This window comes from Malus sylvestris, chromosome 12, assembly GCF_916048215.2.
Source record: "Malus sylvestris chromosome 12, drMalSylv7.2, whole genome shotgun sequence".
Lineage (NCBI taxonomy): Eukaryota > Viridiplantae > Streptophyta > Magnoliopsida > Rosales > Rosaceae > Malus > Malus sylvestris.
The window spans coordinates 714,723-771,644 of NC_062271.1; the positions used below are offsets into that span (position 1 = coordinate 714,723).

The 56,922-nt window shown below is 37.6% G+C and overlaps 5 protein-coding genes and 1 pseudogene across 8 annotated transcripts; 5 read left to right on the forward strand and 1 right to left on the reverse strand.

Annotated features, from left to right (window-relative positions):
* The first annotated feature begins 9,210 nt into the window (after positions 1-9,210).
* LOC126593847 (macrodontain-1-like) lies at positions 9,211-11,230 on the forward strand. The gene is made up of 2 exons (XM_050259989.1): positions 9,211-9,893; positions 10,479-11,230. The coding sequence occupies exons 1-2, from the start codon at positions 9,473-9,475 to the stop codon at positions 11,072-11,074; spliced, it is 1,017 nt and encodes a 338-aa protein (XP_050115946.1). The 5' UTR covers positions 9,211-9,472; the 3' UTR covers positions 11,075-11,230.
* A 2,143-nt stretch (positions 11,231-13,373) lies between these two features.
* Positions 13,374-14,501, forward strand: LOC126593573 (uncharacterized; annotated as a pseudogene).
* A 4,671-nt stretch (positions 14,502-19,172) lies between these two features.
* Positions 19,173-21,716, forward strand: LOC126594544 (probable glycosyltransferase At5g03795). The gene is made up of 3 exons (XM_050260907.1): positions 19,173-19,590; positions 19,970-20,537; positions 21,013-21,716. Exons 1-3 carry the CDS (start codon positions 19,293-19,295, stop codon positions 21,512-21,514), a joined length of 1,368 nt encoding a protein of 455 aa, XP_050116864.1. The 5' UTR covers positions 19,173-19,292; the 3' UTR covers positions 21,515-21,716.
* Positions 21,717-22,472: 756 nt separating this feature from the next.
* Positions 22,473-34,805, forward strand: LOC126593174 (protein EMBRYO SAC DEVELOPMENT ARREST 30-like). Of its 2 annotated transcripts, none has more exons than XM_050259090.1 (11): positions 22,473-22,784; positions 22,976-23,229; positions 23,329-23,413; positions 23,715-23,785; positions 23,864-23,952; positions 24,055-24,298; positions 24,651-24,763; positions 31,701-31,791; positions 32,234-32,362; positions 33,306-33,859; positions 33,944-34,805. In XM_050259090.1, exons 2-11 carry the CDS (start codon positions 23,062-23,064, stop codon positions 34,386-34,388), a joined length of 1,989 nt encoding a protein of 662 aa, XP_050115047.1. In that variant the 5' UTR covers positions 22,473-22,784; positions 22,976-23,061; the 3' UTR covers positions 34,389-34,805. The 2 variants fall into 2 exon arrangements, with proteins under 2 accessions (XP_050115047.1, XP_050115046.1); XM_050259089.1 differs by having other exon boundaries at positions 22,474-22,784; positions 22,973-23,229.
* Positions 34,806-35,141: 336 nt separating this feature from the next.
* LOC126593175 (uncharacterized) lies at positions 35,142-37,105 on the reverse strand. Of its 2 annotated transcripts, none has more exons than XM_050259091.1 (2): positions 36,900-37,105; positions 35,142-36,216 (listed from the first exon to the last, which is right to left on the reverse strand). In XM_050259091.1, exons 1-2 carry the CDS (start codon positions 37,088-37,090, stop codon positions 35,286-35,288), a joined length of 1,122 nt encoding a protein of 373 aa, XP_050115048.1. In that variant the 5' UTR covers positions 37,091-37,105; the 3' UTR covers positions 35,142-35,285. The 2 variants fall into 2 exon arrangements, with proteins under 2 accessions (XP_050115048.1, XP_050115049.1); XM_050259092.1 differs by having other exon boundaries at positions 35,142-36,226; positions 36,900-37,056.
* A 1,731-nt stretch (positions 37,106-38,836) lies between these two features.
* On the forward strand, positions 38,837-43,199 carry LOC126593176 (syntaxin-132-like). 2 transcript variants are annotated; one of them, XM_050259093.1, is made up of 13 exons: positions 38,841-39,107; positions 39,934-40,044; positions 40,231-40,287; positions 40,605-40,653; positions 40,985-41,073; positions 41,162-41,235; positions 41,429-41,471; positions 41,563-41,623; positions 41,735-41,760; positions 41,843-41,920; positions 42,123-42,203; positions 42,582-42,647; positions 42,821-43,199. In XM_050259093.1, exons 1-13 carry the CDS (start codon positions 39,090-39,092, stop codon positions 42,992-42,994), a joined length of 927 nt encoding a protein of 308 aa, XP_050115050.1. In that variant the 5' UTR covers positions 38,841-39,089; the 3' UTR covers positions 42,995-43,199. The 2 variants fall into 2 exon arrangements, with proteins under 2 accessions (XP_050115051.1, XP_050115050.1); XM_050259094.1 differs by lacking the exon at positions 42,123-42,203 and having other exon boundaries at positions 38,837-39,107.
* Positions 43,200-56,922: the final 13,723 nt, after the last annotated feature.

Genomic DNA, 56,922 nt, shown 5'->3' on the forward strand with positions numbered 1-56,922 from the left:
AACCACACAAATCAAATTCATTTTTGAACTACACTGGTTTGATCCCACCAATGGTATCTGGGCTATCTAGAGACTCAATCTAGATGCAACTGCACAAAACCCAAACCAAAAGCACATCCAAATCGTATCCTTGGTTCATTTAGCAAAATTCACTCAAATAAATCCAAAGTATTCAAATAAACCAAAAACACAGAAAATTTCTTTTTCTGGGTGTGGTTCACTCACTAAAAATTCCAAACTAAATCATCTTAGAACTATGAGTGGATTGATCTCTCAAAAAGAGGGTATGTAGGCAATTTAGGTTTCTACCCAAATGCAGCTACAAAATCAAAATACACCCAAACCCCCAAGCACATTTTATTCATATAGAAATCAAAAGATTTTTCCTTTTAATGAAGTATTGTAACTAATAGGTGCATAGTCTAGAATGGGTCGAATCCAAAATAATAAAATCCTTCTTGAAATATGAACGAGTGAAATTATGTGAGCTGAATCATTTAGATCATGAGTACCAATTTTGCTCAACAAGATCAATGTGTTAGAGGATATTTCGAGGATTACTAAATTGGAGTTCTTAGTTCGAATCCAAAATTAATGAATGTTTTATTTAAGTTGGGCCTGGGGAAACTTTGTTTTTCCACCTTACTAGAGGTGGTTGTAGCAAACCTCAATTAGAACCTCAAAATAAATCCAGGCCACTCTATCTGTAATATGGAGTTCACAAAACCTAGGCCTGCTATACAACTTTATACAGTAATGTTCAAATATGGTTCAATTGTAGCCACTGAATACTACAGTCTAGTGCTATTCATCTTCACTTGTAAGTGAGAGGTTTTAGGTTTGATTCTCGCCAAACGAATTTTAATCACATTATTGCTAGCCCAATGTGAGGATAATATCGTTTGTTAAAAAAAAAAAAAAAAAAAGGTAACTCAATTGTAATAATAAAGTCTTGAGTTTATTTGGATTTTTGTTTTCATTCTTGCAATATTTTTGTGCTTGTCGTTTCATTTCTTTACAATGCTACTTAAAAAAAAGGAAATTTCATTCATTAAAAAATTCACATTTCAAAAACATAATCATGAAGAATATGTAAGTCGTTCTCTTTTGTTTGACATAGTGCGACTAACATAAACATTTTCTTATGATGTAGCGAATTTTATGGGATCTGAAAAGGAAAGACTTCCCAATCTTATATGATATAAAATGCCTAGCATCACTTGATAAAAAAATAAAAATAAATAAAAATAAAAAAAAAAAACTGGGAATTCGATTCAAGGATGCCAAAATATTACAAAAAAAAAAAGTTCGATTAGTGCATAGGTGTAGAGCTTTGACTCTTTATCAAACCATTTACATAAGCATTAAGAGGCATGATTCATGATTTCGTAGTTCGAAGTGGTTACCAGTCACGTATTTTAATCTCTCCTCTCAACCATTTAAACGTGATGAACTTTAATATTCTACTTGTTACGTACGAATAGAATTAGTCTATTACACCCAACCCCCAAATATTTGTATAATTTCGTAAGTCCCTAAAATTTTAATGAAAATTTCATTTTGGTTCTCTAGCTTGACTAAATTTGGACCCTTTATCTAGATTCCTAAACTCCCTCAAACTGCCACGTGGCAGCACCCTAACAAACCTCACCTTTCTCTCTATGTCCCCTACCCCTGTGACTTCATCTTCTTCTTCTTCTTTCTGTCCCTGTTTTCTCTCCCTTCTCTCTTCTTTCCTTCTTTCACCAAGACACACACACACCCACACGCACCCATCTGCATTTCCTGCTCGAGGAAGACACAACCATCATCGTCAACCTCGTCCTTCTTTCTCTTTCTTTCCCGTGGCTGCGAGGACGAAACCCAGAAACCTCCAGCCAGTTTTTCTTAAATTTCCGGTTAGGTGAGCCTTGAATTTCCCTTTATTTCGTCCTAGATTCATGCATGATGGTGTTTTAATGGATTTTATTGCGCTGTTGTCGAGGTTTTAGAACAAAATCGACTCGGAGGAGAGCTCACCCATCTCCGGCGAACCCGTGTGAGTTGAGGGATTTTTCGGTCGTCTCCGGCTGTTATACAGCAAAAGGAAGGTATAAACACACTCCTCTCGTCTTGTGCTTCATTTTGATACCTAGATCGGACCTTAAAGGCTATGTTTACGGTCGGCCGGAGCTGTAGAAGCTCCGGCGTTCTTCTCTGGTGCACCCAGGCTTTTTAGGCCGTTTCCAAAGCTCTCGGGCCATAGGCCCGTGGTGAACCTAGGCCCTTTTGGGCCGTTCTAGAACTCGGGCTTCAAGCCTGTTAAGTCCCTCTCGCTTATTATTTTTTTCTTTTATTTATTTTATTTTGTTATTAATTGTTTTAAGACCCAAAAGGCCTTCGGGCCATTTTGTTTAGGGCTTGTGGCCCGTTGATCCAACCCAAAACCTTTTTAGGTTTATTTATTTGTTAGTTTTAGAATTTAAGGCCCTTGGGCCATTTTTATTAGGGCCTTAGGCCCGTGTGTTTAGAACCCATTCATATAAGGCCTTAGGGCCAATTAGAGCTTGGGCTTTCAACCCCTTTCCCAAACCCATTAACCTTTAATCTAAACCCAAAACCATTAGGGCCCAACCCAATCCAAGCCCAGTCTGACCCTTTGACCCGTTGACTCTGACTGTTGACTCGGTCAACGGTTAGAGTTGACTTTGATTTTGACTTTGACTGGTCAACGTTGATTTTTAGAGTTAACTTTTAGGGGTTTCGTCCGGGACCTTTCCTAGGCTAATTTCGACGTCCTGGACCCGTTTTTGAAGTCCGTTTTCCCAAATTCAATCGTTTGAATAGAGTTTGACTAAAGGTACCCCTTTATGTGAATAGGTGCAATTATTAACGGTGATTCCGTTACTTTATGTGAATAGGTGCAATTATTAACGGTGATTCCATTATTCTTTTTTGGTACAGCTTTGCATCATCGGTGTACGGTGAGTGGACTCCTTCTAAAATTACATAGTTTAATTGCATAAATGAATAGCATGCCTTATGAGTTTATGAACTGATTTTATGTTAAGCATGTTTATGGAATATATTGTTTATCGTCTCGTTTTTTGTGAGGAATTAATTATTAGCTTATATTGAGCTATAGTTTGATATATCATATTTTCTATAAAAATCATGAACTGGTAGACTATCTGATGGATGATGATAGGATGCTAGAATATGTTTTAGAAACCCCTCTTTATAGTATAGACGATGAATGACTTTATACTATGAAGTGGTTATTTATGAGAGGCGTAACTATTTGTGTGTACCTAGTGGACATTATGCTGCCTGGGGCGAGAATCTGGTGTTGGCAGATAGGCCGGGAGAAATAATTCCTAGCTATGGGTTGAGGGACACGGAGCAGGCATTGGGCCGGGAGTTGGTAATCTCTGGCTACGGGCGCAGAGACCACGGTGCTGGCATAGGGCCGAGAGTTATATTTATTCAGTTATCTTACTGGCAGCACACCGTGCTTACGAGACGATCTGTGAGACATTTGATGTTTTGATTTCCGCGATATGTCTTTAGAGTTATTTTTGGCATGCTAAGGTTTTCAATAAACTTATCACTTATTATGCTAGTAGTTTTCTTTATATAAATTGTGGGGGTTAGTATCTTGATAACTGTTTTATTATTATTGTATATATGAACTTGGTCCACTCACCTTTGTTTTGCGCCTCCATTCAGGTCTTAGAAATGAGGATTACGACACAACGTACGAGGCATTCCCCTACCAGTAGTAGTCTATCATTCACTTGTGTGATGTCTTGTAATGATCTTTCCTTATGTGATCTTGAATTAGAACGTATTCTGTGCACTCTAGACATTTCCTTAAACTTTGTTTATTACCTTTAGATTCTAATGATTATTTATGTTTATTTTCTCCTAATCATTACTCTTGTATTCAATAAATGGCTTTCGTCACCCTTGGGTGTCGACCAGCACGTGCCTATCCGGGTATTCAGAGAATATCGGGGTCAGAACGTGTCAGTCTAGGCATGTCACTACAAGAAAAACATCATTTTCAGGCGAAATCATTTTGTCGCTTAAAATTTTACCCGATGGAATTTCATCATGCAAAAATCGTTGCGTAAAGCTCATCGTGCGAACTTTTGCCCAATGAATTTATAATTTTTGTCGGGCAAATTATGTTTGCCTGACGAATATGCGTCGAGCAAAATTTTGTCAGACAAATAGTAATTTCTAATAGTGTGATTATGTAGACTGAAAGCAGAAATCATAAAATATCTAGAATATCTTATTTTTGTACAGCTATATAACGTTACGGGCAAGCAAACCTTACCTTTGATTAGTACTAGCAGAGAGCACACACTTTGTTTGTGTGAACAATTTCTCTTAATAAGTGCATATTAATATTACATAATTATTGTTTTGTCCTCCTTATATAAATATTGTATATCAAAAGTAAAGGTAAAATTGGAAAAATAAGTATAAAAAAGGGAAAAATAGGGATATAATTGTCATTTTGTCAAAAGGTACAAATTACTATTTTGCCCTCTTTTTGTCAATAATGTGCATCAAAAGTGATGGAAAAATAGGAAAAAAAGAGAAAAAAAAAAGTTGACAATGAGGGTTTTCTTACTAACAGTATAGATAAAACAAAGAATCTTATTATCACCTCTTTTTCTCTCTATGCGGTTTCTCTCACTTAATCTGAAAATAGTTCATTTCATAAAACTACCCACTATAAAGCGGTGATTCGAAATTTAGAAATAGTTTGTATGAGTGCAGCTTCGTGACAATATGTATAGAAACGTTTATTTGACATAGCTACCTAACCCAAAGTTTAGTGTACGTTGACTGTTGTGACTAAATGAAAACATAGGGGAAAAAAAAAGCAAACGAGTGTGAACAGCTAGAACATTTCTTGGTGCTGTTTTGGCTTTAGGCAATTGCAACAACCCCTCCTTTGTTTGCATGTGAACACAAAAGAAACTGAGTGAAGCAAGAGCTCAGTTGTTCCACAATTAGACACACTTTTATTCTACATTAATTCTAGGATAAGGTAGACTTTTGACTCTCAATTAAAGCAACCATATTCTAGTGGTAGGTCTTCAAAAGAGCATCTAAACAACACTTTAGAGGTAATAATTTTGTAATTTAAGTGATTATAATTTTTCTTTTGCATCCGAAGTCGTGTTGAATTTGATGCAAGATATTATGAATGGATAGTAGATATCCGGACTCACTTCGACCTTTTGTGTCACACAAAAAGTATTGAAATCACTCCTACAAAGAAATTACAAAATTCTGGCATTACATGAAACCTAGACCATGAAGATACTAATGGTAAAAAGAAATTATGCACCCTACATATCTCTTCAATTAAATATGGGCACATCAAAGTAGGGATGACAATGGGTCAAAGTCGTGATGGATATACAATTCTCATCCCATCTCCGTTATGCATTTTATCCCCATCGTTGTCTTCATACTCATTGTTTCAAATCAGGGATTCCCCATCTCCCGTTCCCAAGGCGGATCTTGTTGGGAAAATTAAACTAACCGAAATTAGTCCAACTTAGTTCTAAATTTTATACTTGCAAGCATACGAATCGTTCGATAGTATAGAAAGCAAGCACTTAATATCGTCCCACAGAAATTAATCTAATTCTAAACAACTAACTTAAATCCAATTGCAACGTAGTCAAATTTAACAAAGATGATAAATAATGAAGGTTTTGAGAGTTGTTACTAAAAGTAAAAAAACAAAAGAAAACAAGAACGTGTGATCACAATGCAAAAAGTGGCAGCCAAGAAAACAAGTTGTAATTCAATCGAATAAAACACTAGAGCATCTGACTCACCATAACCAAACCTACTTATTTCCTGCAACAAATTATTAACAAGTACTCAATCTCATTGATAGTCAAATTTCCCTAACTCATGTAATATCTATGACATCTAGACTATTACGTTGATAAGAGTTCCAGCGGTAGCCATATATGGATGGCCCAATATGATAGGAATTTCTCGATCCTCCACCATGTCAAGTACCAAGAAATCAGCCGGTAGAATGAATTGATCGGCTCGAACTAGAACATTTTCCATGATTCCTCTTGGATATGTAACCGAACGATCAACGAGTTGTAAAGATACCGAAGTTGACTTCATCTCTCCGAGACCAAGCTGTTTAAAGTTAGTAAATGGCATTAAATTAACATTAGCTCCTAAATCAAACAAAGCTTTTTCAAAGGAAAATTTACCAATTGTACAAGGAATAGTAAAACTCCCTGGATCTTTTAACTTCGGGGGCAACTTTTTCTGCAAAACAGCACTACACTCTTCTGACAACATCACTTTTTCGTGTTCCACAAACCTTTTCTTATTGGTGCATATGTCATTCAAGAATTTTGCATAACTCGGAATTTGTTTCATTGCATCAAGCAAATGAATGATAATATGTACCTTTTTAAATAAATCTAAAATTTAAGAAAAGTTCTTGTCTTTCTTAGCCCTTTGCAAACGCTGAGGATATAGAATAGGTGACGAATAATTCTTTTCTTGTGCTAGCTTCTCATCTGGCAATGTGAGTGAATCATTCTTAGGTTCTTCGGGCTTCTTTTCTTCCTTTCCACCCTCGGTTTCTATGATCTTGCCACTCCTTAATGTGATAGCCTTAATGTGCTCTTAGTTATTTGGATTCACTTCCGGCTAACTTGGAAATTTCTGGATTTCTCTTTCATTCAAAGCACTAGCAATCTGACCAACTTGAACTTCCAGCTTGCCAATGGAAGCTTGTTGATTTTGGAGCGTCGTCTGAGTTGCTTGAATGAAATTATTTGTGTTTGTAGCAAGTTGAGCTATCAAGTCTTCCACTAGTCTCTTCTTTTCTTATGGATGGAAATTCATAGGAGGTGGCCTAGTTGGAGGATTCATAACATTTGGATTGTTATTCCATTGAAGATTTGGATGAAAACGCTAACCTGGATTGTAAGTGTTCGAATATGGGTTATTTTGCTAACAAGAAAAATCGTTCACTTGATTTGCTTGCTCTTGCATATACTTCGGAAAGGAACCATTGTTCGGGCACTCAGTACTTGCATGTATACCTGCACATATTTCACAAACCACATCAAAAGACTTCACAGATTTAACGGTCATCAAATTTTCAAACTTTTTATTGAAGTTAGAAATTTGTGCAGCCATAGTAGACATGGCGTCGATCTCGTGCACTCCAGCACGTTTGGATGGTCTTATTTCCACTCCCCACTGTTGAGAATGAGTAATTAATGTCTTGAAAAGTGCGGATGCCTCGACAACTGTCTTTGTCATTAGAGCTTCTCCACTAGCGGCATGAATCATTCTCTTGTTCTTGGGAGTAAATCCTTGATAAAATGATTGTAGCTGCAACCATTCCAGTAAGCCATGATGAGGACACTTCATCCATAAATCTCTGAACCTTTCCCAACTGTCGTAAAAAGCTTCATAATCAAATTGGGCAAAAGTCATGATTTCATTCCGCAACTTAGAAGTCTTTGAAGGAATTGATTTGCCAACTCATCCCAAGTTGTTATAGAATTAGCAGGTAAAGTGTTAAACCAATACTATCCCTTGTTCTTGAGTGAAAACGGAAACAACCGCAATCTGATAGCATCATTAGTTGCCCCATGGATCTTCAAAGTTTCACATATCTTGACAAAGTCGCTAATATGTAAATTTGGATCTTCAGTAGTAAGACCATAAAATGATGGCAACATTTGGATGAAAGACAGCTTCAACTCAAATGGATTAGCCGTTATTTCTAGGTGCACAATGCAAGACGATGTGGCCCCAAAGCTCGCAAGCGTACGAATCGTTTGATAGTATAGAAAGCACTTAATCGTCCCACAAAATTAATCTAATTCTAATCAACTAACTTAAATCCAATTGCAACGTAGTGAAATTTAACAAAGATTGATAAATAATGAAGGTTTTGAGGGTTGATAAAGGTAAAAAAATAAAAGAAAACAAGAACGTGTGATCACAATGCAAAAAGTGGCAACCAAGAAAACAAGTTGTAATTCAATCAAGTAAAACACATTTGAATGAAAATCACATCTCCAAAATGGACATCCACCAAATTTGTGCCATTGAATAAATCATTAGCAAGGCATGTGTTCCACATTTAGTTGACTTGTCAAACCTCGTTTCAATCTTGCAAAGTAACAGGAAAACTGTTCCTTGTCAAAATAGAAAACCTGATATGATTTAAGTGAGAGTGAGTTTAGCTTTATAATAAGGGAACTTTAACGAAAAGCACCCGGTACTGTTCACTTTAACGAAAAACCATATTTTTAGACTAAAAAGTCAATCCTGGTACTATTCATTTTACCCTTTATTTTGTCTTTATCATTAAAACTCAAAGTTTTCAAGCCATTTTCATTAGTTTTCCTTTATAATAATGGAGCCTCACAAAATGTTAAATAGTCCTCTCTTTGTGCAAGTCAATTATACAATGCCATTCTCTTAAACAAAAGATAAAGACATCCTTGCATTCAAAATACGAATTATGACAATAGTTCCATTTGACTCAACAAAATCATATAAATATAATGCAAATTAGTCATCTCCTTTGCCTAACCATAAAGAAACAAAAATCGTGTAAATGCTTTCATTTAAATCCAACATGTCACAAGAAAAATGCAATTTTTTCGGACAAAACAAGTGGAATTATGCACTTAACAGATCTAATTCCCTACCCCACCCCATTACAAAATTAAAATTGAGATATTTACTTCAAGTCCACAAATTGAGATATAGAACAATGCTAGCAAATTCAGTTATCAAAAATTGTTTTCTAATATATCAAGTTTACAAAACATTTTATTTAGGGAACTATTATTGATACTTCAAAATTTTAGTTGTGCATTTCTTAAAAGATTTTTTTTTCTTTCTAAATATAGAAAATTTAAAGTGGACAATTAGATTCTTAGATTGCTAATAACAATTTTTTTTAATTAAAAAAAAAAGTGAGCCACACTTTCATCTTCTTGAATAACATATAGAGTATAAGTTATTTATATAAAAATTGGAGTCTGTATATATTCTACACGGGTCGGGTTTGGACAGAAGTTTAAAATATCAGAGAAACCTTTTGAGAAAATTTATTCGGACCCAGCTCTTCTATTTCTAAACACAACTTTAGTATTTTGTTACCTATATAAACTCTCTAGTTTACCCTCATAAAACATAAACATATTAAAAACTGGAAAAACAAGAACTCTCTCTCCTTCAGCGGCTCCTCCCTGTATTATCAGGTCTATCTCCCTCCCGACTTTTTTTTTCTTGATATTCTCGGTGTCTTCCCCCACCTCTCCCACACCCACCACTTCTTTGCGGTGGTTAATCCGTCAAACGCCCCGTGAATCTTTCCATTTTTCTTGGCGTGCGCTTGATAGGGCCTTGCTGTTAAGCGGCAAATATTCTCTCCTCTGTCTATCTCCTGAGAATGAGTTTTAATAATTGGAGAGAAACCTTTTTTGCTACACTACTGTTTGTAGCAATACTGATGTCTGATTCAAGTGCTTTTCAAGCATTTGAAGAGTGGACTGCGGTGCACGGCCGCATCTACTCCAGCACTCAAGAACGAGAGCTGCGACTCACAATATTCAAAGCCAACTTTGAATTTGTGGAGAAATTTAACAAGAATGGGAAAGGTTTTACCGTCGGCCTCAATCATTTTGCCGACTTGACTACTGAAGAGATCATCAACGGGTACTGCTGTAGACTATTGCAGTCTGATTCGGCCACTAGCATGACAATCTCAGACAATGCTGTTGCTGTCGAAAAAATCAACAACAGTACATGCAGCAGCGTGGATTGGGTCGAGTACGGAGTAGTAACTCCAGTAAGGAATCAGAAAAAATGTGGTACGTATACATAACCATATTTAGCATGATATTGTGCCGATTTTTTTTTTCAACGTATTTACTTCAGTTTTGAATTTATGCTTGACCGAATTTGGAATGGAACAAAAGAAATTAAGAAACTGAAGAAACCAAATTAAACTATCATGTTATCGATCACTGAAGAAATTCTCATCTTTCGGCATATATTTCTGTGATTTAGCAGCAGAATAACAGTGTTAAAGTTGGGGTTAAGTGTGTGTTAAATAGATATACCGAAGATTTGAAGTCAATTTTTGTTGGCAGTCCCACATCGGTGGGGGAAAAGTTAGGGACAGTATCAGTGTCGTTGGAATGAGACCTTCCGGCCTGACGATCTAAAAAATTTCAATAATTTTGTGATCATTATTTAAAAGGAAAACTAATGAAAATGACTTTAAAATTTTGAATTTTAACGATAAAGACAAAATAAAGGATAAAGTGAATAGTACCAAAATTGACTTTTTAGTGTAAAAATATGATTTTTCGTAAAAGTAAACAGTACCAAGAGTTTTTCATTAAAGTTTCCTTATTTAAATGCTGAAATTAAATTTCGTTTGTTGATTGCAGGAAGTTGTTGGGCGTTTGCCGCAGTAACCGGAATAGAAGGAATTTTCGGAATAAAAAGGGGGAAGGACAAGGTGGTGCCGCTGTCTCCTCAGCAGCTTGTGGACTGTGACGAGGTTAGTTATGGCTGCAAGGATGGCCTCGAGGTTCACGCATATGACTATGTCTCCAAGAGAGGGATCGTAAGTGAGGCCAGTTATCCCTACAAGGCAAAGACCGGCAAATGCAACCCAGAGATATTTGAAAGTCTACCCATTGTCACCTGGATTAATCGCAGTCACAGTGTGTACCCGAAGGACGAGCAGGCCCTGACAAGGGCTGTGTGTCAACAGCCAGTGACTGTCGGAATTGATGCCGGAAGCGCAGCTTTTGCATATTACAAAGGCGGGATTTTTAGAGATGAATGTGGTACTAATTTGACACACAGTGTCACCATAGTTGGTATCGGGAGGGACGAGTCTGGCACCGAATACTGGAAAATCAAGAATTCCTGGGGCAAGGAATGGGGAGAGGGAGACTACATGAAACTTCTTAAAGATGGTAGCCCGAATGGACACTGTGGCATTACCATGGATGCCACCTATCCAGTGATTGATTGAAAAATTATAGAATATTAATCATTATATGAGTATATATATACACATTAGGAGACTATGTTCAAGCATATATATGTGGTTAAATATCTGTTAGTTTGGATTTTTGGATGACTTTTGTTAAAGATCTGTTAGTTTATTAATTACATGGTTATTTTGTAATATGCAAAGCCATTACAACTAACATGCATAGAAGACTATTATGCATAAGTTGCCGGTTTATTGCCACCCAAAAAATTTATCTACTTAAATATCTTCACCCAACTTATTTTTAAAAATGGTAAATTACACAAAACTACCTTAATTATAGGTTGAACCACAATCTCATACCTTATGTTTTAAAAATTACAATGTCATATCTCATCTTACGAATTTGTTGCAATGTCAGACCTCCGTCAGTTTGTCTATTAATTTTTCTGTTAAATGCTAACTTAGCTTGGAGTGGAACCCACTCTCTTGCCCAATTGGATAAAAATATTAATTAAATAGTAACAAATTAAAGATAAAATATTTAAATATTATTATAAAAAATGTGGGACCCACACTATAATTCTCTCTTTCTCGAGGGATTTTTCAATGTGACGGGTACACGGGATGGTACATCACGTGTCACTATACAAATGGTAGGATATGTGTGCTAAAAATTTAATAGCGTAAAAAATAAAATTCGCTATTCCTATTAAAACACATGGTGTACCACTTGTGTTCCCGTCACAATTAAAAATTTCTCCTCTTTCTCCCTCTTTTTTCTGATCCGTTCCAATGTCCCCCTCATGGATCTCCTCCCCCTCCTCCTCTTCCACCAAATCCCTGCTGCTAAACCCACCCCCTATAAACCCATCACTCTCATCCATCTTCCCCAATCCAAAACCTCAAATCCCTCCCCACTAGCACCAAGATCTTGACTTTACCCTCTGAACATTCCCTCTACTTCGCCCTTGCCGGCGGCATCTTCTACCTCTACTTCGACAGGGTGCGATCCACATGTTTTTACAAAAATATTTAAATAATTTTATCTTTGATTTATTAATATTTAATTAATATTTTTATCCAATTGGACAAGGGAATGGGTCACATTCCAAGCCACGTCAACATTTAACAGAAAAATTAACAGACAAAATGACAGAGGTTTGACATTGCAATAAATTCGTAAGATGAGGTATGACATTGTAATTTTTAAAACATGAGGTATGAGATTGTAGTTCGACTCATAATTGAAGTAGTTTTATGTAATTTACATTTTTAGGTAAAAACTTATAATATAAACCTATAAGTGCACCCACAACATTCCAAATATGACCTAAGAAATTGAAAGTTTCGGCCACACAACCAAACTCCAACACACCGACCTAAGCATTTGTAAGTCATCACCAAAAGTTCAGGAGCACAATTTTCCAGTACAGATTGCATGAGGTGATGACCCCACAAGACTTATAAAGCAATGTCGTGTGTGAAAATTTTAAACCCAATACGTGTGCCCAACCAAAATTTCCAAAATACCATATAGCTTGTGATATTTCATATGTCAGCCAATCCATTTAATTTGTACTTGTAATTGACCGAAATTCTTCTTTCTTTCTTTTTTCGGAAAAGGATGTCCAATATCGTCAAACTGGGTTCATTCTTGGTTGCTCGTGCCTTTCCTTTCGCATTCTTTTGTTTCCACCCGAAAGATTTTGCTTGTTTTCGGTGGTTATGGTAAGCGAATGTAATTTTTTTAGTTTTCAGGGGTTACCTACCCAGATCTTTTTTTTATTTTTTTGTTAAAAGTCTGATTGTAGCAAGCTATAGTCAAAACTCCCTCAACTTTTATGAAAACAGCAAACTAAATGCCCAATTTAAAACTATACACAATTAGAAAGTGGATAAAACCAACAGCAAAATAGAAAAAGGGCCCAACAATACTGAAGCCCAAAAAACACACAACAGCCGAGAAGCTTCTACTGAAATCCCTCCATCGATAGAGATCCAAGTCAGCCAACTGAAAACGTCAACCACCACCGAGTATCGCCGCCTCAGACACCACCGCCAATCCAGACCAGATCACAACCATTAACAAGAAATAGTTGGCACCAAAGAGGGATTAGCCAACAACCAGTAAGAAGCTCGAGGAAACCCACGAGCAACACTGCCGAAAACAACAGACATTAAGGAGAACGTGGTGGTGTGGGAAACACCCGAGCCAAGAAAAACATCTCACCTCACACAGGAACTCAATAGGAAATATGGCTGAAGATCGGACTGACCCTAGCCGAAGCTAGGGCCGGTGCCACCAGAGGAACGGAGAAGGGAAAGGCTCACACAAATGGTGAGAAGGGCTCTCAGTCTTGAGAGAAAAGCTCTCACTGTGGAGAGAAAACCATGGCTTTTCACCTACCCAGATCTTTTTGGTTCATTCTTCCCTACGCATTTGGTGGTTGCTTCCCGAGTGCTTCTGTTTATGTTCGCTAGTTATCGTCTAAATATATCTGTTATTTCCGGTGGTTACCAACGGAAATCTCTATTGTTCTTTGGATCCTGCTTCACTGAACATGTCGTGATTTTGATGATAATGGATTTATTAGATGCCACTGCCATTGACCAATCATTGCACTAAAAGAAATGTTCGATCAAGCATATTTTTATTAATCACCTTGTTCTCGAGATCGAACTCAAACTGTATATGTAACGCCACCAAATCAAAATCCAAAAATGTATTTCAATTGGTTTGGGGTTGATGTGATTTTAAAAAAAGCTAGTATGAAAAAAAACTGGGAGAGTTTTTGGTGTTTGGCAAACACCCTAAATCAGTTTTTTTTCAAGGTTTCAGATAAAAAAAAGCTAAAAAGTGGATGCTGCAAAAGTAGCTTCAAAAAATGAGCTGCCAATATTGCCCTCCTTTCTCCTTTCTCATTTCTCCTAACTCAGCAGCTCCGCGCTAAGCCACCACATCGTTTTGCTGACTTCATCCACCCACAGCCTCCTCACTCTCGACCCACTACCGCCTGCGCCCACCACTCCGTCGACACCCCCTTCTCGATTCACTTTCAGGTCCATTTTCCCAAGTCCCTTGTCCCAGCCCAAGTCTCTCGAGTTCGAACCCAAGTCGCTATTGTCCGACCCGAGACCGCTGCGAGGAGTGCGACGGACTTTTGAGGAGTGCAACACCGTCCGGGCAAAGATAGAAGGCCTCAGGGTGATGATTGTCGAGCGTGACGTGTCAATGGATCGCTGGTTCAGAGAAGAGTTGAGCGACTTGATGAAAGGGAAAGGGAAAGGGAAGGAGGCGGCGGTGCCGCCGCGGGTGTTTGTGAAGGGGAGATATATAGGTGGCTCTGAGGAGGTGCTGAAGATTTTGGAGGAGGGTTTGCTGGGTGAGATTCTTGTTGGGTGTCCAAAGAGAAACGTTGGGTATGTGTGTGAAAGAGTGTGGGGGAGGCAAAGTTATTACTAAACACTATCATACTGCTTTTTTTTTCAAAAACATTTTATAAAAAAAAGTTTACCAAACACTCTGCTATTTTATTTCACATCTACTTATTCTCACAATATAGCAGAATCAATTTTTTTTCAAAGCACAGCAATACCAAATCAGCCTTTAGGATGGTGATGATAAGCATCACTGCCATTTTAAGATGGTGAGCAAAAATACAATCGTATCTAATAGACTTAAATAAAGAAGAGTATAATTGTTAAATCATCCACGTCTTTTCTTTTTCAAAATTAAAAATATCAAAACAAAAGAAACAATATCATTTCAAAATTTTCAAAAGAAAACAAAATTCACTAGATACGTTGCCCAACTATGAGAGAGTATTTTTGGTAGACCATACCTATATTTCCTTTTTAGTCATTAAAAATCTCCAAACAAAGAAACTATATCGTTTCGAAATCTTCAAAAGAAATAAAAGTCAGTAGATACATTGCACAATTATGATATATGTATCCTATACACAAACAAGGAAATTAATTAGAGAACTTTACGCAAGCAGGTACTATATCATTATTATTTGAAATTGATTTTCGTTTTTTAATCAGTTTTTGCTCACCCTCTTTACTCTGGAGTAGCATTTCTATTCTTTAATTTATTTTTTTTAATAACAAAAAACGGACTCCTTTTTATTGCCTGCAATTTAATTGTTATTCATATAAAAGTAGTTTGCATTCCAAGTTAATGTAGCATCTCTTTCTCTCACTTTTTTCTTTCTTCTTGAGACAAACATGAAACTAACGTTGAGCATGCATTGCCCTCATTGCCTCCTCCTCCTAATCCTGACCGCCTTATTTTATCTTTCGGTTGCTACCACTACGTATGAAGTAGGAGGAGGAAGAGAAGAGCACCATTACCCTCCCGAGTACCAGCCTCCGAGGGGTGGATATTACCCCATTGAAAACTTGAACGACCCACATTTGAGGGAAATTGTGGATTTCGCCGTCTCCGAGTACAACAAGATTCATGACAAAAAACTGGTGTTCCAAAAGTTGGTTCAGGGATAGTCTCAAGTAATAGCGGGAATCTACTACAAGCTTTTCATTGAGGTTGTGGATTCTTCTTGGGTCAATAAAGGCCCCTTCAACTATGAGATCACTGTGTTCGGGGATCTTTCAAGGACTACTAAGTTGGAGTCCTTTGTTCCAGTCTAAAATTAATGAATATTTTATTTTAGTTGGGCCTGGGGAAGCTTTATTTTCCAGCTTACTGGAGTTGGTTGTAGCAAGCCTCAGTCTGATCCTCAAAATAAATCCAGTCCACTCTATTTGTAAGGTTTATGGAGTTCACAAAACCTAAGGCCTGCTATACAACTTTATACAGTAACGTTTAAAAGTGGCTCAATTGTAATAATAAAAGTCCTGAGTTTATTCAGGTTTTTGTTTTCATTCCTGTAATACTTTTGTGCCTGTGGTTTCATTTCATTTCATTCATTGAAGAATTTGACATTTCAAAGACATATTTATGAAGAATATGTAAGTCGTTCTCTTTTATTGACATAGTGCGACCAACATAATCATTTCCTTATGATCTAGTGATTTTTATGGGATCTGAAAAGAAATGAGTTCCCTACACTGGTTTGTAGAGGAAAAAATTTGTGTGGTTAGCTAGTCATATCAACTAAACGTTATTATATTAATCTTATTTGATATAAAATGCCTAGCATTACTTGAGAAATTTTTTTGCTTTTGAAACGAAAGAATGCAAGAACTGATATTAGTTCGATTAGTGCATATATAAGTGTAGAGATTTGACTCTTAATTTATAGGGAAAATTAGAATCCCCTACCGTTTTTCAATATCATTTAGATTAAACATCTGTGCCTTTTCAAAATTTGATTAAAGTGCTTTGACCAATAGTCATCTCTATTTTTTAAAATTAAAATAATTTTTGAATGTATCCTTTTATCTGCATGATGCAATTTTTCTTATTTAGTGAAGATATTAGTAATTAAATTATATTTTCTCTTCTTCCAAATATGATTTTTCGATCACAATTTTTTTATTTTTTTGTTATGCAAACATTTAATATTATATCTTTTTTTCCAAATGTTTTTTTTTTCTTTTTCAAATAGTTGGTGATCAACCTAAAAGGTCCGCGTAATTTTTTCATTTTTTTTGTGAAATTATATATATATATATATATATATATATATATATATATTGCTATTTTTTTAAGTATAGTTGTTGAGGAATTATTATTAGGTACAATTCATTATGTTTATATTATCTAAGGGTATGTTTGAACACTACAACAAAAATGGCCACTACACACAATAAATTATTTGTGCCCTTTGAGGCCAAAAAGCACCAACAATTGTGCTTATAAACCAATAGCAACAATGCTGAGGATTGAGGACCGGTGTGGGTGGAGTCACGATTCAGGCGACGAATTTGGGTGATCCCATTGATGTGGGAGGACAGAGGAAGACGGAGAGCTCGATTTGGATTTGGGCGGAGGAGGCGAATCGGGTGAGAGAGACAGTGAGAGTGAGGTGAGGTGAGAGTGAGGTTACTAGGGTTAATTACAAAACAACAATTTGAGATTTAAATCTCAACCAATCCGACAATCCACATAATTTTAAAATTAAATACATATAATATATGTGATGTGTGAGACCAAAGTAATCCATTTGGTAAAGAGATAAAAAGGTGGAAGAGAGAAGTGGGTGTGGGTGTGGGTGTGGGTGTGGGTGTGGTGTGGGTGGGTTAAGGGGGGAGAGAGAGAGAATGGGGTGTGGATTTGTTAAGGGTGTTGGTGGGTTAAAAAGAGAAGGAGAGAAAGGTGTGAGTAATAAGTCTTAGAAAATAATAATATAAAAAAATAATTGTGTCTTTTGAAGTAATATATAGACACAAATACTATATTTGAATCCATTGTTTTGAAAAAGTTGAGAGAGAAAATTATTTGTGCCAACTTTGTAGAGAATGGGCACATTAGTTGGTGCCCTTATAGAAAAGGAAACAAATACAATTTTTTGTGTGTAAAATTTGTTCTATACCCACACAATAAATAATTGTGTCCTCAATTTTGTATCGATAGGCCATTTTTGTTGTAGTGAAATGACTTAGTAGTATGAATAATGTGTATGTGTATATGTGTGCGTGTGTTTTGCCAATTTGATTTAGAAAGAAACATCTCTATTGTGTAGACATAATGTTACATGACTGCATAACGCTAAATATGTGCGATGCATCTTTTGCTTAAAGATTGAAAAAATGAGATGAAAAATGTTTCAAACTTTTATCCCTTTATTGTTGTCTATTTTATGTTCTTTGTTGTCTTGGGGGAGGTTGTTTTCAAATTTGAGGGTCAAGTAAATGCATGTGTACGTGTAATGGAAGCATCGGCATTACTTCTTCACCAAGAATTTTGACAATAATTTTTTTTGCCCGAAGAATGCAACACCTGCAAGTGAATTAGACGGTGAAGCCTCAGGGACACCGATGGACACTGATAGCATTGTTGCAACCGGTAACATGTCCCAAGGTGGAAGTCCAATTCCCAATGAACATCAGAAGCAAAGCTCTGATACGGATGTGGGTCAAGAGGGAGGCCAGTTGGAAGCAGATGCCGAGGTAGAGGTCGAGGCAGGGATGCTTGATGGTGAGGACGCGGAGGCTGATTTGAATCCAGTTGGTTGAGAGATGTGGTGGATGTTATATCGCCAGTTAATACAGAAACTCTCCAACATTGAGTACTGACATCAAAATGAAGTAATCTCTGGTACAGTAGTTGAAATATATTGGGGTGAACATCACATACGATCATTTACCAGTCAAAGGGTTACCCTACCATGACAGAGTTGGGCATCCTCGATGAACATAAACCTGGCGAGATGGCATGGCAATGACGACAGTAAATTATATTTGTATTTTGAGTAACTTCGATTTTGTATTTGACTCGTGTCTCAAATAAAATTGAAATTCGATTTTATTTTGGCCTATCAAAATATCTATGCTTCCCCAACGTTTCTAAGTAAAATATTTTTCAACTCTACTTCATTTTCTTTTTATTTATTTATTTCGTTCTGAATTCGAGTTTTTCAATGGCTCCAGATTCAAGGCATGAGAGATACAATCAATGTATGTAGAATGAAGGGACCAAAGTTAATTTTGTCCAAACTTTAAGTAGAAAATTAAAGTTTAAATCTTCTCCACTCAATTTTTTGTGACCTATATACTAGAGTGTCACATGGTTTTTTTTATTTAATTTATAATTTTTTTTATAGAGAAAATAAGATGAAGAGTTACCTGTTAAGTGTGATTTAACTGAATAACTAAGTGTCAAAAAATGAAATAAATGACGAACGATTTTTAACATCAGCAAACCTATCTAATCATTTCAATCATATACAACGGACGAGACTTAAGTTGAAGCCAAAACAAGAAAAAAGAAATGCTAGAAAGACTCTCAAAGTGGAGCCTTATCACTTCATGTTTTTTGTACTAAACGCTTCACTAAATTAATCTCACTTAATTTATTTTAAATCAATCTAACTTAATCCATAAACCTAAATGAGTCCAAAATAATCCAGATGCAACAAGCGCGTTACTTAAAAAAGCCTGATCCGCAAGGCATCGAAACTGAACCTGAAGACACTATTTTGGCGTGTTGCTTATTTTCGGTTATTTTTTGTTTTTTTGTTTTGTGCCGGCTCTCTCTCTATGTGTCCGTCTGACTCTGGTTTGAGGAGTGAGAAGTGAGGGGAGACTGACTGAATTTCGACGTCGTCGTCCTCCTCCTCCAACCTCCATGGCCGATTCTTCTTCGGTGGTGCTATACTATCTCTCTCAGCCGCGGTCCTTGAGACATTTTTACTTCATACCCACAACTTTAGCTCTCGCAACCTCTCTCCTCATCCTCTTCTACATTTCCTCCACCTCCAATCTCTTCGCCCACCACCATCATCATGCTCACTCAATCCCACAACTGCTACTCAATATTTCATCTTCCTATACACCCTTTCGAGTCGAAGCTCATCTGAAAGCGGACGGTGCTCAAGTAATCCAGGGTCAACGCTCACCGGAGCAACCTCAATTGGGATCGAATGGTATGTCAATTTTCGATTTTCGGCTTTTGGGACTTGCTAATTGTGCTTGATGTTTTTATATAATCGATGGGTTTTCGTTATATTCGTGTGTACAACTTGTAATTAGAACTTGTGATCTAGAAGGATGAAACTGAATGAAAGAATATGAAGGTTCTGTGGTTGTTGATGAAATGGCAGGTGAAAATTGAAATAGGTGGTGAAAAATTGGTGAACTTTTGTTTTATGAAATGTTGAATCTTTAAACAATTTACCGGGTTGAATGTGAATGTGTAAAGTTTTGGCATGGGTGGGTGAGTGAGTGACAGTTTACAACTTTACAGTGTGAGATTTCGATGTTTTTGATTCCGGTATCTGGAAACTGTTGGTTTTTATGGTTCAGGAAACTATGTCAATAACAAAGCCGTGTTCCATGATAGACATATCTTTCTTGAAGACTATAAAGAAATGAAAAGGAGCTTTAAGATATATGTTTATCCTCACAGGCAAGATGACTCCTTTGCAAATGCACTTTTGCCTGTGGATTCTGAACCCGGGGGTAATTACGCGAGTGAAAGTTACTTCAAGAAGGTCCTTATGAAAAGTCATTTCATTACCAATGATCCTACTAAGGCGGATCTTTTCTTTCTGCCTTTCTCAATTGCAAGGTTGCGGCATGACCCCAGAATTGGCGTGGGAGGTATCCAAGATTTTATAAGAGATTACATCTTCAATGTTAGTCACAAGTACGAATATTGGAACCGGACAGGTGGAGCAGATCATTTTTACGTTGCTTGTCATTCCATTGGGCGTTCAGCCATGGAAAAAGCAAATGAAGTCAAATTTAATGCCATTCAAGTTGTTTGCTCTTCAAGCTACTTCCTACCGGGCTACATACCACACAAGGATGCATGTCTGCCACAAATTTGGCCCAGAAATGAAAAGCCCCCTGACCTTCGTTCTTCAAATAGGTGAAGATACTTCAATTTCTATCTCTCTTTTGTTATACCATACATAATCGTATGTTTTTCCTTCTATAGTAGAGCCTCATCATCTGTGACACTAGATGATTTGTGTTAGCATTACATTCAGAATATGTCATATTAAATAGATAAGTAGTTATAAAAAGAGATGCCCGCATTTTGGGTGGAAAAGATGGGAATTTTAACGATGTTGGATGTGAGGAGGTGAATAGTTTGTGGGAGAGAGTGGGATTTCGGGTACTTTATGGGCTTCGGTATCTTTAGAATTTGCAGACTATTCTTTCTGAAAAAAGGGGGAATCTATTTATTTACTTTCATTAAATATTCTATCATACAAATGCATTCATTTTCTGAAAATTGAATTCGCAGTATAACCATGCTTTTGGAAATATGGTGGTTTTATCTCTCTGCATGAGCTGGAACTTAGTTTTCCCCTTTTGATAAAAAAAAAACGAAAATGCAGGACGAAACTTGCATTCTTCGCCGGAGGAATCAACTCCCCAGTACGAGAAAAGCTTCTTCAAGTCTGGAGAAATGACTCTGAGATTTTTGCGCACTTTGGTCGGCTTACTACACCATATGCTGATGAACTGCTTGGCAGCAGGTTCTGCCTCCATGTCAAAGGCTTTGAAGTAAATACAGCTCGTATTGCAGATTCACTATACTACGGTTGTGTCCCAGTGATAATTGCCAACTACTATGATTTACCATTCGCAGACGTAATAAACTGGAGCAGCTTCTCGGTCATTGTTGCTACTCTAGATATCCCACTGCTTAAGAAAATCCTCAAGGAGATCAGCTCCGATGAATATCTGCGGTTGCAGAGTAATGTGTTGAAGGTGCGCAAACATTTCCAGTGGCATCTTTCCCCTATTGATTATGATGCTTTTTATATGGTTATGTATGAGTTGTGGCTCCGACGAGGTTTTTCGACAGTTCCCTTGAGCAATTTTGAAACTTCTTAGTCAAGAAATTGTTTTACACGATTGTAACAACTGGATTCTGCATGTATATGTTTCTTTTAGTTTAATCCTTTTAGTGCAAAAGTAGCTTGCAAGATTGAGCATCATAATCTTGACTTTGCTCAGATTTCTAATTTTCTGTAGCCGTGAATTTTGATTTGTAATTCACTTCCAATAAGAGAAAATATACAATTTTTGTTTTATATATTTATAGCTTACAATTTCTTCCTCACTCTCTTCTAACGTACTTTGAACCGGAGTTATGAAATGACGGCCTTATTTTAACAAGTAACGCAAAAGGCCCTTATCTCTCTTCTTCAAAACTATTTTAGTTTTTCGACTGTTAATAATAATATCGTTTTTGTTAGATTGCATCGCTTACTAAATAATGTTATTTGCTAGTATTTTGAAGAAGAAGAGAGCTAATGCAAACATGTCTTGTAAGAACAAAAATTCTAAAGTTTTTAACGAGTTTTAGTTCAATGATATTATTTACATAAGTTTTATGAGTTTTATGATACCACGGACTCTAGTAATGAGTGACAAAGTTTTGACAAGTTGAAGAAAGAAAAGAAACAAATGCGTCAAGGACTCGTAGATTAGCTAGTTGAGAGTATAATTTTTATATTGAAGTCTTGAACTCGATTTCTCTATTCGTATTGATCGCTTGAGTTGAAAAAGAAATTAGAGCATTATTTTGTCGGATAATTGGCTGAAATGGAGGTTATTAAATTTTAATCGTTGAAATTCTCGAATCAAATTACGACAATGTATTAACGATGCAACAAATCTCAAAAAAAGAAAAAAAAATAATTTCAATAATTGAATTTTGTATTAACATCGTTTTAGCCGATTTCATTATTTTATTTTAATTTTTTCGAAGAACGAAACAAAAAAAATAGAAAAAGGGACAGAATCAAAGTGAGCAGTAATGTTGGGACCGTAATACAAACAAAACAAAGCTCGAGATCTTTAAAAAAAACATAAGAGTACGAATCCGAGGGAGTACACACACACACTGACACCAACGACAAAACACAAAGTTCCTTCCTTTCTTCCAAACTTCCAGTTCCATTTTTTAAAATCTACAAATTTGCAGCACAGAATCTAAAACCCATTTCCCTTTCCGATTATCTTCCATAAAGCTTCACTCCACGCCACCAGATTCGTTGATACCCCTCCGTCTGCTTTCTGTTTGTTTCCCGAGAAAAAATTTCCATGTTCAATTTTTTATTGTTCAGATTTGAATTGACTAATCGCCCCTGCTTCCGAGGTTCGTTGACTTAACTTACGATTTTATCAATCTTTAATCTTTGATTATCTGGTGGTACAATAGCAATAGTTCAGATCCTTTGATCGAAATTTGTCATCTTTTTCATTGATTCATCGTTCTAGCTCAATTGGGTTGTCTTTGTTTTCTTGGTTGATTGATTTTTTGTTGTTGGCTGTTGATTTTTTTAGTAGGAAAATCATCGAGTTGAAATTGGATATGGAAATGTGATGTTTGATTGGGGAAAGTGGAATTCTTGTTGCGTGCTTGATGAGCCAAGATGATATTCAAATCTAAGATAAAATGGGTTGCTGTCTTTGTCCTCGTTTTATCTTTTGCATCATTACTTCGGCATCTCTCTATAGCACGATTTTCGACTGTCGATTTAGTCCAGTATAGCGCATTGACCGCATTCCATAACGATTTCAATTCTATCTCTGGGAGGCAGGTGGGATTTTGATTCATTTCTCTGTCTTTTATGCATATATTTCGAGTGTATGTTCTTGGTTGTTTTGATGGGTTTCTTATGTTTGTTACAATCTTGCAGAGTGTTCCTAATAAGAAGCTATGGGGGCCTGTGAAGCCCCTGCAGTCTTTGCAGCCTTATGCCAACCCCCGAAGCAACTATCCTGGTGAAGATCTTGCTCTTTTTCTTGCATTTGTGTATTTTCTCATTTTGTTGCTTCTGGTTTTATCATATTCTAGCATGGTATAGTTTAAGAATTAGACAATTTGAACCCATTGACGAATCCATTCCCTCGCATGCAGGACCAAACACATTTTGTAGTCTCGAAGCATCTGTTAACTGTCATTTTTGTTGTACTGGATTTGAATTGAGTTCCCTCATTCTATGTTCTTTTTTGTCACTGGAGGATTTGATAACCTTGAACCATTCATATTTTAGCTGATTGAATACTTTTGTTTTCTTTACAGTCCCAAATGACCAGAGCAATGGCTTCATTTATGCAAAAATATTTGGTGGATTTGAAAAGATAAGATCTACGGTACGATTTGTCAAATATGTGAAAGTGATTCCGTGATGATTTGTATGTGGTGTTCATAAATCTTTGTTAATTTTCTAGATCTGTGATCTGGTCACCATATCCAGGCTTCTAAATGCTACTCTTGTCATTCCAGACATTCAAGAAAGTACTCGCTCAAAAGGCATCAGGTTCTTTTCTAGTTTGCTACTTCTTTTATGCCATTTTTCTGCTGTTTGTAGACCATATAGTTCATTGCTTCTTATCTTTTTTGTTTTAAATGACTTTGTCAGCTCTCGTTTCAAGAGTTTTACATATCTCTACGATGAGCTGCACTTTATAGCATCTTTAAAAAATGACATAGTCATTGTGAAGAGTCTGCCAGATAATCTGAAGGCAGCAAGGAAAAGAAATGAATTCCCTTCTTTTAGACCCAAGAAGTCAGCCTCTCCAAATTTTTATATCAAAGAAGTCCTACCAAAGTTGAGGAAAACCAAGGTTATCGGCTTGGTCATTGCTGAAGGTGGATGTCTGCAGGTAGCTGATGTTCTACTATTTTAATAGTATAGCTATTGCAAAATGTCATCTGCTTGAGAAAACATGCATATTCTTTTAACAGTTATAACTACATTTTTTCATACTCTTTTTGCGCTAGAACTGTCACCTATGAACCATTGTTTATGAAAATAAATAAATGTTATCTAAGAACCACTAAAACATTCATTCTCTGTCGCTTTGCTATTGGTTCATAGGGACCATTCATTCACATATGATTATGCAGTAGTCAGTCTGTTCTCTTTCTTTTTGCTTTAGTGATTTCTGTGTTCCAAGCATGCATGCTTGATAATTAAGTTTAAGTGTTCTTGATGCAATATAATCCTATTTTCAGTCAATCCTTCCACCAAACATGGCCGAGTTTCAAAGACTTAGATGCAGGGTCGCCTTCCATGCACTACAATTCAGGCCAGAAATCCAAATGCTTGGACACAAGATGGTGGAGAGGTATGAATTGAGCAACCCACCTTTTTTCTTGAAGATTTGAATCGCCTGAGCGATGTTGGTGTTTAGCAAACTTGATTAGTACAGACTGCTCTTAGACCATCTGCATGATGTTTTTAGTTAAATAGATTTTTCATTTGAAGGTTACGGGTGAGTTGGAAAGATTAGGCAATAGATAGAGTTAACCAGAAGGATGAAGTCAACAGGGGGATAGAGTTATGGAGTAATGAGCACTTTGGTGCCTATCTACAAGAATAAGGGCGACGTACAAAATTGCATGAACTATAGGGGTATTAAGCTAATGAGTCATACAATGAAGCTCTGGGAGAGAGTCATTGAGCATAGATTGAGGCAAGAGACACGGGTTTCGGACAACCAATTTGGGTTCATGCCAGGGCGCTCAACCATGGAGGCAATCTATCTCTTACGAAGATTGATGGAAAGATATAGAGATGGGAAAAAGGATTTACACATGGTCTTTATAGATTTGGAAAAAGCGTATGATAGGGTCCCAAGAGACATTCTTTGGAGGATTTTAGAGAAGAAAGGAGTACGAGTAGCATATATCCAAGCTATAAAGGATATGTATGAAGGAGCAAAGACTGCCGTAAGAACTCATGAAGGACAAACCGAAAGCTTTCCCATAACTGTAGGATTACATCAAGGCTCATCCTTAAGTCCTTACCTTTTTGCGTTGGTAATGGATGAGTTAACACGACATATTCAAGATGATATTCCTTGGTGTATGCTTTTCGCAGACGATATAGTGTTGATAGATGAAACTCAGGAAGGGGTAAATGCAAAGCTTAACCTTTGGAGAGAAGTGTTGGAATCTAAAGGTCTTCGCCTAAGCCGATCAAAGACAGAATATATGGAGTGCAAGTTCAGTGCAAATGGAGGCCAAAACGAGTTAGGGGTGAGGATCGGAGATCAAGAAATACCAAAGAGCGACCGTTTTCGTTACCTAGGATCTATCTTGCAAAAGAACGGAGAATTAGATGGAGATCTCAACCATAGAATACAAGCTGGATGGATGAAGTGGAAGAGTGCATCCGGCGTGTTGTGTGACCGCCGTATGCCACTGAAGCTCAAGGGAAAATTTTATAGGACGGCAATAAGGCCGGCGATGCTGTATGGCACAGAATGTTGGGCGGTGAAACATCAACACGTACACAAAATGGGTGTAGCGGAGATGAGGATGCTTCGTTGGATGTGTGGGCACACGAGAAAGGATAAGATTAGGAATGAGGATATCCGGGGTAAAGTAGGAGTAGCCGAAATTGAAGGAAAGATGAGAGAAAATCGGTTACGGTGGTTTGGACATGTGCAAAGAAGGCCTACTGACGTTCCGATTAGAAGATGCGACTATGGGACAGAGGTTCAGGGCCGAAGGGGTAGAGGAAGACCTAGGAAAACTTTGGAAGAGACTCTAAGAAAAGACTTAGAGTACTTGGATCTAACGAAGGACATGACACAGGATCGAGCACAATGGCGTTCTAAGATTCATATAGCCGATCCCACTCAGTGACTTGGATTTTCTAAGTCTCCAACCGAGAAGTTTTCCTCACTCGGGAAATTAAGGGAACACTACCCCAACCTACATGCTCCACTCAGAAAGCTTCAACATACAAGCTTTAACAAAAGAAAATTCAAAGAACTTAGCGAAGAAGGCTTTGGTGTATTTAACACAATACGTTGAAATGAAGGAAAGCTTATTTATTGATATCCCCGATAAGCTACAAATATGTACATATACATGAGTCAAAATAAGCACACAAGAGGGAGCCTTCACAAAGGTTGCTTAGGAGAAGTCTCAGCAGTCGGTAGAGCCCCAGAAAGAGAAGGCACCGGAGGGGGATCATTTGGAGCCTCAGTACTGGACAGAACCCTAGAAGGAGGAGGCATCAGAGGTTGATCATTTGGAGCTTCATTACGCGGTACAGCCCCAGAAGACGAAGGCAATAAATGCCTTTGGAACAAACCCACAAATCTATGATGATCAAGTAAAACCTGACCATCAGTTTCCTTCATCTGGTCAAGCTTCCTCTTCATGTTTGTAGCATAGTCATGTGCGAGCCGGTGCAACTGTTTATTCTCATGCTTGAGCCCTCTAATCTCCTGTTTGAGACTCATCACTTCAGCCGCCAATGATTCAACTTGGCGGGTTCGAGCAAATAGGCGTTGGGCCATATTAGACACAGAACCTGCACACTGAACACTGAGAGCCAGCGAATCCTTAACAGCTAACTCATCAGACCGTTTGGAAAGTAGTCTGTTATCTTTGGGAGTGAGAAGGTTCCTGGCCACCACCGCAGCGGTCATATCATTCTTCATCACGGAATCCCCAACGGTAAGAGGACCAGTAGGGGAGACGAAGGATGGGCGCCATATGTTGTCTGGAGAAGGCGGGGCTGCCTCTTCAACAAGGTTCAAGTCAAAACGACGGTCGGAGGGGCCAGACATTTTCAAAGGTGTTGAAGAGAGAAGAGGTCGGACAAATCAAGATCTTAGAAGTGCAAGAATGAAGCTTCTACTGGTGGAGATTCAAGTGTGCTTTGGAACTTAATGCCAGCCCCTATAAAAATCTGCACTCGACGAAGCTTCAGAAATCGAAGAGGCGCCTGCTCAGAAATCGAAGAGGCGTTTGCTTTCTCAAAAGCTGGGCTGCCTAGAGATCACGAGGGTTGATCTCAGAAATCGAAGAGGCGTTTGCTTTCTCAAAAGTTGGGCTGCTCAAAGACCACGAAGGCCGATCTCAAAAATCGAAGAGGTGCTCGCTTTCTCAAAAGCTGGGCTCCCCAGAGACCACGAGGGCCGATCTCAGAAATCGAAGAGGCACCTACTTTTCCAGCCTTTTCCAGCCTTGTCAGCACCTGTCACACGCACACTTAGTTTTGCGGAAATTATGGGCATTCTGTCAAAGACTTCTGGGGAAGTAGAAAACACATGAATCTTACTGTTCAATCACCCACTTCCCACACGCAACAATAGCTCATGGGTACCACAGATAACTTTGCCAAAGTTCTCTGCCAAAGTTGAGCACGTGAAGCTTGCAGCTCCCACTACATCGCTCTGACCAAGAAGGGTAAAAGAATAGCAAAGAAACAGCACTAACAAAGTTTAGACCCATAAATTTTGAAGGTCTAGCTACCATATTATTACCCACAAGGGTAAAGGAACAGTACCACTGCTGGATAATTGGAAAGTCCCTGTGTGTCAACCTCTGTGCTTCGTGGCAAGGTAGACTAGCAAACATGCCCAACCTTTACTCACATTCGAGAAAACACTCCCAATAAGATTGCTTGCTCCAAAATCGAAGAGGCACCGTCCTCCGAATCTCAAGAGCCAGACTCCCAACATGACTACTTTCTTAAAAATCGAAGAGAGGGTAAAGGAACAGTACCATTGCTGGATAATTGGAAAGTCCCTGTGTGTCAACCTCTGTGCTTCGTGGCAAGGTAGACTAGCAAACATGCCCAACCTTTACTCACATTCGAGAAAACATTCCCAACAAGATTGCTTGCTCCAAAATCGAAGAGGCACTGCCCTCCGAATCTCGAGAGCCAGACTCCCAACATGATTACTTTCTCAAAAATCGAAGAGACACTGCTCCCCGAATCTCGAGAGCCAGACCCCCAGCATGATTGCTTTCTCAAAAATCGATGAGGCATCGTTCTCCGAATCAATCGAAGAGGCGCTCGCTTTCTCAAAAGCTGGGCTGCTCAGAGACCACGAGGGCCGATCTCAGAAATCGAAGAGGCACCTACTTTTCTAGCCTTGTCAGCACCTGTCACACGCACACTCAGCTTTGCAGAAATTATGGGCATTCTGTCGAAGACTTCGGGTGAAGTAGAAAGCACATGAATCTTACTGTTCAATCACCCACTTCCCACACGCAACAATAGCTCATGGGTACCACAAATAACTTTGCCAAAGTTCTCTGCCAAAGTTGAGCACGTGAAGCTTGCAGCTCCCACTACATCGCTCTGACCAAGAAAGGTAAAAGAATAGCAAAGAAACAGTGCTTCGTGGCAAGGTAGACTAGCAAACATGCCCAACCTTTACTCACATTCGAGAAAACACTCCCAATAAGATTGCTTGCTCCAAAATCGAAGAGGCACCGTCCTCCGAATCTCGAGAGCCAGACTCCCAACATGACTACTTTCTCAAAATCGAAGAGAGGGTAAAGGAACAGTACCATTGCTGGATAATTGGAAAGTCCCTATGTGTCAACCTTTGTGCTTCGTGGCAAGGTAGACTAGCAAACATGCCCAACCTTTACTCACATTCGAGACAACACTCCCAACAAGATTGCTTGCTCCAAAATCGAAGAGGCACCGCCCTCCGAATCTCGAGAGCCAGACTCCCAACATGATTACTTCCTCAAAAATCGAAGAGACACTGCTTTCCGAATCTCGAGAGTCATACCCCCAGCATGATTGCTTTCTCAAAAATCGAAGAGGCATCGTTCTCCGAATCTCAAGAGCCAGATACCACAGACCACTTTTTCAAAGTGCTCTGACAGAGTTAAATCATGTGAAACTGGCAGCTCCCACTACCGTGCTATGACCAAGCAGGGTAAAGGAATAGCATTACTACTTGTTGTTAGGGAGACTCCTATATATGTCGACCTCCATCCCCAACGGACAGGCAGACCTGCAAAAATGCTCAACCCTTCATCATATCTGAGAGGGCACTCCCAACGAAGCCTTTCGAAATATTCAGCTTTCTTTCCCCCCGATAATACCTCTGCAAACAAGCTATACTAGAGCAAGAATATCTCATATCATCAGGGTTAAAAGCAAGAGTATCCCATATCATGCTTTTTCCCTGTCTTTTCTTTTGGCCTTGTTTTTACCTGCAAGACAAGGAGAAAGAGAGCAATCAGTCATCACTTGGAATCAAGCTTCCAGCCAGGAACTGACTGCCTGGAACCCCTTACCTGATTACTTACCTGGCATTGCTCTCGAGTACTCATCTTCAACATCTTATGTTTCCAGGGAAGATTCCGCATCTGCTTGAGGAACAGATAGGGCAAGTGCGAAGGATACAAGGAAGCATGTGGAGACAAGCGTAACAGCACACGTGCCGATACATTCATTACTCTGTCAAAAGCAAAAGTATCCCATATCAGCAGGGTGGAACGTACTCTAGATTTGATGGACTTGTTTTGACCCTCAAATTCTTCAGTCGGCCTTATACTCTGGAGGAAACCAGAAAACCCTCCAGCTCAGTTCAAGAATAAGCCTGTGGAAAGTTACTTCTTCAAAAGCAAAAGTATCTCATATCATCTCTTCTCATTTTTCTTCTCTTTATCCTTCATGCTTCTGCAAGATGGGGAGAAGGTGAACAATCAGTCGGAGCTCTGATTGCTTACCTTGTCTGTCACCTCTTTCAGCAGACCCCCTAGCTCGGCGACTTGGGGGACTCCTACTACATGGTTTGTATCGCGCTTGACCAAGCCTGAAACTACAAGTAAGCTTCAAGTGAAATTGATACATTACCTTGTGCATCTCCACCAGTTAAAGATACCACCCCTGGATGGAGGAAGAGTACTTCCAGAGAAGATGCCACATCTACCTATGAGACAGATAAGGCAAGTCAAGACGACACCACACTCCGATACTTAGAAGTTTCGTGATTACGAGATCATTCTCCCACAATATTTCCTAATGTCATTTGTACTAAATCATTCACTTGTACTCACTAAATGAGAGCTTGAACCTATGTACTTGTGTAAACCCTTCACAATTAATGAGAACTCTTCTATTCCGTGGACGTAGCCAATCTGGGTGAACCACGTACATCTTGTGTTTGCTTTCCTATCTCTATCCATTTATATACTTATCCACACTAATGACCGGAGCAATCTAGCGAAGATCACAAAAAGCGATCGTTTTCGCTACCTAGGATCTATCTTGCAAGAGAACGGAGAATTAGATGGAGATCTCAACCATAGAATACGAGCTGGATGGAAAGAGTGCATCCGGCGTGTTGTGTGACCGTCGTAGGCCACTGAAGCTCAAGGGAAAATTTTATAGGACGGCAATAAGGCTAGCGATGTTGTATGGCACAGAATGTTGGGTGGTGAAGCATCAACACGTACACAAAATGGGTGTAGCGGAGATGAGGGTGCTTCGTGGGATGTGTGGGCACACGAGAAAGGATAAGATTGGGAATGAGGATATCCGAGGTAAAGTAGGAGTAGCCGAAATTGTAGGAAATATGAGAGAAAATCGGCTCCGGTGATTTTGAACATGTGCAAAGAAGGCCGACTGACGCTCCGGTTCGAAGATGTGACTACGGGACAGAGGTTCAGGGCCGAAGGGGTAGAGGAAGACCTAGGACAACTTTGGAAGAGACTCTAAGAAAAGACTTAGAGTACTTGGATCTAACGGAGGACATGACACAAAACCGAGCGCAATGGCGTTCTAGGATTCATATAGCCGACCCCACTTAGTGGGAAAAGGCTTTGTTGTTGTTGTTGTTGTTGTTGTTGAAAATGTTAGGTCTGGCTATCTAGAAATTAGATAGAAGTTCGTATAAGGAAAATGAAAACTTTAAGCCTAATGGATATGCCTAGGTTTTCCAAGCAGTCAAAGGGAACACATCCTCTTAAAGAGCTTCAAAGGCTGCATGAAGTTTCCTATAATAACCGCTAGTGTGGTCATATTGTTCTGGAAAGGGGTGAGGTTTATATCTTTTTGCTTAGGGATTCTATCTCATCAGAGTTTAGTGATTATTACTTTCGTATATATTGCTAGATTAGAAGGCCGTTATAGGATTGGTTCTTTTATTTATGTAGCTTCTGTAGATGATGGATCTTTATTAATTTATTCATTGTATCTGGCTTCTGGTGGACCCTGTTCACTGTTGTAATAATTTATATCTAAGAACTATTTTCCTTCAGTTGATCAATGTGGCTTTTATACTTCGATAGGTTACGTGCATGGGGTCAACCCTTCCTAGCGTATCATCCTGGTTTGGTGAGAGAAACCTTGGCATATCATGGCTGTGCTGAACTTTTTCAGGTAAGATGTTTAATCCGGTTTTATCTTTGGTAGTTGTGAAAATATAAATTGTTGACCTACATGCTTAGACTATATCACAGTATTACAGTAATAGAACCTAAGCTTGAATAACCTGCAATTATGAATCCCATTATTAAGTTGAGTTCCACATGTTGGCCCATGGTGATGGAAGGAGGCTCACATGTGACGGGGGTGTTACAACTTAACATAAACTTCCTGGTTACAATCTTTTTCAAATCTCTGCCTGTGAAGTCTAAGTTGGTGGTAAAACAATTGTTCTCCTTTGTTCCTTGTTAAGTCTAAGTCCAATAAAAATCCAGTTTTGGAGCTCTCCCCCTCCTTTTGAGTGCAGGTGGTTTACCTTAAACAACTGCAAAATATTAACATTCATTCAGTTTCATGGTTATCAAATTATCTTGTTAATTTGCTACTTTTTCTGTAGGATGTTCACACTGAACTCATACAATATCGAAGGAAACAAATGATTACAAAGGCCATTGTTCAAGAGGAACTAAGCATAGATTCACATTTGCGTAGAGAAAATGGCTCATGCCCGCTGATGCCTGAAGAGGTAAGCTCAGTACTAAATTTCAGATCCAGCTTATGTATTTGTAAGTACTGTTGTGTGGCTTCTAGTCCACTCTGATGCTTCTTTCTCGTGGTCTATTTTTTGTTGTTTTGAAAATTTCACTTTTCAGTGCCATAAGAATGTTTAAAAGACTAGTAGTGAACTTCAATGCTGGTTGTGAAATTAAGTTCCTTGGCACTCACTCAACACTGGAATTGATTTGAGTAGTTCAGAAAAAGCAGAACCTCTAGCATCCTTTTATCGATTTCACTTTCAAATATTAAATATTAACATTACAATTGGAATGGAATTTGTGTTTCCAAAAATTTATTCACAAGTAATATGTTTAATAAGTCGAGGACGCAGACCAAAAAAGAAAACATTAGAGGATGGAATGACAATGAGAATTTAATTAAAGGAAAACTAACATTATCTGATTCATAAAAACAATTTTCGTATTTTAATTACTTGAAATTTTTTATTTCAAAGGAGTAAATGATAAATAGGCAACGAATAAGAGTAAGGAATGATCCTTTCTAAAGGTATCTACTCTAAGTAATGATATGCGTCACTGTGATTCCTAAATTACCATGTTGACTGTCCCTAATTGGGTCATCGCCTTGACAAAAAGCATAAGAAAAATAAAAGAGAGGGGAGGGTAGTAGAAAAAAAGATCCTGGGATTGAAAACAACCTTGTATATTATCTCAAGCTCAAGTCCTTATCCCGGGGCTTGACTCAAGCATTTTAATACGTCTGTGAACAAGCTTTAACTAAGAATCATGGTCTAAATTTGATCTTGTACTTATTGCATCGTTTTACACACTATAATTTCAGTTTTGGTGGTGCATTGATAATGTATGGGCTCATTGATGATAATTAATAAATCAATCTATCTACATTTTTGTGGTTCATTAGCTCATTTATTTGTGTTGCGACTTTCACAGGTTGGAATTCTTCTTCGTTCAATGGGGTATCCTCCTAAAACAATTATATATCTGGCTGGTTCTGAAACATTTGGGGGTCAACGTGTTCTGGTCCCTTTGCGTGCTATGTTTCCCAACTTAGTGGATCGCACTTCCTTGTGCAGCAATAAAGAATTGTCTGATATACTTGGACCTGAAACACCCCTTCCGCAAAATCCATTTCAACGACCGCCAGCAAAAAGCAAGGAACAACTTAAAGAAAAATGGAAGAAGGCCGGTCCTAGGCCTCGGCCTCTTCCTCCACCTCCTGGTAGACCTATCTATCAACATGAAAAAGAAGGCTGGTATGGTTGGATTACTGAGTCTGACACGGAACCAGACCTTTCTGCTTTGGATCTGAGGATGCAAGCACATAGACTAATTTGGGATGCTCTTGATTATATTGTCTCTGTGGAAGCAGACACATTCTTTCCTGGTTTTAACAATGATGGCAGTGGATGGCCAGATTTTTCAAGCTTGGTCATGGGACACCGTGTGTATGAGGTTGCTTCTTCTAGAACATACCGACCAGACAGGTAGGAGAAAAAGAAAGGAATCTTCTTCTTCGACTTTTTATGATTATTGTTCTTATTTAACTTGTGTGTCCTCTTTTCGAACAGGAAAGTTGCAGCAGAACTTTTCAACATGACCAGGGACAATGTCTACCATCCCAAGCATAATTGGACAGTCTCAGTGCAGGAACATCTTAAGAAAAGCTTAAGTGAGGAAGGCCTAATAAGGCAATCCGTTTTGTCGAAGCCAGCATTATTCATTTCACACCCACTTCCCGAATGCTCATGTAGAATATCTTCTGCCAATGCTCCAGTTCATGTAAAAGGTAATGATGGCCGAACTATATATGGAGGTGAAGAAGAGTGCCCGAAGTGGATGAAGCATGGTGACGAAGTTCCTTTGGATTCAGCTGGGGAAGAGGGTAAGGTGGAGGACAATGAATTGTCAGAGTACGGAAGTACTCTGGATGAACAACCAGAATCAAATGACAGCGACAGAACTAATGCTACTCTTGCCTCTGAGCAGGATGAGGAAATGGACCCGAATGACTAAAGTTGGATCTACATGCGATACAGTTCCTATCTTTTACTCTAATGCAGCCTTCCGTTTCCATCGTTTCCCACTGAAATGGAAAGTTTTGGAGGTAGAGATGACAATAACGGTTTGATTCATGGTTCCAGCTTTGCCATTTTGAGAGATATAGGTATTCAAACATTTTCTTTGGGTAAATTCTTTGATTTTCTATAGTAAACGGGAGAGTTATTTGTTTACCTTCACACAAGTTGAGGATCGGGAAATATTATCGATGCGCTTGGGGTAAAGCCAATCAGAGTTTGTACACCGCCTACCGGTATTGAAGGTTTTTATTCATAGAAAAAGTGTTACTTGTTAGATAAGCCACATTTGTAATTTTCTTGTAAACAACAAATGACGAGTACATGAAATGGTTCATTGCGATCTCTTGTTAAATTTTTTGTCGAAACTTGGTCCTTTAGTGATAACGTTTCATTTCGAAATTCCCTTTCAAGTTTTGAATCATGCACTTTCCCAATCCTTCTGAATCTTTCTCCTCACCTCATTTGTTGGCAAATCCCAAAATATGAGCAACCTAGGAAGCAGGCATTGCCTTGTGATCCAACGCTCATTGCATATGCAAAGTTATATCCATACTCTATAGATGTTTACAAACAAACCAAATTTTCAAGTAATTTACATCCTACTGAAACGACTGTCATATTCCGGTTAGTTGCCACACAAACGAACCCGCTCCCGCTCACCCGGTTTTCGTAGTACATACTACTAACATTAGTTTCAACATGGATGACTTCTTAAATTGCAGATCACAAGAAAAATACACTAACAGATGACATTTATATGTTACTAACAATAATATAAAACGCAAATTATGGAGTATTAGTATAGAGAGGTGAAATGCGCTACCGCAGAGCGCTATGCTGCATCAGCAACAGCCACTGCTGCATCTGTGGGCTTCTCAGCAACAGTGAGGATTGCACCTTCAGCTTCTTTTATCTGCCTCGTGATGTCTGACTTTTTCTCAAGCAGGGCTTCTATTTTTCCATTGATCTTCTCTAGCTTCTGTTTCAGCTTTCCAACATCCGTGCATTTGTCCTTCTTATCGACTTTTCTTTTGTTCTCGCCCTTCTCGCCCTTCTCACCCTTCTCCTTTTTCTCTTTATCTTTCTTCTCTTTACCTTCCTTTCCTTCATCTTTCTGCGTCTTCTCCTCCATTTTCCCCTCCGATTCCTTTACGTTTTCTACAATTTCAATCTCCGTGGGAGAAACTTCAGCCTTGACCTCCTCATCCTCTACATTTTTGTGTTTCTTCTTTTTGTCCTCCTTGTCTTTCTTCTTCTTTCCTCCTTTTTTGTCATCTTTTTCCTTATCCCCTTCCTCTAAATCTTTACCTTCGTCCTCTTTCTCCTTTTTATCTTTCTTCTTTTTCTCTTTTTCTCCCCCTTCTATATCATCGTCTTTAACTTTGTTCTTCTCCTTGTTCTTTTTCTTCTTCTCTTCCTTGTCCTTCTTTTTATCCTTATCGCTCTCTCCCGCTTCATTGTTCTCTTTCTTCCTTTCGTTCTCCACTATGTCTTTATCCTTCTTCGATTTCTCCTCATCTGCATCGTTATGTTTCTCCTCATCCTTTTCATGTTTCGGCTTTTCTTTTACCACTGACTCGGTCTTTAATTCAAGTTCCGCTTCAGTCTTCTCCTCCTTCGGTTCACCTGGTTCTACATCCCTGGTCATCATCACCATATGCCATTCTTCCTTTTCCACTTTTTCTTCTCCGTTATATTCAGTTTTGTCTTCCATCTCCAGACTATTTGCCAAAAGTCGAAAAGTACAACAATTTCCACCGAACCTGTGATTCCCTAAAAACAAATGTAACTGTGCAATCAGTAATCCGGAAAGATATTCAGTAGATCACAAAATGCTAATACTCGGTGATTTATAAAACGAAAAACTAAACAAGGAGCATAAAATCTTTTGTTTACCTATACTTGTTTTTTAGAACACCTCCGCGACACGAGAGAAATTTTATTGATAACGAAAAATTATGTTTACCTATACTCAGCAGATTACAGACGATGCTTAAACAATTGGAAACTTATAGGAACTTTATCTACATGTTAGGGTAACAACGAAAGCTAACAAAACTTACTTTCTGTTTATCAATCGTCATGAAACACACAGTACAGATTCGAGACAAGTGGATATCTTTGGCGGCAAGCAACAGTCGATATAGGGATTTCAAAAGAATGTAGCTCTAGTTAATTTTGTTGTCATTTTTCCAAATACATAGCCCATACACATGGGGCTAAAGATTTCCCCAAATTTAACTCAAAGAGTAAATAAGCAACAATTGTGTCCTTATGAAATTGTGAAAACAGCAGCAGTAAACAAACCAACATAATAATATCAAATAAAAGCAACAAGAAAGAAAGAAAGAAAGAAAGAACCACAACATTCATGATTGATCACATATACTTAAAAATGACATCACATAACATGTTTATTAATCCGTAACTGGAATTGTTAAATTACCTCAACTTACAGAAAGGAACCTGTTTGATTGCCGGCTTCTGTAACGCAACGTGTTTCTTGAGAGAGAGAGAGAGAGAGAGAGAGAGAGCGCTTTGGTTTCCTTTGTAAATTGTGGTAGCTTCGAGTCGTATATATGTGCAAATTTGGAATATGAAAGCTGTTGGGCAATGGATTGATTGTGCCACGGCCATCCACCTGTCGGTATTTTCGTCAACACGCAAAGGAACGGCATCTTCTTCTGTGTAGCGTACGTACCCAATACGCGGGTTTTGTGTGTTTTCTCCAAAACTCCAACGTCTTCCACGTTTCGGCCATGCAATTCAATTGCCTAACGTCGACGACATGGACGAGAAAACAAACTTAGCTCTTAAGTCTTCTTCCAAGTCTTGAACTCATCCCTAATTTCGGGTCACTTTCACATTGCACCCTCCCTTCTTGTTTCAAGCTTATTTTTTGGGAAACAAAGCTTGGCTGCTTAAAAACAAGCAGGAGCTCCTTCTCAAGTTGTTAGTTCAAGTTTTGATTTTTCAATTTTTTTTTGGACACTTGTCAAGTTGTTGTTGGATGAGAGAAGGAGCTCATGCTTGTTTTTAAGCAGTCAAGCTTTGTTCTTTTTAGGGTGCCAAACTTCTTATCAATTTTTGTACTTTCCACTATGGCCTTGGATTAAAACGACGTAAGAGTACATAAGCGAATTAAAAAATATATATATAATTACAGATATTAGACTCCAATCAAATTAACCCCTTTCATCGTTGTTGACTATTCATTGAATAACAATGAATGAGTTCGTTTGACATAAAGAATAATGTTAGTTAGACTAATTTGCAAATTAAATGATATGTCATCAATAAAAAAACACATTAATCAATAATTAAGTAATAATTCAATCATAAACTTCCATGAACCTTAACCGACAATTCATGTCGTTTTTTCTTCAAGAATTTTCAATATTCATTTTGAACTTGTTAGCTTCGGTGGTGTGGATTAAATTTACTATTTTAGTTATCTAAGACAGATTAGATTGGGTTTAATAGGGAACAATTTAAATGTTTATAAGAATACTAATAGATTTTTATCAAAGAAATAATTAATTAAAGAAAGTGTTATTGACACTTCAAAAATCTCATTCTCTTAATTAATTCGATGAATTTAGAAAATAATTGAGCGTTAACAGACGCACCTGAACCTCGTAGGCCCACCGCCTGCATCAATGGTGGGTCATGCAATGTAAGTGGAGAAAAACAGCCGAGATCAAAGGGCACATTCGTCCTTTAACAAAGTTCAAAAATAGAAAGTGCCACTTTCTTTCTCTTTCAAATTTCCCACATGGAGTAACAAATCAATAATAATTTAAAACTAAAAAGTAACAAACGAATTTCAAAACTTAAAAACAAAATTATATTATATTATATTTTACACCCTCAAGTATGGGTGCTATTATAAACTCATATTTCATCTTTAAATTATGACATTGTCATACACTAATTTGTGTTTCACTATAATGTTGTAGATTTATTAGTTAATCAGTTCCGTGATGCTATGACAAAAATAAATCCCACGTTTGTATCACGTTTGAAAATAAATTAAGATAATTTAATTATTAAAAACAGAGAAAATAGAAAATCATTAAAACAAATATTTTGATATTTTTAAAAGATTAAAAAGTTTATTTATTCTACATGGCACAATAGTGATATATCCATGTCAATAAAATTAGACCTTATACCGCATCATCACTTGACGTCTAATTTGACAGATATGTTAAAGGAGTTATAATCAAAACTAAATTACACCTTTGTGTACGTACGGTATTATAATATTATAATAATAAAATATGAGTCCTAAATTTTGAGAGTGAAAAATATAATTAACTTGAAAAAAATGGAGAAAATTAAAATAGAAAAGAAAATCACGTTCCGTCTCTTTTGATATCTCTCTCTCCGTCTCTCTCCTCTGCCGCAACATTCCCAACACAAAAAGCACATTCTTTCTTTCTTTCCCCTTCATTTGGTTACCCTTTCTCTCTCCTCTGGAAACCCTGACAGTGGCCTGGTTTTTTTTTTTTAATTAACCAGGTCCCTCAGAGGAGAGAAAGCTTCCATTTTTTTTCCTTAAATTTTTAGCTTTTATTAATTTTTTTCTCAAATTGTAGTTTTTCATCGTCGCATTTTTCAGCTGCCTTCGACAATGAACGACCTGCTAAAGGTAATGTATATGATTTTCGTTCGTTAATTTATGCTATGCTTTATTTGTTTGGGCATGTTTGGAGGTTTTGTGGCTCTGTTTTTGTCATGATCCGGTTGCGTTATGTTATTGGATCTGCGTTTTTAATGAGGTTTTTTTTTTTTTTTTTTGAATTTTTGGCTTATGGGGGTTTGGCCTTTTGTACTTTCTGTTTGGTTAGTGAGAAAAAGGAGGGAAATTGATGAAAAATTGAAAGTTAATGAATTATGGGATTTTGCATTGTGCTTGAGGGAATGCAAGTGGTTGGTTTTACTTCATTGCAGCTCAATCAACGCAAGCTACTGTAGCTACCAAAACTTAAAAACTTGAACAATTTGCTTTCTTTTTCCCCTTGTTTATCTGTATTGTTTTCGATTTCTCAGCTTTCGAACAGAATTCATCGGCATTGATGTTTTGAATCACTTAAGATTCGTATAAACTAGACTTTTGACTCCCTTCTTCTCTTTTATGGATTTTAAATTATTACCGATAAGGACAATGATGGAAGTTGTAAAACGAGTGTTGTAGTTTTACATAATGCTGAATAACACTTGACATATACGCAAGCTCTGCAATTGAGGCCGTGTTTTTCTTTCTATATATCGGGTTTGCTTGTCTATACTAATTGTCTACTAGAATGTGTTCTTAGAAATTTAGCAGGGTCATGCGGTTATGTAAGTTCAAGTCATAGTTATCGTGCCTTTTCTTTCCTTTTATCTTTCTTTCCTAAACCGTATTGAACTCAAGCAATCGGATTCGGGATTAAGGTTTTGTTCGAGTTCATTTATGACCTATTTACTGCTTGCAGGATTCTTTTGAGATCTCTCGGGGTCAAGCTTTGAGAGATGGAGATATCGAACTAGGAGCACATGCTTCAATGAATTCTGGAGAACTTGGTTTGGAGGATTTTTTCAAAAAGGTGTTTTAACTTCTTTTACTTATTTTTCTTCAACATCCCTTAAATGCATGAAACATAATTATTTTCTTTTTCCGTTACTCTTTTTCCTTTTACTTTTTTCCATAGATAATTATTCTGTATATGGAATCTGTGTTATGTTTACTTTCTGTTGATTCTGTCTAATGCTTTCATGATTTTTGCCCCCAGGTTCAAGAGATCGAGAAGCAAAATGAGAAGCTTGATAAACTTTTGAAAAAGCTCCAGGTATTATGCTTTCCAATATGTTTCCCTTACCTTGCCAGCGCCATGAAGGTTTTTTGTTTGTCTCAGCTGTCATAGTTCCTCATTGGTTGGTGCTATTGTCTGGAATGCTTGAATTGGTTACTCTTTAACTTGGTCTCATTCAGTGTTGCGCTAATGAATTCAGCATTTGGAAAAAATTTTGTGTCCTCGTTTTTTGTGCCTTGTACAATAGCTTACAAAATTAGAGTGCGTTACAGTTGGTGGAATGATTCTTTGAGATATAAGATGCACTTTTTTATCACTTTTAATGGTTTTTTTTTTTTTTTTTTTTAATGCAGGATGCACATGAAGAGTCCAAGGCTGTTACCAAGGCTCCTTCCATGAAATGTAATCTCAAACTTGTTTAATTATTTCAATAATCACGTGAATCTTTCATGCTTATATTCGTATTTTCTATTATGTTATGATGCTTGTTTCTTTCATAGCTCTATAAAATGTTGCCTATTATGGATTTAAACGGAGGGAGAAAACAAGAAGTATGTAAGATAGGAGATGTCAAAAAATATTCTAGCGTGTTATCTCATACATCCAAAAATAATGCCTGCAATCTGTTTTCCCTTTACTGGTGATATATATTCTGTTTGCGTTTATCGACTTAATTTTTCGTTTCCCTCCTCATTAAGTCAACAAAGATGATGGATTCTTTCACCACGTGCAGCAATCAAGCAACGAATGGAGAAAGATGTTGACGAAGTTGGAAAAGTTGCTCGATGGATAAAGTCAAAAATTGAAGAACTCGACAAAGGGGTAAGTTTTGACTCAACAGAAAGCTGCGCTTATTTCTGTGGTTGGCAACAATTTTGTTTGTCTGACTAGCCTTTCCTTCTGGGTCCAGAATTTAGCAAATAGACAGAAGGCTGGTTGCGGAAAGGGAACAGGTGTAGATAGATCCCGAACAGCAACAACCCTGTAAGTCCGTGCTCCAACATTTGCCTTCAAAATGCCTTATACCTATTTCCCCTCATTTACTTTTGGTATCTACTAAGTTGTGGTATCACCAATGATTTTTCACCCACACGTGCTTGTTGGAGAAATCTTGTATTAATTGTCAACTCAGCTGAATCTAACATTGTCAAGTGTCCACTGTTATCTATTGTTGCAGTGCCTTGAAAAAGAAATTAAAGGACAAGATGACTGAATTTCAGGTAGGTCATACACACCCACACATGCATTTTATTTTTTAATCCCGTAATCTTTGTTTCTTTCATCGCTAAATTTTGAACTTAAAACATGCAGACTCTAAGGGACACCATCCATCAAGAGTATCGTGATGTTGTCGAGAGGCGAGTTTTTACAGGTTTGAACCCCTCACTTGCCACTCATCACTGGTTGCTATTTCTGGAGCTTCTACTTGAATTTCCATGATCTGATTTTATAGTTTATTTCTCTTGCATTATGTGAATGTCAGTGACGGGCGCAAGAGCTGATGAAGAGGTAAAACTTATTGCACTGTTGAAATTACGGTATATCTATACCATTGTGAAAGCTCATTCTCTAATTATTTAACATTGTACAGACAATTGAAAGATTAATTGAGACAGGAGACAGTGAACAAATTTTCCAGAAGGCAATCCAAGAACAAGGGCGAGGCCGGGTTTGTCAAATTTCCCTTTTTATTCTCTGCCCCCAAATAAGCACTTTTTACTATCGAAATTGTGCATTCTCACAAACTTGGCACATTTTTTGACATCTTGAACAATTATTTTTAAGCTTGTAACTCTTCTAGCTTGGGTTGTTGAAACATTGAATTTTCTGATTAAGATTGATAACGTCCAAAATTGTGTATCAAATTGTAGATAATGGACACTCTGGCTGAAATTCAAGAGCGACATGATGCTGTTAGAGATCTTGAGAGGAAGCTTCTCGATTTACAACAGGTATATTCTTAGTTTATGATGCATACTCTCTGACGAAGACATGAAGTTGCTATACAATACAGATGTCTAGCATAGGCCTTACTTTTTAGAATTCACTTTACAATTTGGTATTTGTCATATTGAATATAATAACGTTAATCTGTTGAATCTTGCCGCTTGAATTCTGTAAGAAAGTGAGTGATCGGTTAGATCATTAAGTTGTGTCATGACATGTTAAGTATGTGTTAGTCATGTAGCTCATAAGAAAACCAAGCTATTGTCTTCTTTTAATGCCACGATTCCTTGAGGCCAACCGGGAGAATAGCTGCAAAACTAAAAGGAAAACTTTCTGTTTGTGTTTCGCCATGAGTATACGATAACACTCTCTCTTATGCACAGATATTTCTGGATATGGCGGTGCTGGTCGATGCACAAGGGGACTTGCTTAACAACATAGAAACCCAGGTAAATACTACAATCTGAAAGTGCGATGATCCAATTTCTTTGCGTTTTAAGCCTAAAAGAAAAAAAAGAACTTGATTTGGAAAAAACATGACGTGGAATGTCAATCTTGTATCACACTTTTCCACTTCTGTATCAGATATGACGATCACGTATTTTGTGTTTTTATTCCGCAGGTATCGAGTGCGGTAGATCATGTACAGCAAGGGAACAATGCTCTTCAGAAGGCCAAGAAGCTACAAAAGAGTTCGAGGAAATGGATGTGCATTGCGATCCTCATCCTTCTTATCATCGTTGCAATCATCGCGGTGGCGGTGTTAAAACCATGGAGTAGTAACAATGGTGCTTAAATTAGCACCTCTGGTAATTTGTAACTCATAAGTATAGGGGACTACAACTGACACATCTGGGACTCAAGCAACTCATGGGAAATCATTCTGGCACTTTGTTGTTCTCCTATGATAATGCCTGCATGTAACACTATTAATTGAAACACACTCTTACTATATATTCTTTAATATACATAAAAGAAAACTCTAGTTTTTTCTTCTTGAATGTCTCATGTTACTGGTTATAAAACCGTACCGTCACAGAGATATTTTCGTTGATTTTTTTCTTTTTTTGTTCAATCAAAATCGCGGAGCTTGGTTCAAATCCTCATGCCTCATTACATTACATGAACAACCATTAATCAAATATCAACAATTTATAATAGCAAATTTATCAAGCAGAATATAATATGGAATGGTACAGATCACCGGCAGAACAAGTATCTTCTTCCTGTTTCCCGGCATTTGTATTTTTTATAGGAGGAAAGGGAGGGAGGAATCTTTAGATGCTTGAGGGACAAGTCCAGAACTCCAGATTATGTACCAGTGAGTGAGTGTGATGAAGGACGCAAGGAGTGACGACATTCCTGAAATCGCCGTCGAAGAAAATACGCTGTCTGTAGTGATGTGCCCCTTAGAGAATTTGTTCGGACCTATCGCGTAGCTATCCTGTGTTTCTAACTGCAGATACTACGTCCGTCGGTACGATTTTAGTTGCTGTGGTTGTATAGCTCCTCAAACTAGTGACTAGGATCCCTACTCTTTAGGATAGACTCGAACAAGAATGTACACTCAATGGCAGCTTGTACAAACAACTAGTCTTTATCCAAGTCCCAGCCAAGTATGAGTATTACACAGGCTACATACACACATTTATAGGCTTGGGAAGAACTCTCCCGAACCTCTCCTAAAACTATCAAGCGTCGAGAGACATCTTCCTCTTTTATCCATTACTTACACGTGATAAGGAAGAATCTCATTTACAACACAATCAACAATACAATACTTTACATCAAATACTATTCTAGGTAAGATTCCTTGCTTTACCTCACACCAAATACTATTCTACAATTTCTCAAGTCTTGTCTTGCCACTATCCACCACGCTTCCGCATGCTTTAGTCCCATCCATCATTGGGCCAGTATTCATCATCGAGTTCCTCTGAGTCATCTGTACTGAATTATTTTGCTGATGGAACTAAAGTGAAACGGCCCCTAATATGCAGCAGGGTTTAACGTGTAATTTTCTCTAATATTTACCTAATTACATACTTACTGAAGATTAGCTAAATGAGTTCCATCAATTATTCAAGAGTAGTTGACGTCAACAAATTACTGACGATGAGTAGCTAAATGGTTCCTAGTTGGAATTGGTGGGCGTTGTAGTCAGGCCATATTCAAAGTAAAGAAGCTAAAGTTTAGTCATTAAGTTGTTGTTAAATAGTTTTGTATATTGTTAGATTGGTTAAGGGCATTAGTGTAATCTGTTAGAAAGTCCACAAGTATATATATTAACATTGTTGTAATTATTTGACATATTGAATGAAAGAGGAAAGTTCAGTTTCTATATGGTATCACGCCCTTCTTGCCTCCCGGCTCTCCCCCTCTTGATCCTCTTCGCTCCTGCTCCCAATCTCTGATTTCTTCTTCAATTTTCCTCAAATTCTTCGTCGTTCTTCCTCAATCGCAACCTTTGTGTTGTTAATTTGGTCTCTCTTACTGTGATTTGTCATGGCGTCTATGTCTGGTTCGTCTTCTCCCAATGCGTCGGTGCAGGTTCCAAACCCTAATCCCTCAAATTCTTCATTTCTTCAAATTCGTATGTCTCTCTTACGATTCAAAACATTGGAAGTATGGTGCCTATCAAACTTAAACGCTCCAATTATCTTCCATGGCATGCTTTATTTGCTCCAATTTTGCGCCGATATAAGCTTCTTGGCGTCGTTGATGGCACCGACATCTGTTCGCCGCCTCTTCTTCCTGATCAATCTCTCAATCCTGCCTTTGAGATCTGGTATGAGAAGGATCAGAATCTCCTGATTTGGTTCAATTCCACTCTGTCTGAAGAAGTGATTCCGTTTACCGTCGGTGTATCGTTGTCTCGGGATCTATGGCTCAAGCTTGAGCAACATTTTAGAGGAGTTTCCGATGCTCACATTCATCAGTTACGATCTCGTCTCCAGTCTATTCAGAAAGGATCACGTCAATTTCTGATTATCTTCAACAAATCAAGGAGATTTCTGATGCTTTAATGGCAGCTGGTGCACTTGTCACCGATTGTGACCTAATTGCTGCTACATTGGCTGGTTTACCTGATGAGTTTGAATCCTTCACTGATTCAATTCTTTTTCGCATCTCTGCCACAACTTTGGATGAATTGCATGGTCTACTGCTCACCAAAGAATTGTCTATGTCTCGAAGGAAGAAGCATGTTCCCTCCAGCTCCATTGAGCCCTTTCATGCCTTTGCTGCTCACTCACAACCTCCTTTGTTACCTACTCCATCGCCGCATCAAGCTTTTGCTGTTCAATCACAGCCTTCTCATAGTACTTATAGAGGCAATCATCGTGGTAATTACAGAGGTTCTGCTCGTGGACCTCGTGGTCACTACAGAGGTAACAACTTTCGAGGTAACTATCAAGGTTCTCGTGGTCTTAATTATGGTTCTCGCGACATTCTTTGTCAAATATGTGGCTCAACCAGTCATAAGGCTATTGACTGTTTTGATCGAATGAATCCGGACATCTTTGGCAAAGTTCCTTCTGCGAAACTAGCAGCTATGTGTGCTCATTTCTCATCCAAGCCCTCTCCTTCTTGGCTAATTGATTCGGGTGCGACTTCACACATCACCAACGATATCTCTAACATTTCCTCTCCTACTCCTTATCTGGGTGAAGACAAAGTCTACATTAGTGATGGTAAAGGTTTGACAATTACTAATATTGGTTCTTCCTGTTTACATATTCCTTTTGCTACATTTAGACTGCAGAATGTTCTTCATGTACCACACATGCAGCATAATTTACTCTCTGTATATCAATTCCTCAAGGATAATTACTGTTCTTTAACACTTAATTCTGATGGATCCTTTGTCAATGATCGTTCTACGGGGAAGACGCTTTTGCAGGGACCGGTTAAGGATGGGTTTTATCCTCTGCAATGTTCTTCTACGACATCTCCATGTTCTGCCTCCTCCCCTACTGCTCTAATAAGTGTCAAAGCACCAGTTCAAGTGTGGCACAATAGACTTGGTCATCCTTCTTCCTCTATTTTCATACGTGTTATCTCTAAGCATCAACTTGCTCTTCAAGGACACCCTTTTGTGGACTTTTTTTGTTCCAACTGTGCACTTGCCAAGAGTCACAAGCAACCCTTTAGTCCTGTTCGTTCTAGTTCTTCTTCTTGTTTAGAACTTTTACATTGTGATCTTTGAGGACCAGCTCCTGTTCAATCTGTGAGTGGTTCTAGGTACTATCTGTTGCTTGTTGATGACTATAGTAAATACAGTTGGTTCTTTCCTTTACAGTCCAAATCTGAGGTGTATTATGTTTTTGTTGAGTTCAAGTCTTATGTAGAAAATCTTCTTGGCAATAAAATCAAAATTGTTCGCTCTGATTCAGGGGATGAATTTATTGGCACTGCTTTACAGTCTTTTCTCAAAACTCATGGTATTGTTCATCAATATAGCTGTCCACACACACCTGAGCAAAACGGTTGTGCAGAAAGGAAACATCGTCATCGTGTCAAGACTGCTCGCACACTCTTAGTTGCTTCTAATGTTGCTCATGTTTTCTGGGTAGAGGCATTCTCCACTGCTATGTACTTGATCAACCGCCTCCCTATATCTGGAAAATTACATTCTCCATGGGAATTACTGTTTCATACTTCACCTTATTACAGTCAACTGAAGGTATTTGGTTGCAGCTGTTTTCCTTGGCTTAAGTCTTATGCTTCATCCAAATTGGACAGCAAGAGTAAGTCATATGTGTTCTTGGGCTATAGTATTCAACACAAGGGGTATCGGTGCTTGGATCCATTGACTCAGATGGTTTATATATCTCGACATGTGGTTTTTGATGAATCAACATTTCCTTTTCATCATTCTCAGATATCTCCCACAAATGGTGCCTCTCTGTCAACTACTACTGATTCAATTGCTTCTTCCATTGATTTGCTCTTCACTGTTCCTTATGCTTCCAGCTCTTGTGGATTCCCTACTGTTTAGGTTGTTACTCAACCTGTGCCTTCTTCTAGTGCTTCTCCATCATTGTCCCCTATTCCTAATGTCCCGAACTCCACTTTTTGTGCAGATCTTGTTGATCCTGCTATTAATGTCACTCTCCCTTCTCCTGTTGAACCTAGTATTCCTTCCTCTACATCCAACATTCACCCTATGGTCACACGTTCCAAAGCAGGGATATTCAAGCCAAAAGCCTTTTCAGCAACCAAGCATCCTCTTCCTTCTTCTATAGATTTTGTTCCCATTACTTATCTGCAAGCTTCAAAGTATGCTCACTGGAGAAAAGCCATGCAAGATGAGTTTAATGATTTGCAATCTACTGGAACTTGGGTTCTTGTTCCCCCTTCTTTTACTTCTAATGTTGTTGGTTGTAAGTGGGTGTTTCACATCAAGAAACATCCTAATGGTTCCATAGATCGTTACACGGCTCGCCTTGTTGCCAAATGCTTTCATCAATTAGCCGGCCTTGACTATCAAGGGACATTCAGCCATGTCGCCAAACCTGTCACCATTCGTCTTCTATTGTCTCTTGCAACTCAGTTTAATTGGTTTTTAAACCAATTAGACATCAGTAATGCTTTCTTGCATGGGGATTTACAAGAGGATGTCTTTATGCAGCAGCCTCCGGGGTTTAGTGATCCATCTTTTCCCAATCATGTGTGTCACCTTAAAAAGTCCCTCTATGGTCTTAAACAGGCTCCATGGGGTTGGTTTGACAAATTATTTCAAGTGTTGCAGTCTTTTGGTTTTCAGCAGTCTTCTTCAGATGCTTCTCTCTTTGTTAAAAAAAGCTCCAACCTTGGTTATCATTCTTGTCTATGTGGATGATATTCTGGTCATGGGTCCTAATGCTACTCTCTGTCAACATTATATCCAAAAGCTGAGCACTGTTTTTCCAGTCAAGGATCTTGGTTCCCTGCATTATTTTTTGGGTCTCGAGGTGCACCGGTCTTCTGATGGTATTTTTCTACATCAAGGCAAATATTTGCTTGATCTTCTACAGAAAACCAAGATGGAGGGTGTTAAACCTTGTTCCACTCCTTTGGGCATAGCCAAGCTTGATCATACTGGTGCCCTTTTGTCTAATCCTACATAGTACAGATCCCTTGTTGGTGGCTTGCAGTATCTCACTTGGACAAGACCAGACATCTCGTTTGCGGTCAATCAAGTTTGTCAATTTATGCATGCTCCACGGGATTCTCATCTTCAAGCTGCCAAAAGGATTATTCGGTTCTTAAAAGGTACTCTCACACATGGCCTTTGGTTTAAACCCGGCAATTTGAATCTTACTGCCTATTCCGATGCTGATTGGGCAGGGTGTTCTTTTGACCGGCGATCCACCGGTGGTTATTGTATATTTCTTGGTTCTAACTTGATTAGTTGGAGTGCTAAGAAATAGTCTACAGTTGCCCAATCTTCTACTAAGGCCGAGTATCGGTCCTTAGCTCATACATCAGCAGAAATTACATGGATATGTAAAGTGTTCAGGGACATTGGCTTTTCCCTACCACAGATTCCTCATCTCTGGTGTGATAATATTTCTGCCATCTCTTTAGCTTCTAATCATGTTCTTCATGCCCGGACTAAATACATTGAAATTGACTATCATTACATTCGTGAACTTGTTCTTGCTCGTCTTATCAAAATTCAGTATGTTTGTAGTCAAGATCAGTTGGCCGACATTCACACCAAGTCTTTGTCCAGGCATCGGTTCTTATACCTACAGTCCAAGCTTTCTCTTAGTCCCTTTGATGCTTCCAAGTTCAGCTTGAGGGGGTGTAAAGAAGCTAAAGTTTAGTCATTAAGTTGTTGTTAAATAGTTTTGTATATTGTTAGATTGGTTAAGGGCATTAGTGTAATCTGTTAGAAAGTCCACAAGTATATATATTAACATTGTTGTAATTATTTGACATATTGAATGAAAGAGGAAAGTTCAGTTTCTATACAAAGGAGAGAAAGGGTGATAATGTGCAGTCTCCTACAGTCATCGGCAGCTGATCAACGGTTTTGAACTGAGTTCGAGAAAGCTTGCCCGTGAAGCTAATTGCTGGACACATTTTTGAACTAAATAAAACATTTCAGTTACGCCTTGGCCCCTTCGGTTCCTGGAAGCCTATTGCTGCAACAAAAGCATCCATCAAGGGAACATATGGTTGGATCACTTATGATTATTTGATTATTTGAGTTTGCTTGTTAGTTTAGCATATGAGCTAGCCTATTCGAAATAGGTTTCTAGGTTTTGTTCTTTATAAATAGCTTATAATATAGTATGAATAACAATTCATTCACAATGTAGTCCTTTCGAGTTATATAACCGTCTCAACAATCTCATTTAATAAAATATATTCATAGTTATATTTTGTTTGTTCGTCCATTTATTTTCAACTAGTTTTGTTTTAGGATCCACTGTGTTCTTTATGGCACGAGGAATTGTAGTATGTGTTGAAGAAAAATAAGTTTCATACAGAGTTCAATAGGTCAATTTTTTTTCATAGTCTTGACAGATTATCACCAAAACACCTTGGTAACGAATCGGAACTTTTTCTCTCCGTGTGAGACGATATCTCTCTTCCTGAGAGTTGAGCTTCTCTTAATTAGCTGGGATGTCCAATTGTATTTCTGGTCTTATTTTGTGTGTCGGCCTCTGTTTGTAATTTATTGTTTAGAATAAATTCTTCTCCTTTTTCGGAAAGGTTTTACCAAAAATAAAAAATAAAAAGAAGTGATCACGAATCGTAACTTTTGAAATTTGTAGGCCTATTTGAAAGATTAAGACTTTAGAGGTATTCAATTAAAATTTCAAATGATTTATTGAAAATTCAGCTTAAAACTTTATAAATTCGGGTGTGTTCATTTAGAATTTTAAAAGAGTGTATGACATGTCTATTCAATTAGGATTTGAATTTAAAAGAATTTCTAAAAAATGAAAGATTTTGGTGAATTTGAAGAGCTTTCATAGTGATTTAACAAATCTCATGTGGATTTTAAGATTTTGAGAGAACTCACTCAAACATGATTTGAAATTTGAAGGCCTATTTGAAAGATTAAGACTTTAGAGGTATTCAATTAAAATTTCAAATGATTTATTGAAAATTCAGCTTAAAACTTTATAAATTCAAGTGTGTTCATTTAGAGTTTTAAAAGAGTGTAGGACAAGTCTATTCAATTAGGATTTGAATTTAAAAGAATTTCTAAAAAATGAAAGATTTTGGTGAATTTGAAGAGCTTTCATAACAAATCTCATGTGGATTTTAAGATTTTGAGAGAACTCACTCAAACATGATTTGCGGGTTATTATACACAAAGGAAATGAGATTTTACTTGGTAACTAATCCACAAAAAATAGGAATGTTTTGCCATAAAATATGGTCAAATTTAGTAGTTGTAATCTATATTAATTATAAATGTCAGGTCCAAAAATGGGTAGGTAGCAAAATCCATATCAGATTTAAAATTTTATTTTGTCTTCCATTTTTATTTTTCTATCCACAAATTAATGGAGTCAAATCACCCAGTACAAATATTGAGGAAGCCAACTGAGGAGCTCTCACATCAACAACCAAAGTTTTTGGTCTTCATCCTCAATCCTCATCACATAATAAAACAATGGTTTTTTCTTTCAAAATGGGTTTTGCCACCTTTTGCAGTATTGCAATCTGTGAGTATCTCTCTCATTACTGAAATTACATGTACAAGATTAGTTCCATATTAATCTTTACATATTTTAATTAACTAACATGTGCATGATCATTGTATATTTTTCAGGCGTATCGATATTGTCAGGATCAACTGCAGAAGTGGGAGCTGCAGCGCTAGTAGAAGAAGCCAGTGCGAAAGTATGCATTCATGACGTTGATTGCGACTTTCTAGTTAAATGTAATCCGGGTGGCCTCAAACTTTGCCGTGATGGCAAATGCGTTTGCATTCCCAAGTCAGCCGTGGCAGTAGAAGAAGGCGAGCCCCAATGCAGACATTACAGGGATTGCGAGTACAGGATTGATTGTAAACCAGGCAAATTGAAGAGTTGCTTTGTTGGCGAATGTGTTTGCGTTACGGATAATAGGGGAAGTCCCCCCACCCATCCATGAGTTGGTACCCCATCAACCTCCTAAATATGAGTACCTTATATACTTATTTTTGGATTTAGCCCAATAAAAAGATGTCATATGTTTCTTATTTTTAAAGTTCAAGAAAAATTAGTTAACATGTTTATTATTTTTAAAACAATAAAATGTGTTAAAATATCAGTAGACCTAAATAAAAAAGTGAGTTTATAAAGTAAGTGAGTACCTACTACTTAATACTACGGTCTAGTGATATTTCGTTTCACTTGTAAATGAGAGGTTTTAGGTTCAATTCTCGTCAAAAGAGAATTTGAATCACATTATTGTTAGCTCATTGTAAGGCTAAGTCCACCCACTCCCCTTAGTGTAAATAATATTGTTTGTTAAAAAAAAAAAGAGTAAGTGAGTACCTAAGTATTATCCTTTCGTCACCCGTCCTACTGCCGGGGGTGCATGAGAATCATGTATTTGGTTTCCTTAGGGTTAGTGAAAGAAATGACGTGTAGGGTAGATGTGGCAAATCAACTCATTGGGTTGTTAATGGGTATCAATTAAGATCTATTTAGTTTGATTTCACTTTATATCATCATTACCACTATTAATCTCACCTCTATATTATGGTGATATCAAAAGTAATGCTTGTCACATGGAACGACTGCGATTGAAGTTGAATTAGGATCGAAGTTTCACAGTTGATGGTAGAGGTAGCTTGAGAGGTCTATGTGTATTATGGAAGGGGGAACTTAATTTAAGCTTACGGTCTTACAGAACCATGTCGATTTCAATGTGGGTGCTCCTAAGGATGTGAATTATTGGCGACTGACTGACTTTTATGGTTTTCCAGCAACATGCGACTGTTATAAGTCCTGGCAATTGCTGGATTCCCTATGTGACAACGAATCTCGACCTTGGCTTTGCCTCGGTGATTTAATGAAATTCTCCAAGCAAACGAGCAGGAGGGGTAATATTCGTCGTCAAAGGCAAATGGAGGGTCTCCATAAAATTGTGGAGCAATGTCAGTTCAGTGATCTGGCGGCCTTCTTAGGGAATATATATATACGTGGTTCACAACAAAAGGGGGCGGCATCAAGGTGAGATTAGACCGAGTTTTGGGTACTCAAGAGTGGATTGATATGTTTCCTCGGTTCATGGTGCAACACTTGAATGAATTTACTTCCGACTATGTTCTGATTCTGCTAAATTGGTCGGGACGTACTCCGGTCAGAGGTAAAAAGCAATTCCGCTACGAGAAGTACGAAATATGCAGGAGGGGTGTTCTGAGGTAGTGCAAAAAAGAGTAACTTTTTATTTCTGTTATTATATTTAATGAGACTATTCCTTTATATTAAAAAAAAAGTCATTAGTACTTTCATAAGAAAGCTTCATTAATTTGTTAAAAGTTTACATATAGTTATATAAAAATGTATTTATAACTTATGGTACGTTTGAAAATAAACATACCGTCCTTTTGTACATTTAGATTCTAAATGTACTAAAAAACAAAATGCACCAATATTTTATTTTTTTAGTTTGAGTGATAGTATTAGTAAATTAAATATTAACTTAGATACCGACGAAGTTCGACTCCACGTCGTCATGCAATGACACAACACATTTCTAGCATTACGATGAAGAGTCACTTGAATCAAATGTACCAATATAATCGAAAGATCTTGTTTGAAATTCTCAACAAATTCCAAATTTTCTTGAAAATCTTAAAACGAAATTCTTTTTCTTCCCGACTCCGGTATACGCGATTGAATTTTAGGATCCACTCCTCAAACTCTGAGGAAACATTTTTTGCACTTGAAATTGGACTTGCAGCGGCACAAGTCGTGCCGAGCAGTATTAGTACGAAAACTACTAATAGTATTGCAGAAAGGAAAAAACATTGTCTCTCAACATACGAAGTCATTTCTCAAGACAAACACTTTTCTTTTAAGGATCAGAGGGCGGGCAGGTCTTATTTATATATTACGACAAGACATCCGTTCTCTAGCCCGATTATAACCGAAATGAACTAATGCACTAAATTCTCTGCAGTTGAATAGCATTTCGTGGCTCCACTAGTATAGGCAGGGTGATAAAGGGAGCCAATAACCAAAAAGTGTGTTTTGATACATATATTTTGATGAATTTATAAATGTGGTAATAATTGACTGATAGAGATCCACGTACGTTGATACGCATACTCCAGTACATATATGAATGTATTAATAACTTTGGTACATATATAATTCGGTACAAATATTTTGGTTCTATACCTCTCCTCTAGAGAGACCCATACATTGACCAATCGATCACTTGAAACATATTTATCATCATTCATGAACTTTTCTCTTTCTGATTCCATTATTAATTGATGGATACAAACCCTGTGATACTATATTACCATGAGTATATAATGAGTTATAGCATCTTGAAAGATATATTTGAGGGCTTTTTAGTCCAATTATTTTTTGTGAAGCCTTGTAATCTTAAATGGACTCTTTCTAACCCCAAATTGACCTCTTTCTAATAATTGATGACAAGAGTTACACATCAGCTTATTTTAATTTTCATATCAAATGCACCCTCTAGGCTTTATAAAATGTAGTAAATTTAGAAATGCAGTAAATAAATAAAAACCTGTAAATGCAAATATTATATTAATTGTTTTATATATGCACTTGAATTAGGGATGCTATTTGGGTTAGGTCAGCCCGAGCTCGCAATGTCCAACCTGAATTTAAACCTGAATAGGCGGACTTTTATTCTTAATTATAACATGTCCTAACCCAATTCAGCTTCAACTCAGTTATTTATTGGATTGAATTGGGCTGATCATTTGTCAACCTATGCCAATGCAATCGATCAACCAACTCTAACCCCAAATGCGACAATGTATTAAGATAAACTACTTGAAGTTGAAATAGAACTAAGGCTAAATCGTTGGCGAATTTGCTTTGCCAACGGACAAACATCAATACAACTCCCTGATTTTAAAATCTCAAGTCCCAAATTGCTAAGAACGTACGTAGAACAAAAATGTTTTAATGACAAGTTTGCTTGCATCCGCTATTTTTAGTTGGAAATGATGTTAGCGTTCTAAATTCGTGATATTGTACAAACTTGAATCTAGTCAAATTAACTATAACAGGGTATATTCTGTTTGCAGCTAAATTTGAATCTTCATCCGTATAATGTAGCTTAACATCAACATAATAAGGGTAGAACAAATCTTCATCCATCTCACTATTGTAAGCGTTGCCAACCCACCATCATCGTCGTCGTCATCACCACAATTTTTCTTTGACCCTTATCACAACCATTGTTACCACCATTCCTCTACCACAACCATTATTGCCACTGCCACCCATCACGTCGCCACCACCACCTCTACTATAACCCACATTTCTATGGCCAACTCTGTCACCCCCACCACAAGTGTTGTTGTCACCATCGTCATCATCATCGCCGCTGCCACCACTTCTCTCTCATTTATATATTAATGAAATTTGTTTTCACAAATATATTTAGTAAAATAAAGATAAACCCAATTTTTTGTTACTGTAAACTCTGTTACGAAACAAGGGGATGTATTAACATTTAAATCTTTTAACTGAGCAAAAATCCATTTTAGAGCATGTCCAATCAATAAGTGTAAAGTTAAGATATAAAAATTACATTTACATTATCAGAGATGTAAATGTGGGTTTTGCTTCAACTATAGAGATAAATTCAAATTTCATCTCACTTCCTCTTAACTCATGTGGATATTGCTTTCTTTTCTCTCTTGTAGATCCTCAAATAATGAGATAATTAGACTTAAGACAACAAATGTGATACATTATTAGGATTAGTGCAAGGTATTTTTTTTAATCAGGTCCATTGACCATATTTCCAACTCGGCTTCTTTTCATTTCAAGTTGATGAGTCAACCTATGACACACTCCGACTCGAATTTCAGTGGGCATCGAAATTGAGGAATGTTGGCCATCACTCGGATGGGTGATAAAGCCATGATATGCATGAAGTCACAACAAAAGTTGTCAAATATTAAAATCTACTAAAAATTCAACAAAACTTCCCCTAAGTATGGATAAATCCAAATTAAATCACTTGGAAGGAACCACATTTAATTTAACTCATCCCCGAAGGGCCACACCAATGGGTCTCAACCCCACACCAATCGTTGTAAAAAGAGTGACTAATAAGAAGTAGAAAATTCTAGGCCTACTACTCATCTATTGTTGAAATGACTTCAAAAGAGTTTTCATCATTGCTGACACGTCTGATTGGCTCTAGTGTAAGTGAGAGATTGTTGGCAATGTGCCCTAAACCCAAGCATATGATGATACTTTACGAATATTTCACATATTAAACTAAACTGGTTTAATATAAGGGAAAAAATTGTTGTTTAAAGCCGTCTCATATTAATGTTATACGCTTAAACAATAAGTATAAGGAATATGTAATTAGGAGAATGTAATCTAAAGAAATTCGATTTATGAGACCATTCTCTGTCATACAAATATCCTAAACGTTCCTGATCATAGGATTGCCAATTGGGCATTCACGATTTGTTAAGATCAGTACATGTCATGTCTTCTCTCTGGGAAAGTGACTGGTCTTGAGTCATTGGTGTGATTGATATCAAGACCAGTACATAAGTGCTCAATAGAAAATGAGTTAACTGAACATGATCAACGAGGAGTTACACAAGTGCTCAATAGAAAATGAGTTCACTAAACATGATCAACGAGGAGTTCTCATACTCATGTCATTTGAGAACTCATAGTTAGGATAATGCAAAGTAGTCATTTGACCTGAGGCATTATAGTTATCTTGTAGTTAGGTCATTGATCTTTAACAGTGTTAAAGGCACTCCATCAGAGGGTGTCCATGACATAGTTGAGGTTAAGTCACTTAACCATAGAGGCAGGTGAATGCGCAACAAGGGATCTTTAACCTTCAAACTGTTGAGGGAGAATACTCTATGATATGAATAATCTCTGGCCAGAGTATGAATGAGATTTAGGAAGTTCCAAATCACATTCAAGGCAATCATATAGACAAGAAAATCACATTTGATACTAGACATGAATAAACTATCAAACCAAACAATGTGATCAAGAGTACAATATTAGAGAAAGACCGTATTGCATTCATAATCCCAAACTGAATAGGTTATCCAATCTCTTCTAATTAGCTTAGGTAGTCATGACATATTGCTAGGTGTCACTCATGGTTTGTGGAAGCCCTGAAGATGTATAATCACTAAAGGAGAATTGAAAGTAAGTTTCAATTTACAATCAATTAGTAAGAGTTATTATCGCCCACTGCCCCGCTAAAATGAACCTAATGGATCGCATACCGTGTGAGGTAGTGATTGAAGGAATCAACGAAGATGAATAAGGAAAATTAAATAGTTTAATTTTATATGGTAAGGATTAATTAAAAGTTAATTAATCATGAATGAAAGGTTCATTTTAGGCCTTAAGCTAGTTTTGGGACCCAAATGGGTTTTGATCTAAAAGGTACATAAGGTTTAAGTTGTGTGACAACTAAAACAAAATGAGCGAATTACTCTAATTAACTACGTGTGGTTGGCCATAGAGAGAAGGGATGGTGTTGGTAGACTTATTACAAGTTTGCCACTCATTT

What these genes read in the sequence shown, in the direction of transcription:
- LOC126593847 (XM_050259989.1), top strand. Translation starts at nt 9,473, where the DNA reads ATGAGTTTTAATAATTGGAGAGAAACCTTTTTTGCTACACTACTGTTT. An exon ending in AAGGAATCAGAAAAAATGTG is followed by an intron (nt 9,894 to 10,478) that starts GTACGTATACAT and finishes TGTTGATTGCAG; the next exon opens with GAAGTTGTTGGGCGTTTGCC.
- LOC126594544 (XM_050260907.1), top strand. Translation starts at nt 19,293, where the DNA reads ATGGCCGATTCTTCTTCGGTGGTGCTATACTATCTCTCTCAGCCGCGG. An exon ending in ACCTCAATTGGGATCGAATG is followed by an intron (nt 19,591 to 19,969) that starts GTATGTCAATTT and finishes TTTATGGTTCAG; the next exon opens with GAAACTATGTCAATAACAAA. An exon ending in GACCTTCGTTCTTCAAATAG is followed by an intron (nt 20,538 to 21,012) that starts GTGAAGATACTT and finishes ACGAAAATGCAG; the next exon opens with GACGAAACTTGCATTCTTCG.
- LOC126593174 (XM_050259090.1), top strand. Translation starts at nt 23,062, where the DNA reads ATGATATTCAAATCTAAGATAAAATGGGTTGCTGTCTTTGTCCTCGTT. An exon ending in GCTGTGCTGAACTTTTTCAG is followed by an intron (nt 31,792 to 32,233) that starts GTAAGATGTTTA and finishes CTTTTTCTGTAG; the next exon opens with GATGTTCACACTGAACTCAT. An exon ending in GCCCGCTGATGCCTGAAGAG is followed by an intron (nt 32,363 to 33,305) that starts GTAAGCTCAGTA and finishes CGACTTTCACAG; the next exon opens with GTTGGAATTCTTCTTCGTTC.
- LOC126593175 (XM_050259091.1), bottom strand. Translation starts at nt 37,090, where the DNA reads ATGGCCGTGGCACAATCAATCCATTGCCCAACAGCTTTCATATTCCAA. An exon ending in GTTCCTTTCTGTAAGTTGAG is followed by an intron (nt 36,217 to 36,899) that starts GTAATTTAACAA and finishes AGGGAATCACAG; the next exon opens with GTTCGGTGGAAATTGTTGTA.
- LOC126593176 (XM_050259093.1), top strand. An exon ending in CAAGGCTCCTTCCATGAAAT is followed by an intron (nt 40,654 to 40,984) that starts GTAATCTCAAAC and finishes CACCACGTGCAG; the next exon opens with CAATCAAGCAACGAATGGAG. An exon ending in TTAACAACATAGAAACCCAG is followed by an intron (nt 42,648 to 42,820) that starts GTAAATACTACA and finishes TTTATTCCGCAG; the next exon opens with GTATCGAGTGCGGTAGATCA.